Source organism: Hibiscus syriacus, unplaced genomic scaffold, assembly GCF_006381635.1.
Source record: "Hibiscus syriacus cultivar Baekdansim isolate YM2019G1 unplaced genomic scaffold, ASM638163v2 tig00110502_pilon, whole genome shotgun sequence".
Lineage (NCBI taxonomy): Eukaryota > Viridiplantae > Streptophyta > Magnoliopsida > Malvales > Malvaceae > Hibiscus > Hibiscus syriacus.
Genome location: NW_024062763.1, coordinates 88,942 through 146,971, shown reverse-complemented (window position 1 = coordinate 146,971; position 58,030 = coordinate 88,942). Strand labels below are relative to the sequence as shown.

The following is a 58,030-nucleotide window of genomic DNA, read 5'->3' as shown; positions in this document are numbered from 1 at the left end:
AGATTTTGGGGTTTAAGATGAAATAAATGAGTGTATATTAGTTTAAATAGGTGTATAAGAGTTAAGAATAGAAAAAGGGATGAAATATGAAGAGTTGATAGAATAAAGAAGGGATTTTCGTGCTCAAAGTATCATTTCTGGGTTGTGTGCATCGATGCATCTTCAATGTGCATCGACGCACTCTCAAATAAATGAACATCGAATGCAATTAGAGCATCGATGCATAAGGAGTACATCGATTCACCTGCTTAAAATACAAACATCGAATAGGATTTATGCACCGATGCATAGACAGTGCATCGATGCATCAATGCACCCATCAAAGGATGCATCGATACATGGTGTAGTGCATCGATGCATACCTTCGTTAAAAGATAAAAATAGCTTTCTTATTAGCCTAAGGAATGATAGTTTAGAATATATCAATTAGTATACTGATATGTATCAATGTATTAATATGTAGATTTAGAACGTAATCTCATTCTGAAAAAATTGAAGGATTAGAATCGAGTCAAAGCAAGGTTAAGGTGAGTACATATTAGAAGTATGGTACAATGAAATAAGACTTGTGATAAGTCTAATTCCTATGTTGATTTTTATAGAACAATAGTTATGAACATGCATACCTGATAATTATTATGATACATGCATAAAGAATATATGTTCATATGATTTGATAAATGATATATATGAATAGATTCAAATGTACATGTGACATGGTAAAGGATATGATTTATATGATCACAAGAGAAATGACATGAATACATGAACATATGAAATATAAGAATAATGCCCATGGTATACGATATGAGAGCTATAGGTATAGTTGGCATGCCAAGAGTCGAGGGTTCTACGTGGTCCTTCGGGACATATATGTATCCTTTGGAACATTAACAGTGTCTTTTGAGACATATTTGATCCATTGGAATATGTATATGGTTCTTAAGGAGTGGTCATTCGGGACAAATACAGTACATAGGTCTTTCGGGACAAAATTTCATAGCCCCTAGTGGGACCCATATGAGCTGTGGTGACAACATAGTGCACAACCTCAATGTACTCGAATACCTTGAGTTTTAAAAAATGTACATGGGCCTATAAAAGGTTATCAAAGGTAATTACATTGTTATAGTTATATGTTATCATATTATTATTGTTTACATTAAATTGTATACGACATGATTGAATGGATAGATTGCATGTTCATATTCATACTGAAGGCATTATTATTATATTTTTATGCCTCACTAAGTCTATGACTTAGCGTGTAAGTGATTTACACGTAGGTACCAAGAATCAGGAAGAGCGGAGATAGGGTGACAAGAACAGCAACACTGCTATAAGATCAGATCAGAAGTAATGGATAAAGTATATCTTTTGTCGTGTATATGGTTGGCATGTAAGAAAAGTGTCTGTTACAAATGCTCTGATCAGTTTTGTTTTGTTTTGGTTAACTTGTCTAAAGTAACAATGTTATTTTAATGGAAGTTTTAAATTTCCTTGATTTTTCGCCAAGAGTCAAAGTTTGAAAAGTCAATGTGACACCTCGGACTCATATCCGGGTCGGGTACGGGTTGAGGGTGTTACAAAAATAATTAACGATAAATAATAAGAATCGAATAAATAAATTAAAATTTAAACTTATAATTTTTGCTCAAAAAGACAACCGGAAATTAATTTCGGCCTGACTCACATACCTGTCCCCAGCGGAGTCACCAAGCTGTCGCAACTGTCTTTTGGGTGGGCCCAAAATTGGGCTTCGACTTGAATAAAAACGTAGAGCCACCACCGATCATTTAAAAACAATATTTAGGTTGATCGGACACCATCTTACCTTATCTGCGTTTTACCATGAATATGTCGAATTCAGGAGTCGGTTACAGTCAAGGAAGGATTAGCACCCTTGAAGTGCCTTTTGGTACCATTTAATTTGTCAGTTGTCTTAATTGTGAAAATTAAAATTTAAAAATTCAATTCGAATTGCTTCGATTGAAATTACTATTGAAAAAATCAAAAAAAAGATTGTTAAATTGAAAATTAAAAATAAATAAATAAATACTAAATAAAAGGAGGAAAAACGTTAAAAATAGTTAAATAAATAAATAAAATCATATTAACAGAAAGAATAATTAAAAAATAAAATAAATAAAAGATAAATTTTGAAGGAAATAAATAAACAAAGAAATAAATAATAAAAAGAGTTAAAAAAAGATGTTAATTTTTAAAATGAAGAAAAAATGTTAAATTAAATAATAAAAAAGTAGAAAAAATGAAATAAAAACTTAAAGGACTAAATTCGAATAAATTGAAATTTTTGGATTAAATTGATGCTAAAAATGAGATGCAAGAGAAAAATAAAAAGTTAGGTGACCAATTTGCAAAATATAAGAAATTTAAACAAGGATTAAATTGAATAAATTGAAAATTTAGAGACAAAATTGCAATAGGTGACCAAAATGAATTACACTTTAAACTTACAGGGACTACAAAAATAATTTAAAAATCTCTTATTTGCACAAAGGTCCATCGGCTATAAATAGCCAAAAAAACCAAAAAAAATATCATTTTTAACCAAACCTTTCAAAAAAAACCTCTCCACTCTTCAACCGGCCTTGATGGCCACGAACCGTCGCTCCACCGCCACTCACCTAAAAAAAAACTAAACTCACCCAAAAGGTTCCCCCAACCTCGTGAATACGAAACCAAAGTCCGATCACCACAAAAAGCCTCAATCTGCGTAGATCTAATGGCAAAACTCTCGGGTTTTAACTTTTTCGGTGAAACCTTTCATTTTTCCGACGACCGTTCTTCTCTTCGAGCCAACACCGATGCACGTGCTGATTTTTCCTTCTTTGTTGCTTTCCAATGTGTTTTTTTGGTTGATTATATTGTTGTGTTGTTTCGATCTCTTGGTTGTTGTTCGGTTTTTTTGCTTTCTCGTGGTTTTTGTGTTCCGGTTGCCTGTTGTTTACCGATCGTTGGTTCTCTCTGTTGCTTGGCCTCACCAGGGTATTTATAACCCTCACGGGACGGGTCAGTCTCGGGCTATCCCGATTTTCTCTGTCGAAATCTCGGCTGGTTGATGTGCATGACCACCGGCACGTGGTCCTCAAGCGCCCTTTGAACCCCTCCTATGTGACGCCCTTGCTAAGATACGTAACCCTAATTTGATTGGGTTGGGTCAGGCTCAGTTTGACTTCTATTGGACTATTTTGGACCCTAAAAAAGAGAAAAATAAATAAATAAATAAAAAGGAATTAATGAAAAAAATGTAATGAAAATTACATACTACATTTATATTTTTTTTAAAAAGTGTTTTCAAAATCATATATTTTCAAAACTATTTTTAAATTATATATTATATATTTTTCAAAACGTTTTCAAAACATTTTCCAAAATTTTTTTAAAACTATATAATATATATATTCAAAAATTATTTTTAAAACATATAATATATTTTTAAAAATTGTTTTTAAAACTATATAATATATTTCAAAAATATTTTCAAAACTATATAATATATATTTTTCAAAAATATTTTAAAACTATATATTATATATATATTTTAAAAAAAATTCAAAACTATATATTATATATGTTTTCAAAAATGTTTTCAAAACTATATATTATATAAGTTTTTAAAAATGTTTTCAAAAACTATATATTATATAAGTTTTCAAAATGTTTTCAAAATTATATATTATATAAGTTTTTAAAATGTTTTAAAAAACTATATATTATATAAATTTTCAAAATGTTATCAAAACTATATATTATATAAGTTTTTAAAATGTTTTCAAAAACTATATATTATATATATCTTCAAAATGTTTTAAAAAACTATATATATATATTTCAAAAACCGATTTTTAAAAAAAATTATATGTTAAAAAAATCTTTCAAAAACTATACGATATTATTATATATAAAAAAAGGCTCCAGACGAAAATGAGTGTCTACATGTTGCCTCGACTTTGGTCTTTGATTCAAATTTGGTGTTATGAGTTCTTTTTTAATCAAATCTGATATGGAAAGGGATCTCTTTCCCATTTTTGATCGATGTGTGGCCTTTACGTGTGACTATGGGGCTTCTGTGATACTCTGTGGATCACTGGATGGCTTAGCCACATCCAACGGCTGTAATTAATGCGTCGTCAGGGTTAAGTATAAAACCCTAGCGTATTTGGGCTGAAGTCTCCTCTGCTGGTAAGGCAGACTACCTTGTTTTCTAGACTAGACTGTTTCATGGACTTAACTAGACTTAAATCGGATTTGGACTTAACTAGACTTAAATCGGATTTGGACCTAAAAATAAAACCAAAAAAAATAATATTAATAAATATATATGATATAAATATACTATATAATATATATATAGTGTAATAACCACATAATATATACTATATAATATATATTATGACAACTATATAATATATGCAGTATAATGCATACTATGTAATATAATATAATACTATATACTATATAATATAATATAATACTATATACTATATATTATAATATAATACTATATACTATATAATATAATATATAATACTATATAATATACACATACATATATTATATAAATACTATATAATAATAATACTACAACACACTATTATAAAAAGATCATGGACGAAAATGAGTGTCGACAGACTCTACCGAATAAGAATCCTCGGCAAAAAAAAAAGATAATAATATCCCCTTCGTGTTCTAACAGTAGAACATCATGTTCTTCATATCCTCTTTCAAGGCCGAACCGATGATCTGTTGGTTGTTCGTGTGCTTCACCATTTTCACCAATAAGATAATGACATGTCTAATCTTAAATGTTAATTACTATTTTTTTAATTTACCCTTTTTAATTTTATATATTTACTATGTCACGTTCGCAATCTGTTGAAAGTTCAAACGACAATTAATCCTAAATAAAATAAAAAGTAATAATATATTATACTTTTTTGAATTCAGTAAAGAAAAGTGTACAAAATTTAAACGAAAATGATAATCTTATAAATGATAATCCTATAATTTATTATATTTTTTAATTTATTATTTTTCACCAATAAGATAATGACATATGTCATCTTAATATTGATATAAAAAGTTAAAAATATGAGTAAAACCTTGTATGAAGGTAGGAATCGAACTTGGGATCTCATGCCGAACCTTAGAGGGTCTCCTATATTGTAAATTTTGGAATAAAAGGACTGGAGTCGTCAATATTTGATCAAATTTGGAACCATAGTCTCCCTCTCTACGTTCTACAGTTGACCACAAGATTACTCAATCATGGAAGGTATTTTTAAATATGTATAATCTTTCCCTGACGTTTTCTTTTGCTTTCTCACTTTCTAAATCCTACGCTCTTGTCTCTGTTCTCACGATTAAAATGTTGAGTGCAGTGCGTAGTAAGTTTCAGTGTAGGGATATTAATGAAAAACTAAGGAAGATCACATGGAGGATTGATAACTTCTCCACTATTGAAGACGAAACGTTGTACTCTGAGGATTTTATTGTTGAGGGAAACAAATGGTAACTTGGATCTTCATTAACGTTACTCTTGTTTTGATTTTGCATTGTATCTCCCATCAGTTATATTTTGCATACCAACTTGTTTGGCAGGCGGATTATTATCTATCCCAAGGGAGACTTTGCAGATTATTTGTCAATTTACTTATGTGTTGCAGATTCATCAACTTTGCCTTCTGGGTGGAGTGCATATGCCCAATTCGGATTTGCAGTCATCGATCAAATCAACAGGAGAACTTCCGTTACACAAGGTATTTTGTTGCAGCAATCACATTTCTATAAAACAAACGAAATAATTATGGTTGCTCGAAATACTTCGTTTTACGAAACGATTATGGTTGAAAAGAGTGGTAACTTCTTGTTTGCTTGTGGATATTCAAAACTACGTAAGTGATGAGTTGGTATGCTTGTTTGATATGTGTATAGTTCTTTGATTCTAAAGAATTGGATATAATTATGTGGAAACTTTCTATTTGCTTTTTTCCCCTTTGTGAACTTGTTTCATTTATCATCATACAAAGACGGTCATAGTATAATAGGGGAAGGGTAGCTGATATTTGGGTCATTTGTTGAATGTTAGCTCATAAGTGCTGCATGAATCAATTGTGTAATTCAATTCCTTTTGTTATTTACTCGGTCTCTTCTTCACATTCATCAAAGTCTCTTTGAATTCCTTGTTCTGCTTCTTTTACTGTCACAATATGTTCTCCTTTGCTATTGCTTCCTCTTATTCCGTTTTGGCTATTTTGCATTTATCCTTTTTGGGGGCCGAGTATTTATTTTGTGTGTTTCCCTTGGTCCTGGCCTCACTATGTGGTGAATGCTTGAGCTTTCCATATATGTACATGTAGAGAAATAGAAAAGATAGGCCAGAATCAAATGCAATATAAACGACACACGGAACGGAGTCACATGGGTATTATGCATTCATCTTCCAAGTGTTATTCTCAACGGCTTTTTTGCATTTACACTGGGGCTACCCATCATATGACGACCTATCCGGCTGCGAAGTTTCGGATTCATATTGGTTGTGTGGGTTGAGAAAAAGAATTGGAGTCTATGAATCCAATCTCCCATTTTCCCCTAATAGCTCAGCTTGTTTGAGGCTTCGGTGTGGTCTAGACAGTCAAAGACCATAAGCCAAATATTTTATCCATGCCATTTTTTCTTATTAGAATCTGTTTCTATCTTGTTTACTCAAGTATATACTCTTACTTTTAGCAGTCGCTACGCGTGAGTTCACAGCAGAGGAGGGAAATGGTGTCTTCGGCTTCCCATCATTCTTACCTCTTAATGAATTACGCGACCCTAAAAGAGGCTATCTTTTCAATGATGCATGCTTGGTTGAAGCCTATTTTTCCATTGACAGGACTAAAGCCTTGATATCACATGAACTAATAGTCGAAACTGATTCGGATAAACATAAGACCGAGGAAGCTATTTGTGCTAAGGCAGACACAGACAACCAGAAAACTATGATAACCAAGGCAGAAGAATTAACAACTCCTCCACCAACTCAGCCTTCTTGCCAGGATGAGGTAAGTAAGGTAAGTTACTTGTTAATATTATATTATTGCATATATTACTTATGTCATCACTTTCTTTCCACCATTTTAGGCCATTGAACCTGAAGAGCCTACTGATGAAGATATGAACACATTTTTCACTAGCTTAGAGTCTGAGCTAAGCTGTAGAACTGTTTTTTCTCGAGAAGAAGCAAAGGAAGCACTGGCTAAAGTAGAGGAAGCCCTGAATACGACCCCTGTTAATTTTTACTGTTTTTGCAAGAGTTCTCTACGTGATAATAAGGCATTCAAGATCCTAGATAGCTTTTATTGTTCCTCTACCACTCTTACAACAAAGCAAAAAAATGTGCTGTCAGCCATGGAGCAAAGCTTGCATGAACTAGCTGATCGAGCAATGAAAGCCAAGCGGGACAAGGATCATCTTACCGAGAAGGAATCTGTCAAGCTGGAACTTACGCTTAATTTGGACCTTAATCTAACCAGATACAAGGATGTCAAATCGGAGGTGAATCGGATCGAGGAAAATCTTGTTGCCCTTAATAAGCAAATTGAAGAAGCACACAAGGAAAGGGGGAAAATGCTGGCTGAAGGGAAGGGGATATTCTCAAATTCCAAGAGAATAAAAAAGGAGTTGGAAGCATTGGGAGAGGAACTGGCAGAGTGTGAAGCCGATGCCAAGGTTGCCGAGAAGGAAGAGAAGACTGTTGATGCTGAATGGAGAAGAATCAAAGATTTCTTCTATTCTATAAAACCAAAGATCTAAATACTGCCAAGGGAACTTTATATAGTATTGGTATTTTGTGAAAGACTTTTCACCATCTACATATACACTTGTTGGGATGTAAACCCTTGAACAATGTGTGTTTTATATATAGGATTTTTATTGTACGAATCGAACGACCTCAGTGGTAAAAGAATTGTTGTCATTCTTTAAGGTTCCAGGTTCAAGCACAAAAAATATCAATGGTGTGAGTGTTCGATGTCAAATGGTTGAAATATAACAAAAATAAACACAATTTAAAACATAACAAATATATATATATATATATATATATATATATATATATATATTAATTTTAAAATGTTTAAATTCTTTATATTTTAGTTTGATATAATTTAATTGTTAATTAATTAAAATGATTATTGATATTAGTTATTGTGATTATAAAGTTGAGCTATTTGAAGTACATATTTTTTTTCAAATAAAAAAAAAATCATGTTAATATCTTACAAAAAGCAGTGATCATCATTAAAAAGGAAAAGAAAACCGTAAGACCATTCTTTCTAAATAAAAATAAAATAGAAAAAGCTTCTTTCTCTTACCCCAACTGGTAACCCACTTTTCTAGGGAAAAAGTTCATTCGACTTATAAAACTAATTGAAATCGATTTGAGTTGAAATTGTTTCTGACCTAAATGTTGGTGATCCAAAATCGATTCAAGTCTAAACTAGTGTTGACCTGAACTCAAGTTGAACCTGAAAATTGTGGATATGAACCCGACTTGCAATCGATATGAGAACGACATGAACCAAAATTAAACTGATAATATGATAACCGAACCCGACCTGTATCTGTCTGATATGAACTTGAACTCGATATTAACCTTGTAAATAACTGATATTACCCGACATGTTATCAACCTGACCTATAATTGACTCAACCTGTAAATAATCAGACTTATTATTGACATGATCTGATATTTACCTGACTTGATATTCACCTGACTTATAATTTACAATTAATGAAGCTGTGAGATTTTGAATTTATGATAAACTATGATTATTAATATGATTACTTTTAAAAAAGTTAAAACATTAAAAAAAGTTAAAACAAATTGTTAGTTATGATAATTAAATTAATAAATTTACTTTATATATTAATTATAGTCCATTATTTAATTATAATCATTAAATAAATTTTATTAAATAAATTTTTATTGAATATGATTTTATTAGATTAGATCAAATTAATTTAAATATTTATAAGTTTAATTATTTTTTATGTAATGATTAATTAATAATTTAAATATAATTTAAGTTAAAATTTTAAAATATACTTTTAAGATGAATTTATTTGAGATTGAATATATATATATTGGGTTGATTCCTCCAACAATCATTATTTTTCTACTTTGTAATTTCATTTTTGATTTCTTTCATTTTATTCATGATTTAATTGTGAATCTCTTCTTGAATTTTTAATTTCATACAATTTAATCTTGTATACATTCTAATTACTTTTAATTTTCCCTTCTTTTTTTAATGTGCATAATTATTAAATGTGAATGTTAATTTTAGAATCCTTTATTTTAGTCACTCATGTCTAATTATATATATATACTTATGTATATACTTAATACTTATATATATACTTATATATTATATACTTTATACTTATAAATGTATATATATATATATATATATATATATATATATATATATATATATACCTTTATATAAATTTATATACTTAAGCATAAGTATATATATAAATATATATATATACACATTTATACTTATATGCATAAGTTTATTATTATTATTATTATTATTATTATTGTTATTATTATTATTATATAAAAAAGTATAAGTATACATATGCATAATATCTTAGACTCTTAGGAAACATAAAATGACCAATAATGCACAAAATGGTAAGAAGATTGGTGTTTAAGTTGAATTTTTATGCAATATTTGACTTTGGAGGATAAATACTTGTATGTTATGCTAAATGATGTTATGAACCATGATACATATGTATTTCGATATGTTCTAAGTGGTTTAAGGGTGTCCAAGCATGTTCGTAGACCCTAGGATCGATTTCGTGACCAATTGGATGCATGTTCATGTAAATTAGTATGCATTTTCAGTATTTTTCATAAAAAAAAAAAGGATCAATCCTTGCTCAAAAGGATTGATCCATATAGACAAAATATCGATCTCTTCACTAAATGATCGATTCCAAACTCACTATTTTACAAAGGATCGATCCCCCATGAAAAATGATCGATCCCTTTATTGTTTGCTTGATAAAATAGGTAAAAATTTCATTCATTAAATACCTAAAGTGTTTCTTAAGTCCTTGTATGATTCTTAAACTTTAAAATGTATTCAATTTGGTCTAGAAACATGATTTTGCAATTAAAGCTTGATTTCAACTCATATTTTGTTGAAAATTGTTCTATGACCCTATAATGATAGTAATTTCATATTGGAATCTTAAATTTCATATTTTTGGTTATTTTCATATTTTGAAAAGTTTGTATTTCAGTCCCTAATTTGAGCATATTCAATTAGATCCCTGTTTGACATCCGATTAACCTTAAAATTTGTATGCCACTAATTAATGAGTAATAACGAATATTGGTAACTTTAAAATGAGAATTTGAGTTGAACAATGTGATGTGAAATTTTGAAATTACCCCTGCATTGTGAATGATGTTTATCTTGCGATTTTCGATCGTGTGAACATTGTGATTGATATTCTTGTTGGATGCTACCACGTGTTGAGTAATGTATGTTTTAAATTTAAATTGTTTTCATTGATCATACATGTTTAGGGTTTTATTCTATCCAATATAATTGGAATCTAATGTATGTTCAGATATTTAAGTTAATCTTTGTAACTAGATATGGGGTGTACACTTGCCATCTAGGCTAGGCCACTGTAGTTGATGGTAAGTAATAAAAATATATGTTAAATCCTCGTAAAATGGATTTGGTTTTTATAATTTCATATCTTTTTTAAAAAATTTCCCCCGTCTGAAAATTACAAACTTACAAAACTCCTTCGAACCAAAACCAAGCCACTACCATTCAGCATACTCCGGCCACCGTGGAGTTCACCGCCACCACTGTCGGAATTGCCATCATTTTGCGACCCTACCTCAACCCTTTAAACACTGGTATCGAATGTTGATCGTTGTCAAATAATGAGAGAAAAGTTGTTTGTTGTTATATCTCCGACCTCGACCTTTGACCGTCGGTGTCCAGCACTGTCTGCATCGTTGGAAGCTCCACCTCGGTCTGATCATAGCCCAATGTTCAGATCATCGTGAACCATCATCGATCACCATGAAGAAACACTTGAAGTCTCGGTGAAACCCAAATCGTCGGCCATTGGTTTTCCATCGTTTTGGGCATTTTCGGTGCCGTTTGTCGTACGATCATCACGGCAAAATCAACGAGATAATGCGTTGAATTTTTTTTTCACTAGGTAGTGCCCTCGCCAGATTAATTGCTCAGATGGGGTGATCTCTACAGTCCCACGTCCCTGGGGGTAGGTCGCCATGCACGCCCAGCGACCTACCAGGTCGCCATGCACGCCCCAACACGCTGGGCATCCGAGGCCATCCGACCGAGGCCATCCGACCGAGGTCATCCGAACGAGGCCATCCGAACGAGGCCATCCGAACGAGCTATGCGAGGGCATCCGAGGACAATCGAGTGAGCTATGCGAGGGAATCCGAGGGCAACCGAGCGAGGGTAGGTCGCCATGCACTCCGGGCGACCTACCCTCGCTCGGTTGCTCGGATTCCCTCGCATAGCTCGCTCGGTTGCCCTCGGATGCCCTCGCATAGCTCGTTCGGATGGCCTCGGATGCTCTCGGATGGCCTCGAATGCTTTCAGATGGCCTCGGTCGGATGGCCTCGGATGCCTAGCGTGTTGGGACGTGCATGGCGACCTTTGGGGGCTGCATGGATTGCATGGTAGGTCGCTGGGCGTGCATGGCGACCTATATGGAGACTGTAGAGATCACCCCATCTGAGCAATTAATCTGGCGAGGGCACTATCTCGTGAAAAAAAAAATTCAACGCATTATCTCGTTGATTTTGCCCGATCATCACCATTGGACTCCTCCACGCCTCACGATCATAACCTAGTCGGATTTGTCACCTCTCTATCGGTTTTTTGGCCGTCCGTTGTGGGTAAGATTCTCAATTTCGTTTTCAATGCTTTTTCGTTCTTTTTTTCCTCGTGTTTGACTTGGTTATAGGCTGATTTTGATAATAGGTTGGGCGAGGAGAAATTGGCCGGTCGCCCCTATCATTTTCGTCGACGTATGCATCCCCATGTGACACCCCTGTGCGTGGGGATCTTCGACAACTTGTGGGAGACTTCTAGACCTGTCTGGATAGGTCCAAATTGTTCGAACCAATTTAGATTGCTTGACCCGAACCGATTTTGTTGGAACGAGCAGAGCTGAGCCACTGATATAGCCGAGCAACCATTGACTTTAACTCAGATTTGACTTTGACCGTTGACTAAAATTTGATTTTTTTTTAAAAGTCAATTTTTATGTCTATCGACGTCGTGAGTCCGTTTTTGGGTATGTTTCACGAAATTTAAACCCGATAAGTTATTTTCAACTATTTATCTCCCGATTCAATTCGATTTTCGTATTTAAGCTCCATGCTTCATTTTTAATGCCATTAGTTTTGTCATGTCACTGAAAGATTATGGGATGTTGAGTTCAAGTGCAAGAGAGATCAAATGAATTTTAATTGGTTGATCGATATGGCTAAAAAATTGAGGTAATAATTTATTACCCATTGCATGCTATATGGTACATGTTAGGTAATGAGTTATTGCATAAATAAATATGTTTGAGCTTGTGATAAATATCAATTATTCAAAACCAATATTGATCTCGAAATATTGACGATAAATCGATTAAGACTCGAGAATTCAGTCCTTTTCGATTTTTGGAAAGAAAGTGTCCAACAGTAAATCAAAACAACATTCAAGACTATGACGCCTTTTGAAATGAAAGTGTCGAAATTTTTAAAAGAAATACCGATTGTCAATCCAAGTTTTTAGAAAATAAAGAATGATATCTAAAGATATTAAGTGTTTTTTGATTCTCACAATAGGAATTGAGTCTTCGCTAAGCCTTTGGCCAAATGAAAATTTAGGTAAGCATGATTTAAATCATACTTAGTATTTTTTTTGAAAAGAAAATAAAAAATAAAACAAAAATAAAGGTTGAAATAAAATAAAATAAAACTATAAAATCTTATAAATCAAAAGAAAAAGAAAAATTAACATCTTTACGTTTACTCTAAGGGGTGTTATAGTCTTGAAATATCCTAAAGATAAAACGAATATTTAAAACTAAAAAAATATCCTAAAAATAATTCAAGAGATAAATCTCAAAGTATTTTCAAATTCAAACTTAAATTCCTAAAAAATTTCTGCCCGTCCTTCTTTTAATAGATGATGATTGGACTTTATTCTAGAAGTTGTTGCTGACTGTATGATCCAAGTTGTGCCTATGACTCCAACCACAATTCCAGAAATAAAAAAGCAGAATCCTCCCTTTTACTATTGGTTCTAGAAAATAAGTTCCTACATAAAAATAAGTCAAAACAGAACCAAATCAGTAATATCAAATCAACGAGGAATAATTATCAACTAAATATATGCAAATTTGAACAATCATCACCCGAAAACCAAACATTTATGAAATTGGTATACATATAAAGTATGACACAAAATTAAGTGACTAATTATGTTACATGTGTCATAGGTCATAAAGTGTCATGAAATTAAAGTGTAAATATCATAAGTTATATTCATAATTTGATGAGGGCTAAAATTATAATACTTAATAGAATGGCTTAATATTCATTCTATATAAAGAGGAAATATTCGGTTTGACACAATTAAATCTTGGTTGTTTTTATATTTATTATGGTTTGGTTTTAACATATAATTCAATGGACTTTATCTTGGCCCATTAGCTTTATTCCCTGGAAACCGAAAGTATTTATGGACCAGATCAACGCCATTACTCGCTCAGAATGCTCCTTACAGGAGATTCCTCCTCAGCTGTCGTCATTGCAGTAGTCGATCTAACGACTAAGACAACTAACATCACGACCATTCTTTCAAAAGCAAAAAAGCAAAAGGCTAATCTTTCTCTTACCCTAACTGGTAACCCACCTTTCATCCTAAGGGTTAAAGACAACCCATATAGCCTCCAGTCTTCCCCATTGCATACGCATGATAGGTGAAAAACCAACCTTAATGCTTAAACCCGGGATTACAAGTGTTATAAATTATTTGACAATGAACACTTAAACATCTCTGCAGACGTTGTCGCTCAAACTCGGAACCTCTAGAGACAACAACCATCCCTCTAACCACTTAAGTAACTTAGTTTGTACATATATTTAAATATTTCAAGTATTAAAGATTATTTTTGTTGGGTATAGACTAAGGTTTTATATTTTATTATTCATTTTTAAAAATATATATTTTAAGTATTATATATTAATATACTGTTTTACCTTTGATATATTTAAATATTTATTAAAGACTTTTTCGTCTTGTTAAGGACTATGGTTTTTAATTTTATTAGTCATTTTAAAACACCACCGTAACTTCAAAAAGAATCCATTGTTTTTTTAAAAAAGACCATTTATTGAAAGTTTAATTAATCTAAAGATCAAATTCTAGGAGAAAGGGACAAAAGATTCAATGTAATCTAAAAAAATTCTAATTCTCTTTGCAAAAGCAAAACATTTTCTTGCAGTTATTTTGAATAGAGGAAGTTATCACCAATTTTCTCTTTCAGGGTAGTGTTGGTGGTGGCTTTTCCAGGCCACTGCCAAATCTTTTTTTATTTCCAATTTGATGTTGCTTGATTTTGTTGCTTTTAAGTTATATTTTATAATTATATTTTTCGCCCTTTCTCTAGTAAAAGGTATCATAGTTACGGATACTTTCGGATTTTTATACATATTTTTTCATTGATCTTTATCTTGATTTATGATTCTACGGAATTCTTTGACATGCAATGTTTCTTCGTTTTCTACGAGTTTATTCATAGATTGAATATTTCATTGTTTATCCAATTCTTGATCTCATTCTTCTCAGAATGTCATGTCTTCTTTTGTATGGGAAACGATTTCTCTTCGACGATCTATCATGTCCTCTCTCAATTCTAAGATGAAACTGTGGTTAAATAGGAATCATTTTTCATTTATTCGTTTTGAATATTCTTTCTATTATCTTTTTTACGTTCTATATTCGGGGATCTCAAAGTGATCTTTCTTTGTATACCTTTGTCTTAACTATTGATGTTATTTATGACTAATGTTTTTTTGTTACAAAAGGAAAGCGAGAAAAACTAATGCATAGAAAAGCCTCTAGGGAATAAAGTGCCCCTAGCTTTCACCTTTAGGAGTGGGAGAGCCTCTGGGGAGGAGAATCGAATATGACCAATTCCTCTTCAATAACGCATCCTAATTTTCAAAGAGCATCAGCACAAAAATTATCTTCACGAAAGGTATGTTGAAAGGACAAATTCCAATTACGATCAACTACCTTAGTTCCGACTTCACAGACGATATTATCATGACCATATTTCCAAGCGATCAACAGTTCAGTTCGGATGGCGTATAATTCTGCTGCTATACTTGAACAGACTCCCAAGTGCGCAGCAAAGCTAGGTATCCCTTCTCTTATCTAGTTTCTCAGAACACCCCCGGCTCCTGCAATTTTCGGGTTTCCTTGGCTGGCACTATCCATATTTAATTTCAGAAAACCAGTTTGAGGCGGCGACCATGCAACCAGGGCCTGTGGCTTCAAATGATGATAACGCCTACAGTTCGCTCTCAGAACCTCTTCAATGGATATATTAATTTTATGCCAAAGAGCGCTCTCATCAAATACATAGACATCAGTTCCCATTACTCGTTTACAACGTTCTTTGCAGAGTTTCCAAATAATACAAGTAAACTGAGTTACCAACCTCTGAGATCTATTTGCAGTGTTGAGATTTTCCTGAATCCAACATTTTAAATCACACGTAGGAGAATGATTTCACCCAGGTTCATCAGGCAACCGATTCCAGATACCTTGAGTAGTTGGACATTCATGTAGAATATGATTCAAATCTTCAAAGCAGCAGCCATAATTAACGCAACTTGCAGTAGAAACCATTCCCAAGTAGCCCGACGAGCGTTGGTAAGAAGTCGGTCGCGCCAAGTTAAGCCAAAGGAAGTATTGCCATTTAGGAGATATTTGCAAATCAGTATCCCTAGAGTTGAGAGCTACATAAGCAGAGCGTGTTGTTAAATTACCACTAGCCACATATCTCCAAATATACGTATCCTGCATGGTCATGAATCCAGAGAGGGATAGCCTATAACTTTGACCGCCACATCCATGGGTAAAAGAGAAAAGACGTTGAGTCCCAACGATTATCCTTTGTTAAAAAATCACGAACTTTCGTATTCGTTTTGACAACGCTAGGAAAGATATCCCGATCCTAAGAAAGAGGTCTTCCCAGCCTATTGTCTATCCAAAACAAAGTATCTTCTCCATTCCCAATTCGTCTCAACATTCCAGTTCCAAGGCCTTGCAGCCTGAAAACAATGCTTTTCCAGGTGTGCGACCAGTGAGGAGACTTGTTCGAGGGGTCAGCTGCATATTTCAAAGGATCGCCACGAACTCCATACACTGATTTAAGGGCCTTCACCCAAAGCTTGTTCGGTTGGTTTAAGAATCTCCAGGCCGTTTTCTGAAGCAGCACAACATTAAGTTTCGCCATAGAACGAAGGCCCAAGGCTCCAAACCGTTTTCAATTTTGGCCATTGGTTTTTTAATTAATTACGTCTAATATCTTATGTTATCGGTCCGTTCGATTTAAATCCCTCAATCTTTAACTTGGAAGTGTTATGTGGCAATTAATTTTTTAAAAAAATTCCACGTCTCCTCCTCCTCCTCCTCCTCCTCCATCTTTCATGAAAGCCATGGTGGCCAACTTCAACAATGTAATTCATCCATTCATTTAGATCTTAAAAGTCTTAGATAGAACTCTGACATTTGCTTTAAAAAGCCTAATCTGCTAGTTACTTTACAGTCAAGTTGTTGGTTGCGATTTTTCCAAAATTAAAATGTTCACGCTGTAAACACAACAAACATGTACATATCTTTCTTCAATCACCCCCCTCATGTTCTAACAATAGAACATCATGTTCTTCATATTCTCTTTCAAGGCCGAACTGATAATCCGTTGGTTGTGCGCGTGCTTTACCATTTTCAGACGCCTCGGGTTCAACGTAGAATCGAGCTCAATAGGCTGCTAGATGAGCCTAATATGCCGGGGAACTGCATAAAGCAAACAGATTGTTTTTATGCTGTTGATAAATTTTTAGCGAACTCCCCAAGCATACTTAAATCCCGTTATTGAGTTAACAGAAGTTAACGACCAAGAGACTTAAATCAAACGAACCGATAACGTAAGGTACCAAGCATACTTAATTAAAAAGTCTGTGACCAAAGCCGGTCAGACTGAAAAAAATGAGATTATTGGCATAGTTTACCCTAATATATTTTTTTCTTGATCCTTTCTCTAGTAAAGGATATCATGACTATCAATATTTTTGGACTTTCAGTGCAGATTTATTTCATTGGTCTTTTTCTTGATCTATGGTTTTACGAAATTCCTTGACATATACTGATATCTTCGTTCGCCATGAATTTACTTCATGGATTGAATATTTCATTGTCTATCAAGTTCTTAATCTTGTTCTTCTCACGATGTGATGTCTTGGTCATGTTTTCGTTTGCCTGGACCATGATTTCTTTTTGACAATCTATCATTTCCTCTCTCAATTCTTCTATGATAAGAATGTGGTTGTTAACATCTCATTAACATAAATTTAATACTGTAAAATGTGCAATTGTTTGAACTTGAGATTATCACTGGCTTAAGCCCAAACTTTGTTTTTCTTTTGTTCATCCCCCATAACCTCTATGAAAGTTAAAGTCTTTCTAAAATGGCAAGTTAGCCTCCACATCTACTGTAACACCCTAAATCCGATAAGTACCACATTGGGCTACCAAGGCAATCCCTGATTTTCAAAACTTATTCATTTTCTTTTCAAACATGCTAAAGAGTATCATAACGAAAACATAAATAACCTTTATAAAAATATTTTACAAAATTGGAGCTCTGTGACACATAATTTATAATCAAAATAATATAAACATATTCTTATAAATCTGAATACATAAGTAAGGTCTTGTAAATACACATTTCCTCTAAACTACAATACAATACTCTGAAGAAGAATGCTAGAAGTCCTGTTGTGACGGTACTCCACGGACTGCCCAAGCTACTGACCTGCCAATAGAAAAAATCTGAAGACTGAGCTTACAAAGCCCAGTAGTATAATCGCTAATCTAAAGCAACATTAAGATTTTCATAAACATAAACGTGCTAAAGATATGGTACTAAGAAGTAGGCAAATACATGATATAGATCAACTGCTACCTACTTAAGGATGTATTGTTCTATCACTGAAGTATGAGTCTCATGTTTCCCTTAGTCATCTGTTAAGGGCTTAACCATGAGTATACCACTAAAGAGTCTCTAACTCTAATAAATGTGACTACTACACATTATCTAAATGTGAGACTAACTCTGCTATGCATTACATAAACATATACACATAGTTGAGGTAGGCACCATGGTGCATATGATGTGCTACATCCCAGAGCTCACACACCCCTCTAGCATACCTATACTACTATACAACACACATAAACTGAGGTAGGCATCATGGTGTAGCTGAGGGGCTACATCTCGGAGCTCACGTAACCCTTTATTCTACCTACATTACTATATGACACATGAGATGAGGTAAGCATCATGGTACGGCTGAAGGGTTACATCTCGAGCTCACGCACTCCTCTAGGCTACCTAAGAACCCGTGTGTAAACTAGGGTGAGATTCAAAACTACATCGAAAATGTATACCCCGCCAAATTACTTCGCCAAGTCTTAGGGCATCTACACCCAGCTGGCAAAAGAAGTGTCGCAACACTGATTGATATATACCTAGACATACTGACAAACATGACCACCACCCTACTGCTAAAGTAACTCAGGTGTCCTGTCTATTTCCCGAGTGTCACACAAAGGCTAGTTTTATGATACTTATCTCTTTAGTTATCTAAGCTATTTTTGTTCTCATTTATTGCATTTCCTAGATACTATCCAACTCGTTCTCTCATCCATGATGTTAAGAAGAGGCTTATTAGCCTATTATTAATTTTATTTATTAGGCATGCTCTATTCTGGTTCTTCGATACTTAAGGACATTTTAGTCATTTTCTGTCTTTGGCAAAGTCTCTATGTGTTCTCGGGGTTTCGAAGATGATTTTCATGGTTATTGATCACTGTCTGTACTAATCGACCACTGATACCTGATTTGGGTTCAACTCTGAGTAATGACACTCTAGTCGCTCCTGCTATGTTTTCCTTTAATTCACCCTTGAATTAGAGAGAAGATTGTACACCCATAATTCGCTCGCATTCATGCAGTCCACGACTTCGCTGTCTCGTAATCTGACAGAATTATCCTACTATTTTTTGGTACATCCTTGACAATAATCTCTTGTTCTTAGATACTCGCTATGTGTTTAACTGAAGAAACTTGTATGTGTTATGTTTACTATGGTTATTTCGGTTGTAACCCAATCATATGAGTGATTTTATGCCCTTTTGTCTATTTACGTCCCTCACGGACTAAGGTCTACCCTTACGATCATTCATCACTCTTATGGGCCTTAAAGAGGTCAAATTTAACCTTCCAAGGTGAGTAGTATCAATACTCTACTTGTAGTATCGAAACTCTAGGGTCAAGTATCGATGCTCCCATGAGTATCAGTACCAAAAATGTATTATGTTTCAAAAAATGGGGCTTAGTATCGATACTGTCACCCTGAGTATTGATACTATTAGGGAATATCGATACTCATATGGCAATATCAATACTCCCAGCCTAAAATCCCTAATATTTGCCCAAATTCATCTAGTATCAATACTATTTATCTTATTATCGATACTCAAACCCTAAAATTATTATTTAAGTTCAAAAAATCACCCAAAAATCATCCTAAAAGCCATATTTTGGTTTATAATCATATTGTCACGCCCCCAGAACTTCGACGTCTCAAACCGTCGGAATATCAGAGTCAAGGTCTGAAGGATCGTACGACCTTAGACGCTTTAGACGCTCCTCGGTCTTCTCGGCGACTAAGTAAGCCTTACCCAAGCCTAGTGAGTGTACGAACTCACAAAGGTTGGAACCAAACCCTCAAGGCTTTGGATTACGGAAGCTTTAAAACACCAACATGGCTACTCTGAGCCACAAGGTCGGACTATCATGTGGAAGTGCTAACACGAAGGTGGCTACTCCTGGCCACCGAGATAGGCAACAAGAACAAAGAACTAAATAACTCAGAAAGAATAGAGCAAATGCCTCAGAGCTTTATTACTCTCTCACAAAGAGAAGAATGGAATTGGGTGATTACAAATGAGGAGGAGAGCTCTCTATTTATAGGGGAGCTCCCTCTCAATCGATGGCTAAGATCGTTTTACATGAAGGGCTAGGATTGATTCCCACCTAACCCAATCCCTTAAATCAAGGAAATCCCACCTAACATTATCCTTCTAGAATCCTCCAAGGAACGGGCCAGATCTGATGGTTCTTGGCAAGCCCAATAGTCTGTATAATTCTCTTACAGATATCTGCTCACATGTCTAGGTTCGAATCCACGAGCCTCGACAACACTGTCCCCATCGCCCTCGTCACTTCTCTCGGACGCCTCGAAATAGTTCCTTCACGGACTTGTTAAACATTCTCCAAGAATTGGCTAAGTCTGGTGGTCACGGTAAGCTCGATCTTCTAATTTGAACCCCTTTATCGGACGCTTACACCAATGTCTCGGACCCAAGTTTCTAGCCCGTGACATTCTCCCCCACCAAACCTAGCGACGCCCTCGTCGCTGCACTCGACGATCCTGGGCAACACCATCTTGGAAACTCTTCAGTGCCTTGGCTTATCGCGGTTCTCCCATACGAACTGCTTGCCTTGGCTTTTGCCTCATGTAACTTCCCGATCTTTTGCGCCATACTTCACATCAACTTGGTTGCCTTTCGACGCCTTCGCTTGCTCACGTCCTCCCATAAGGACTCAGTCTCCCATAATGACTGTGCTTGTTTCGGCTCTTGCCGTCAAGTGATGAAACGGGCTAACACGCCCACAAGTGAATCTCTGTCGTAGGAACTCTTTCCTACAAGTCTTGATTTGCCTAAGCTTGGACCCTATTATCCCTTGCGGCAAAGTCTTGGATCCTATCCAAACTTTGTTTCCCCCGCATTAAAGTTAGGTCTTGCCCGACCTACACTTACTTAAAATGGCAAATCAAACTCAAAAGAACACAAGAATAATGTTGAGATGTACCTTCCCATCTGATTTGTTGGCATTTACTCAAATTTTTGCGTCATCCCTTCTTGCTCCATGAAGTCTGACACTCCCCGCATTGAATCCTTGTCATTGGAGTTCTTTGCGCCATCATGCATCGATACTTTCTCACGGCAAAGTCTGATGCTCCTTTTCGCCTCCTCCCTTCTAACACGAAGGTTGGAGCTCGCTTCCCACCTTGGATATGGGTGGTGTCTGCTCGGTTGTCTTGTCCTTCAACATCTTGGCCCCCTTTGACTCTTATTTATGAGTCTTTGAAGGATTGTTCCTCTCTTGAACATCCTCGGCAAGCCCTTTCTTCGACTCCTTGGACCTGGACAACTCGGTCTGCCCTTGGCCTCTACTTGCTTTGGCAGAAATAAACCGTATGGAGCCAAGTCTCAATGCCCCCTCGATCCTTGGTTCGTCCTCTTCTCTGGACAACTCGATCCTGGGCTCATCCGTCACCTTGGATGACTCGGCTCCCCTCGGGTAATCTTGTAACACTGTTGGCACCTCAAGTTTGCGCCCCTTCGCTTGCTCGACTCTTACCCTCGACTTAGCATCTGTGTCACTTGAACTAGTGCACACATCATCACCAGATCCACTGTCCGGTTCATTGTTGAGTGGACTTACTCTTCCACTTGAGGAACAACATTCCTCATCCTTCGACTTGCCTTCATTGCGGAATCTCTTGCCGATACCCTTGGCTTTTGGCTTTGGTTTGGAAGTCTTGTTCTTCTTTACTCCAAACTCTTTGATGGATTCCGCGGTTTTCAAGGCTTTAGACAGCCCCTTGACTTCCCTTCGCTCCAACACTTTCTGTGCCCACGGGTTTAGCCCAAACATAAAGGTGAAGAATACATCTTCTTCAGTCAAACTTGGGACCTTGAGCATGAGTCTTCTGAATCGGCTCACATAATCCTTCAGTGTCCCCTTATGGCTGAGGCACCTCAACTTGGACCATGCCTCCATCTTGGCATACTGTGAGCGAACATGCTCACTTTGCACCCTCGGCTTAATGGCTTTATCATTCGCGATCGCACCGGGTTCTTTTCTCTGCTCGACTGCTTTGACACCCGTAGTCTCAGCACGTCTCGATCCTGGGCGAACTACTTGACAGCTTGTAGTCGCACCATGCTTGACCCTTGACTCGGCTACTTTGGAACATGTAGCCTCATCAAGTCTTGCTCCTGACTTGATTGCTTGAACACCTACAATCGCATCGAGCTTTCCTCTGGGTTCGGCCACCTCATCATCGACAGCCTTGCCTTATTGTGTTCGTTGCTTGGCCGCATTGATCCCATCAATCGATCCAACTCTTTCCCTTGACTTGGCAGCTTTACTCGTGCCTCCGCCAACTCTTGCTACTTCTCCTTCTCCCATCATCCTCATGATGGTTGTAAGGCGACACTTCTCGGGACATCCCTTATCAAGTGAGGACCATCACAGAAGTAGCATTTCAGCTTTTCCTTGCTCGCCTTCTTCTTTTCCCCGGACTTGGCCTTGTCATTCTTTCCCGATGACTTTCCTTGGCCACGAACAGTCGTTGGCTCAACTTGGCCACTCAAAGAGCTTTCTATACCATCTCCCCGTTGCACCTTTTCCCGGTCTCCCCCATTGTTGACACTTTCCCTGGGTATGGGCCTAGACGACACATCGCTCTTTGGCTTGACATTTGCAAGCTCAGTTGGCGTTCCGGCTACAGCTATGGCTTCCAAAAATCTCTAGGCATCACCTTGCTCTCCCCTGAGCATCGCCCCTGGTCTAAGGTCTTCCAAGAAGGTCTTGAGCGCACCCCATTCACTCATTACTCCCTTGCATATGAGCAGCTCCCTCTTGAGCTCATCCACCTCGTTCTTCAAAGCCATTACCTCAGCTTCCTGGGCATTTCCCCCTCGAACCGTCTCTAACTCGTCGAGAACTCGTTGCATCTCGACCTTGAATCTGCCCTCCATGGACTCTAATCGATCAAGGCGGGACTCCACAACACCCTGGGTCTGCTTGGCATCATCCTCGGCTTGTTCAAGTCTACCGACCCTTTGTTCCCACGAAGTTGAGATATGCTCTAGATTAATGAGCCTCTCTGTGTGGTCAGCAATACATTCCATCCAGTAGGCCCATTTCTCATACAGTGAGAGTTATTCTCCTTGTTCCTCATGAAGACTCTCCTCGTCTTCTTGAGAGAACGTGTCGTCTCGTTCGGACATGCCTTCGGCGTCACCCTTGAGCCTCTCTACCTCGAGAACCGGCTCCCCTTGGTGTGCTTTTGTTGCCGCGAGCATTCCTTGCGAACTCATCACGACATCCTCATGCTTGGACACCGATGATGCTCTTGAGTCCACCAGACTCTCTTCTTGTTTCCCACCATGGCACTCCTTGCCTTTGAGTGCGGAAACTCCTCTTTTCTTGTGCCCCATTTCAATTATTAAATTTAATTGAACGAAGAGTAGGTAAACAGAACTTACCCGGTTTCACACCTTCCGCCAAATACAGTCGAAATGATCATTGCTTTCCCACAACGAAACGCTCTGATACCACTTGTCACGCCCCCAGAACTTCAACGTCTCAAACTGTTGGAATATCAGATTCAAGTTCTGACGGGTCGTGCGGCCTTAGACGCTTTAGATGCTCCTCGGTCTTCTCGGTGACTAAGTAAGCCTTACCCAAGCCTAGTGAGTATGCGAACTCACAAAGGTTGGAACCAAGCCCTCAAGGCTTCGGATTGCGGAAGCTTTAAAACACCAACATGGCTACTCTGAGCCACAAGGTCGGACTATCATGTGGAAGTGCTAACACGAAGGTGGCTACTCCTGGCCACCGAGATAGGCAACAAGAACAAAGAACTAAATAACTCAGAAAGAATAGAGCAAATGCCTCAGAGCTTTATTACTCTCTCACAAAGAGAAGAATGGTATTGGGTGATTACAAATGAGGAGGAGAGCTCTCTATTTATAGGGGAGCTCCCTCTCAATCGATGGCTAAGATCGCTTTACATGAAGGGCTAGGATTGATTCCCACCTAACCCAATCCCTTAAATCAAGGAAATCCCACCTAACATTATCCTTCTAGAATCCTCCAAGGAACGGGCCAGATCTGATGGTTCTTGGCAAGCCCAATAGTCTGTATAATTCTCTTACAGATATCTGCTCACATGTCTAGGTTTGAATCCACGAGCCTCGACAACACTGCCCCCATCACCCTCTTCGCTTCTCTCGGACGCCTCGGAATAATTCCTTCACGGACTTGTTAAACATTCTCCAATAATTGGCTAAGTCTAGTGGTCACGGTAAGCTGGGTCTTCTAATTTGAACCCCTTTATCAGACGCTTACACCAATGTCTCGGACCCAAGTTTCTAGCCCGTGACATTCTCCCCCACCGAACCTAGCGACGCCCTCGTCGCTGCACTCGACGATCTTGGGCAACACCATCTTGGAAACTCTTCAGTGCCTCTGCTTGTCGCGGTTCTCCCATATGAACTGCTTGCCTTGGCTTTTGCCTCATGTAACTTCCCGATCTATTGCGCCATACTTCACATCAACTTGGTTGCCTTTCGACGCCTTCGCTTGCTCACGTCCTCCCATAAGGACTCAGCCTCCCATAATGGCTGTGTTTGCTTCGGCTCTTACCGTCAAGTGATGAAATGGGCTAACACGCCCACAAGTGCATCTCTGTCGTAGGAACTCTTTCCTACAAGTTTTGATTTGCCTAAGCTTGGACCCTATTATCCCTTGCGGCAAAGTCTTGGATCCTATCCAAACTTTGTTTCCCCCGCATTAAAGTTAGGTCTTGCCCGACCTACACTTACTTAAAATGGCAAATCAAACTCAAAAGAACACAAGAATAATGTTGAGATGTATACTCCCATCTGATTTGTTGGCATTTACTCAAATTTTTGCGTCAGCCCTTCTTGCTCCATGAAGTCTGACACTCCCCGCATTGAATCCTTGTCATTGGAGTTCTTTGCGCCATCATGCATCGGTACTTTCTCACGGCAAAGTCCGATGCTCCTTTTCGCCTCCTCCCTTCTAACATGAAGGTTGGAGCTCGCTTCTCACCTTGGATATGGGTAGTGTCTGCTCGGTTGCCTTATCCTTCAACATCTTGGCCCCCTTTGACTCTTGTCTATGAGTCTTTGAAGGATTGTTCCTCTCTTGAACATCCTCGGCAAGCCTTTGCTTCTACTCCTTGGACCTGGACAACTCGGTCTACCCTTGGCCTCTACTTGCTTTGGTAGAAATAAACCGTATGGAGCCAAGTCTCAATGCCCCCTCGATCCTTGGTTCGTCCTCTTCTCTGGACAACTCGATCCTGGGCTCATCTATCACCTTGGATGACTCAGCTCCCCTCGGGTAATCTTGCAACACTGTTGGCACCTCAAGTTTGCGCCCCTTCGCTTGCTCGACTCTTACCCTCGGCTTAGCATCTGTGTCACTTGAACTAGTGCACACATCATCACCAGATCCACTGTCCGGTTCATTGTTGAGTGGACTTACTCTTCCACTCGAGGAACAACATTCCTCATCCTTCGACTTGCCTTTATTGCGGAATCTCTTGCCGCTACCCTCGGCTTTTGGCTTTGGTTTGGAAGTCTTGTTCTTCTTTACTCCAAAATCTTTGATGGACTCCGCGGTTGTCAAGGCTTTAGACAACCCCTTGACTTCCCTTCGCTCCAACACTTTCTGTGCCCACGGCTTTAGCCCAAACATGAAGGTGAAGAATGCATCTTCTTCAGTCAAACTTGGGACCTTGAGCATGAGTCTTCTGAATCGGCTCACATACTCCTTTAGTGTCCCCTTATGCCTGAGGCACCTCAACTTGGACCACGCCTCCATCTTGGCATACTGTGAGCGAACATGCTCACTTTGCACCCTCGGCTTGATAGTTTTATCATTCACAATCGCACCGGGTCCTTTTCTCTGCTCGACTGCTTTGACACCCGTAGTCTCAGCACGTCTTGATCCTGGGCGAACTACTTGACAGCTTGTAGTCGCACCATGCTTACCCCTTGACTCGGCTACTTTGGAACATGTAGCCTCATCAAGTCTTGCTCCTGACTTGATTGCTTGAACACCCGCAATCGCATCGATCTTTCCTCTGGGTTCGGCCACCTCATCATTGATAGCCTTACCTTGTTGTGTTCGTTTCTTGGCCGCATTGATCCCATCAATCGGTCCAAGTCTTTCCTTTGACTTGGCAGCTTTACTCGTGCCTCCGCCAACTCTCGCTACTTCTCCTTCTCCCATCATCCTCATGATGGTTGTAAGGTGACGCTTCTCGGGACATCCTCTTATCATGTGAGGACCATCACAGAAGTAGCATTTCAGCTTTTCCTTGCTCGCCTTCTTCTTTTCCCCGGACTTGGCCTTGTCATTCTTTCCCGATGACTTTTCTTGGCCACGAACAGTCGTTGGCTCAACTTGGCCACTTAAAGAGCTTTTTATACCATCTCCCCGTTGCACCTTTTCCCGATCTCCCCCATTGTTTCCACTTTCCCTGGGCATGGGCCTAGACGACACATCGCTCTTTGGCTTGACATTTGCCAGCTCAGTTGGCGTTCTGGCTACAACTATGGCTTCTAAAAATCTCTGGGCATCACCTTGCTCTCCCCCGAGCATCGCCCCTGGTCTAAGTCCTTCCAAGAAGGTCTTGAGCGCACCCCATTCACTCATTACTCCCTTGCATATGAGCAGCTCCCTCTTGAGCTCATCCACCTTGTTCTTCAAAGCCATTACCTCGGCTTCTTGGGCATTTCCCCCTTGAACCGTCTCCAACTCGTCGAGAACTCGTTGTGTCTCGACCTGGAATCTGCCCTCCATGGACTCTAATCGTTCAAGGTGAGACTCCACAACACCCTGGGTCTACTTGGCCTCATCCTCGGCTTGTTCAAGTCTACCGACCCTTTGTTCCCACGAAGTTGAGATATGCTCTAGATTAATGAGCCTCTCTGTGTGGTCAGCAATACATTCCATCCAGTATGCCCATTTCTCATACAGTGAGAGTTCTTCTCCTTGTTCCTCATTAAGACTCTCCTCGTCTTCTTGAGAGAACGTGTCGTCTCGTTCGGACATGCCTTCGGCGTCACCCTTGAGCCTCTCTACCTCGAGAACCGGCTCCCCTTGGTGTGCTTTCGTTGCCTCGAGCATTCCTTGCGAACTCATCACGGCATCCTCATGCTTGGACACCGATGACGCTCTTGAGTCTACCAGACTCTCTTCTTGTTTTCCACCATGGCACTCCTTGCCTTTGCGTGCGGAAACTCCTCTTTTTTTGCGTCCCATTTTAATTATTAAATTAAATTGAACGAAGAGTAGGTAAACAGAACTTACCCGGTTTCACACCTTCCACCAAATACGGTCGAAACGATCGTTGCTTGCCCACAACGAAATGCTCTGATACCACTTGTCACGCCCCCAGAACTTTGACGTCTCAAACCGTTGGAATATCAGAGTCATGGTCTGACGGGTCTTGCGGCCTTAGACGCTTTAGATGCTCCTCGGTCTTCTCGACGACTAACTAAGCCTTACCCAAGCATAGTGAGTGTGCGAACTCACAAAGGTTGGAACCAAGCCCTCAAGGCTTCAGATTGCGGAAGCTTTAAAACACCAATATGGCTACTCTGAGCCACAAGGTCAGACTATCATGTGGAAGTGCTAACACGAAGGTGGCTACTCCTGGCCACCGAGATAGGCAACAAGAACAAAGAACTAAAGAACTCAGAAAGAATAGAACAAATGCCTCAGAGCTTTATTACTCTCTCACAAAGAGAAGAATGGAATTGGGTGATTACAAATGAGGAGAATAGCTCTCTATTTATAGGGGAGCCCCCTCTTAATCGATGGCTAAGATCATTTTACATGAAGGGCTAAGATTGATTCCCACCTAACCCAATTCCTTAAATCAAAGAAATCCCACCTAACATTATCCTTCTAGAATCCTCCAAGGAACGAGCCAGATCTGATGGTTCTTGGCAAACCCAATAGTCTGTATAATTCTCTTACATATATCTGCTCACATGTCTCGGTTCGAATCCACGAGCCTCAACAACACTGCCCCTATCGCCCTCGTCGCTTCTCTCAGACGCCTCGGAATAGTTCCTTCACGGACTTGTTAAGCATTCTCCAAGAATTGGCTAAGTCTGGTGGTCACGGTAAGCTCGATCTTCTAATTTGAACCCCTTTATCGGACGCTTACACCAATGTCTCGGACCCAAGTTTCTAGCCTGTGACAATATGCTAAAGCTTTAGGGGGTTCACTAGGGTATTAAAGTAGCATAAAAATATCTTTTTTATCTCATAAAACATAATTTGATCATAATATAAAAAATAAACCCTAAAATTCTTAATTACTAAAATCTTAGCCAAACTTCATACTTATGATAATCTTAACACTTTAAAAAGATTAGAAATTCACTACCTTGGAGTTAGAAACCCGAAATGAAGCTCCTTGCTTAACCCAACTCCTTTTCTTGGTCACTTGGATGAAAAATCCCCACTTTTCCATAGCTATACTTAAACCGAGACTTTGTTTTAAGAAAACAACGTTACTAGGGGAATTATGAACAAAAATTATACATGAAAAAGGCTTAAACTCTTACCTTGGCTTGACCTTGAAGAGGAAGAAGATGAGAATAAGAAAAATGGAAGAAAATGAAGAGGAAGGGGAAAAACCCTCGTCCAAAATCCTATACATCCCTAAATTATATCTTAAATTTCCATAAATGGTATAATTTCTCATTTGGTCCCTTGCAATTTATCTCATAATTAAAAATCTCCTTTTATGACTAATTGGGCCCAAATCCAACCCAATTAAACCCAACAACTTAAACCATAGAATCTACGAGGTCCACTTACCTCTCGGATAAACCCAAAACTACTAGCCCAGAATTTGGGGTGTTACATATACACCCTAACTTATACAAGAATCAACTATCATAGTCATGTTTTTTACAAGAACAAACAACAAAAGATCCTTAATTTCAGCAGTTTATATCCGCAAAGAGAGTCTTTATCCTTAAAATAAAATATTTGGAGCTAAAATGCTAAAAAAGATAATAGGAGTCTTTTGTTTTTGATGAAAATAAGTGGGTTGTTAGACTAATTACAATAATTGTATTATGATGTGACATTATATGTATTATTGTTATTTCCAATCCTGGCAATTTGTAACTAATACTCCTTTATGGAAGAGGAGCAAAGCAACCTTGGACTTGGTTCATCCACCCAAATCCCTCCAAAATGTAAGGAAGATCCTTCTATATTATCATTTCAAAAACATTTACAAGCTCTTGACGATGAAGAGCTTAAGCAAAGATCAAGTAGATCAAGCGTAGAGATTGGCTGATTTTTTAAGGTTTCCTTTCTCCATGGAATAAGAAAAAAGAGGTTGGCCTGTTGAGTTAATCAAATAGTTCATTTCTTTAGCTTCAACATTATGAAAGATTTTTTCTTGTCCTAACACTTCCATTGGAGGGATTCCGTATTGATTCGGATCAATTTCGGACAAATAATGTAAGATGATATCGACCAATTTGTTACTTTTAGAACTTTAGTAAAGAATGTTTAAATACATCTTTGCCCCCCTGATGGGATTTGAAGAGGCTCAATTGAACAACCAAAAAGGCACAAGGGGTGAATAGATAAAAAAATGATTAGGGAGTAAGGAGAGCAAAAGATAAAAAAAAATTTGGCACAAGGATTTATAGTGGTTCAACTTATCAACCAAGTCGACATCCACTACCTTAGCTCCTCACTAAGGATTTTCTAACTAATTCACTAATTTGTTATTTCTTTTTCAAGGATAAAGAGATAACCTTTACAACTCCCTATCTTTTGAATTGAATAAGATAGAACCAAAACCCTTTACAAAAGGAAAAAGAAGTAAACAAATAAACCCCCTCAAAGGTAGGGTGTTTATAAGAATTAAGCTCACACAAACACAATATTTACAAGAGAAATGAAAATAAGAATGAAAAACTCTTCTCTTGTGTTTGATTACTTTGATAAGTGTTTATAACCCTTCTTCAAGTGTCCTCAACTTGTTTTTATATGTTGGAATGTTGTTGTGATCATTTCTAGTCGTTGAGAATGTTTTGGAGCCGTTGGGGATCAATTTTCGTGCAAAATAAAACTGCCCAGAACATAGGGTATCGATACTCCTAAGGAGTATCGATACCACCTTCATTATTTTTAAATCAACTAGCCGTTACTAGTCGTTGGGGCCTGATAATATCGATACTATGCCTATGGTATCGATACTACTATACAGAGTAGTATCAGTACCCCTTTGGGTATCAGTACCATTTTTGCATTTTGTAATTTGAGCATTGTTGGTAGTATCGATACTACCCAGTGAGTATCGATACTACCCAGTGAGTATCGATACTTCCCTTACCTTTGGTATCGGTACCATATGAACAATATCAGTACTACTTGTCCAGAAAATTATTTTGTGTTCAATTCCACTTTTAAATGGACTTTGAATTATTTTTGAAAACTTTGAAAAACTTTGAATAAATTCAATTCAAGTCCAAAAACATTTTTCCTTAATTATTATATCAAAATATAGTTCAACGATCTCCCCCTTTTTGATATAACAAAACATTGAAAAATTGTTTTTGGCAAAACTCCCCCTTAATAAAATGTTTAATGAAAAAGATACTAATTGTTGGAAAATATGTGAAAGTGTTTAGCTCTCCTTTTTCATTAAGAAATTGAATTTTTCAAACCATAACTTCTCCCCTTTTTTCTAGATAAAAAAGAATTCAACTTTAAAGTTCAAAAATAACTTTGGAGAGTAAGTGATAAATTTGACATTAAAAACCATTTAAAAAATCAAAGCTCGTCCTCAAAAAGTACATTCCAAACAAAAATTAGCTTTAACATCTTAACACTTAAACAAAATTGAATTTCAAAAAAAAGTAAAGAACATGTTAGTAGCACATGAAATTCAATATATCCAAGTCTAAAATACTTTATGCAATACCAGTAATTGAAATTAAGTATATGTGCATAGAGCTTTCAAAAATGTTATGCATTTGAAGAATTTGATATCAATTGTTAGAGAGATATCTTTAACATTTAAAAAAAACATGCATAAACATTTAAATTTAGGTCAAAAAATTAAAATTTGTAAAAACAAAGCATTTGAGAAGTTTGATATCAATTGTTAGAGAGATATCATTTGCATTAAAATCAATTTTGACCAAAATTCATTATGATGAACTAAAAATTATTTAAAATATCCATCATAAAACTTTTTCAATATAAATGAGATTAAAAACAATGCATAATCATTTAAAATCAAAACTCATGCATGCATAAACTAAATGAGCAACCAAATAACCAAAATAAAAGCATTAAGCTTAAAGGTTACCCATTCATTTTTCAAGTGTGTCTAGAGCATCTTAATTTCTTCATTTTCATCACCATTGCTCCCACACACCTACAAGAGACATTTATTTGGATTTTGGTATCCAAATTGCTTTGGATCCTTGGACGTTAGTTTTAATTCCCCTTGTTCCCTTAGGAATCCATACTTGTCTAATTTTAAAAGATTTTCTTTTCTTTATGGGACAAATATGTTCCAAATGACCATAAAAATGACAATGTGAGCATTTTGCCATTTGTAAACATAATGAGTTGCTTTTAGAAATTAATTCTTTTTCTTTTGGTAAGCTCTCAAGCTTAATTTTCAAATCAAAATTTTCTTTTTCTAAATCATTGATTTTAACTTTTGAAAGCTCTAAATCATTTTTCAAAATTTCATTTTGATTTTTAAAATCAACTGTGGCTTTCAAAATCAAATCATTTTCAACTTTAAAATTTGAAATTAATTTCTTATATTTGGAATTCATGGTCTCAAATTCCAAATACAACTCATTATAAGCATCTTGTAACTCATAAAAAAGAATGTGAATTTAAATCATTTGAGTTAGAAGATACCATTGAATCTCCTTAGATGACTATGAGGCATAGGTTTGCTACTTCATCTTCATCATTGGAGTCATATTCATCACTCCAATCTGCCACAAAAGTCTTTTTCTTTGATGATCCCTTCTTCTTTAGGAGAGGGCATCATACTTAACATGCCCGTTCTTTGACAATTGAAGCATACCGGGGGACCCTTCTTCTTGGTTGATTCATTCTTCACTTTCTTGGAAGACATGAATCTCTTGAACTTTTTGAAGAGCTTGGTCATCTCTTCTTCTTCATCGTCTTCATCCACCTCTTCACTTGAATCTTGATAGCTCTTATTGGTGGACTTGAAGGCAATGCCTACCTCCTCCTCCTTCTTGTTTTGCTTCTCTTCATCTTCTTCATATCCCTTTACCATCAACTCATGAGTAAGAAGATAACCAATCAACTCATCGAGAGTGAGAGACTTTAGATCTCTAGCTTCGATAATCGTCGTCTTCTTCGATTGCCAAGACTTTGGAAGAGAGTAGATCATCTTCCTCACAAGCTTCTCATTGGAGATTACTTCTCCAAATCCCTTGAGACCATTGACAATCACAGAAAATCTATTTGTCATAGCTTTTGATGTTTTCATCGGGTTTCATCTTGAAATTTTCGTAGTTATGGTCGTGAAGACTTATCTTGGTTTCCCTCACTTCATCGGTTCCTTCATGAGTGACTTGGAGCTTTTCTCATATCTCATTGGCATTAGAATAAGAGGATAATTTTCTATATTCATCAGGGCCTAATGCACAAAAAAAGAATGTGCATAGCCTTAGCATTGAGTTGGAACTTTTTCTTCTCTCCATCACTCCAATCGTCCATCTCGCCGGTTGGATTGGTGTACCCTTTCATGAAAGAGTTCCAAGCTCCTAGATCATTTGCTTGAATGAAGAGAATCATTATATTCTTCCAATAGGCAGAATTTTCTATTGAAGTAGGGTGACTTGTTGATTGGGTGTGAATCTTCAATATAGTAGGCACCGAAGGTTGAAGCAATTTCTTTGTCGGTTGTATCGAAAATCGGTAGAGCTTCTTCGAGGATTGTCTAAAGGTGGTTAAACCTTCTAATGGGTCAAGCTCTGATACCAATTGATGAGATTTGAAGAGGCTCAGTTGAACAACTGAAAAATGCATAAGGGGTGAATATATAAAAAATAATTAGGGAGTAAGGAGAGCAAAAGATAGAAAATTTTGGCACAAATATTTATAGTGGTTCGACTTATCAACCAAGTCTACATCCACTACCTTAGCTCATCACTAAGGATTTTCTAACAAATTCATTAATTTGTTCTTTCTTTTTCAAGGATAAAGAGATAACCTTTACAACTCATTATCTTTTGAATTGGCTAAGATAGAACCAAAACCTCTTTACAAAAGGAAAAAGAAGTAAACAAATAAATCTCTCAAAGGTAGTGTGTTTACAAGAATTAAGCTCACACAAACAAAATATTTACAAGAGAAATGAAAATAAGAATGAAAAACTCTTCTCTTGTGTTTGATTGCTTTAATATGTGTTTCTAACCCTTCTTCAAGTGTCCTCAATTTGTTTTTATATGTTGGAATGTTGTTGTGACCGTTTCTAGCCGTTGAGAGTGTTTTGGAGCCGTTGGGGATCAATTTTCATGCAAAATAAAACTGCTCAGAATAGATGGTATCGGTACTCCTAAAGTGAGTATGGTACTATCTTTGTTATCTTTAAATCAACTAGCCGTTACTAGCCGTTAAGGCATGATGATATTGATACTATGTCTATGGTATCGATATTACTATACAGAGTAGTATCGGTACCTCTTTGGGTATCAATAACATTTTTACATTCTGGAATTTGAGCATTGTTGGTAGTATCAATACTACCCAGTGGGTATTGATACTTCCCTTACCTTTGGTATCGGTACCATATGAACAATATCGGTACTCTTTATGAGGTATCGATACTGTAAAAATATTATTGATAGTACTTGTCGAGAAAATTGTTTTGTGCTCAATTCCATTTTTAAATGGACTTTGAATTATTTTTTAAAACTTTGAATAAATTCAATTCAAGTCCAAAAATATTTTGACTTAATTGTTATATCAAAATATAGTTCAACACCCCCTAAACTATATCTTTTGTACCGAGTTGTCCCTTAAAGTATTTTTCGAACGTTTTACCCCATTAACTTTAAATCGTTACATCATTTACCCCAAAATAGTTAATTTAGTTAAAAAAAATTCACTAACCAATTAAAACATGTCACACATAATTTATTTTTAATTTATTTTATATGAATAAATAAAAATCAATTAAAAATAAAGCTACATAATATATAAAAAAACATGTCACGCCTCATCCACCACCGTCCACACTCCTTTTCCCCAACTCCAACACCCATTTTAATTACATCTTTCATTCCAACATCACCGAAAGGAAGATGTTGAACTTAAATTTTCTTGGTGAATAAACTTCTTAACCCTTTGTTCCTTTTCAAAATCCAATGAATAAAGTTTTTTTTATTAATTTTCACGTGTATTGAAAAGAGTAAGATCAAAGATTTGAATTTTGTTCTAGTTGTTGCTCATCATTTTCTGTCTTCATCAGCTTGGTATGAGTCTGATTCCTTTACCATTAGATCTTGCTGGGGAACATCATTCAAAGAGCTGAGTTTTTTCTTGAATTTGATTACTTTTCCTTTAAGATATGTTTATCGATTTTGGAATTCTTTTTGAATTAGTTCTTATGTCAAAAAAACAAAAGTAAAAAAGGGTAAAATCATGAACAAAAATGGAATCATTTCCAATTTTCTTGTTCTTTTTTATAGTCTGCATTTCGAATCGAACCGACATTGAGCCTCCAAGACTTGGAACTATCATGGCTGGTATTGGTGATAATGTTTCTATCATCGAAGATTGGATACCTCCAACTTCGAGTACAAGGCCGTTTTTCGCAACTATCATCGAATCGATGGGTCGTTAATTTATAGGGGAGTTGGGGTTGAGGAAAGAGGGTAGTGTTGATGGAAGAACAAGGGTAATTTCGGTAGTTTACTTATTTTATTTTATTAATTGATTTTTATTTATTTAGATAAAAGAAAATAAAAATTAAGAGATGATGTGGCATGTTATGATCGGTATGATGATTTTTTTAACGATATTAACTATTTGGGGCAAACGGGGTAATGATTTAAAGGTGATAGTGTAAAATGTCCCGAAAATTATTTTAGGGGTCAACTCAGTATAAAATGTATAGTTCAGGAGACAAAGGTGTATTTAAGCCTAAGGAAAACAAAAACTTACACAAATATTTATTACTATTTTTGTAATTTACCCTTTTTAATTTTATATATTCAATGTCACATCCGCATATATTCAATGTCACATCCGCAATTCGTTGAAAGTTCAAATGACAATTAACCTTAAATAAAAGCAAAATTAATAACATATTATATTTTTTTAATTCAGTGAATAAATGTATACAAAACTTAAACGAAAATAATAATCCTATAGTTTATTCTATTTTTTAATTAATTATTTTTCACCAATAAGACCATGACTTGTGTCATCTTAATATTGATATAAAAAATTGAAAATATGAGAAAATCATTACATGAAGGTAGGAATGGAACTTGGGATCTCATGTAGAACCTCTAAGTCGCCTATATAATTCTGTAAGTTCAATCTGAATTAGTTGATTTAGATACCAATAATTAATTAAAAAATAAATTAATATTGTTTAAAAAAAACAATATTTTTCACAAAAACCCAAACCCTATTTATATTGTAACTTTTGGAATAAAAGGACTCGAGTCGTCAATATTTGATCAAATTTGGAACCCTAGTCTCCCTCTCCCCGTTCTACAGTTGACCACAAGATTACTCAATCATGGAAGGTATTCTTAAATATGTATAATCTTTCCCTGACGTTTTCTTTTGCTTTCTCACTTTCTAAATCCTACGCTCTAGTCTCTGTTCTCACGTTTAAAATGTTGAGTGCAGTGTGTAGTAAGTTTCAGTGTAGGGATATTAATGAAAAACTAAGGAAGTTCACATGGAGGATTGACAACTTCTCCACTATTGAAGACAAAATGTATTACTCTGAGGATTTTATTGTTGAGGGAAACAAATGGTAACTTTGATCTTCATTAACGTTGTTCTTGTTTTGATTTGCATTGTATCTCCCATCAGTTATATTTTGCATACCTACTTGTTTGGCAGGCGGATTACTATCTATCCCAAGGGAAACGGTGCAGATTATTTGTCAATTTACTTACGTGTTGCAGATTCATCAACTTTGCCTTCTGGGTGGAGTGCATATGCCCAATTCGGATTTGCCGTCATCGATCAAATCGATCGGAGAAATTCCGTTTCACAAGGTATTTTGTTGCAGCAATCACATTTCTGTAAAACAAACAAAACGATTATGGTTGTTCGAATTACTTCCTTTTACAAGACAGCTATACTAATTCGCTCTTAAAGAGGAAGAAGAGTTGAAAAAAGAGTGGTAACTTCTTGTTTGCTTGTAGATATTTCAAAACTACCAAAGTAATGAGCTGGTGTGGTTGTTTGATATGTGTATAGTTCTTTGATTCTAAAGAATTGGATATACTTATGTGAAAACTTATCTATTTGATTTTTCCCCGTTTGTGAACTTGTTTTATTTATTTTCATACAAAGATGGTCATAGTATAATAGGGGAAGGGTAGCTGATATTTGGGTCATTTGTTGAATGTTAGCTCATAAGTGCTGCATGAATCAATTGTGTAATTCAATTCCTTTTGTTATTTACTCAGTCTCTTCTTCACATTCATCAAAGTCTCTTTGAATTCCTTGTTCTGCTTCTTTTTCTGTCACAATATGTTCTTGGCTATTGCTTTCTCTTATTCCGTTTTGCCTATTTTGCATTTATCCTTTTTGGGGACCGAGTATTTATTTTGTATGTTTCCCTTGGTCCTGGCCTCACTATGTGGTGAATGCTTGAGCTTTCCATATATGTACATGTAGAGAAATAGAAAAGATAGGCCAGAATCAAATGCAATATAAACAACACACGGAACGGAGTCACGTGGGTATTATGCATTCATCTTCCAAGCGTTATCCTCAACTGCTTTTTTACATTTACACCGGGGCTACGCATCATATGACGAGCTATCCGGCTGCGAAGTTTCGGATTCATATTGGTTGTATAGGTTGAGAAAAAGAATTGGAGTCTGAATCCAATCTCCCATTTTCCCCTAATAGCTCAGCTTGTTTGAGGCTTCGGTATGGTCTAGACAGTCAAAGACCATAAGCCAAATATTTTATCCATGCCATTTTTTCTTATTAGAATCTGTTTCTATCTTGTTTAGTCAAGTAGTTGGTGATGATACATACTCTTACTTTTAGCAGTCGCTACTCGTGAGTTCAGAGCAGAGGAGGGGAATGGTGTCTTCGGCTTCACGTCATTCTTACCTCTTAATGAATTACGTGACCCTAAAAGAGGCTATCTTGTCAATGATGCATGCTTGGTTGAAGCCTATTTTTCCATTGATAGGACTAAAGCTTTGATTTCACATGAACTAATGGTCGAAACTGATTTGGATAAACTTAAGACCGAGGAAGCTATATGTGCTAAGGCAGCCATAGACAACCAGAAAACTATGATAACCGAGCCTGAAGAATTAACAACTCCTCCACCAGCTCAGCCTTCTTGCCAGGTTGAGGTAAGTAAGCCAAGTTAGTTGTTAATATTATTGCATATATTACTTATATCATCACTTTCTTTTCCACCATTTTAGGCCATTGAACCTGAAGAGCCTACTGATGAAGATATGAACACATTTTTCACTAGCTTAGAGTCTGAGCTAAGTTGTAGAACTGTTTTTACTCAAGAAAAAGCAAAGGAAGCACTGGCTACAGTAGAGGAAGCCCTGAATAGGACCCCAGTTAATTTTTACTGTTTTTGCAAGAGTTCTCCAAGTCATAAGAAGGCATTCAAGATCCTAGCTAGCTTTTATTGTTCCTCTACCACTCTTACAATGAAGCAAAAAAATGTGCTGTCAGCCATGGAGCAAAGCTTGCATGAACTAGCTGATCGAGCAATGAAAGCCAAGCGGGACAAGGATCATCTTACTGAGAAGGAATCTGTCAAGCTGGAACTTACTCTTAATTTGGACCTTAATCTAATCAGATACAAGGATATCAAATCGGAGGTGAATCGGATCGAGGAAAATCTTGTTGCCCTTAATGAGCAAGTTGAAGAAGCACACAAGGAAAGGGAGAAAATGCTGGCTGAAGGGAAGGGGATATTCTCAAATTCCAAGAGAATAAAAAAAGGAGTTGGAAGCATTGGGAGAGGAACTGGCAGAGTGTGAAGCCGAAGCCAAGGTTGCCGAGAAGGAAGAGAAGACTGTTGATGCTGAATGGAGAAGAATCAAACATTTCTTCTATTCTATAAAACCAAAGATCTAAAAGCTGCCAAGGGAACTTTATAGTATTGTTATTTTGTGCAAGACTTTACACCATCTACATATACACTTGTTGGGATGTAAACCATTGAACAAGTTCGTTTCCTCTCCTTTCTCTTCATTAAATGCCTTTTTGTTAAACTGAATGGTGTGAGCGTTTAACGTCAAATGATTAAAAATATCATAAATATGATACATAACAAAATTAAACACAATTTAAAAGATTCTTTTTCCTATAGTCTAAATATATATATATTAGAATTTACTTATACAATGTAAAATTATGTGATTTTACATTGATTTAAAATCATTAAATTAATTATTTTATAATGTTTAAATTTTTATGTTTTAGTTTGATATAATTTGATTGTTAATTATTAAAATACTATTTTATCTTTGATATATATATAAATATTTCAAGAATTAAAGATTTTTTGGCAAAAAGACACATGAGGTCCCTAAAATTTAAAAAAAATCAATGTAGCCCTCATCCTTTTTTTTATCAATGTGGTCTCTAACTCCAAAAAAAAAAATTCAATGTGATCGTTTGATCAACATTTTTCGTCGTTGATCAACTGTTCCGTTAATTCATGTTAGGTAAATTACACCATTTATCACTCAAATATTTTTTTCTCTTTTTAAAGTTTTCAATTTCAAAAATCTTAGAGACTTCAGAGATTAAGGTTGTAGTTAACCCATTTTACCCCGTTTCTCTAACTTATTCCCTCTCCTCCCCACCGCCGCCGCATTATTGCTCTCCTCCTCACCCCTTTAACTAATCAACGAGCAATAAAATGAAATGCAAATCAACCACAAAACTAAAGGAAATAATAGTACAAATCTAGGATCATAATAATTCATAAAATGATACTTTAGACAACCTTCACGACTTAAAAACCTCAAACTCAAATCTAAATTAGTTTCCAACTTCCAATTTCAGTGATTAGTGGCTGGAGTACACCGACAGTGATATCAATAAATCCAGTGAGCTTGGGAAAATGTTGGTTGATCGGTCCTCTTCCAGTCGTCCTCCTTCTAATCCCAACTCGAAGCAGCAGTCACAAGTTCTGCAACCTTCACGTGCTTCCTCTTCTTCGCAGCCCAACAGTGGATCCATGCGATCCGGATCTAACTTGGGTACCATCAGGAAATCGTGGGGTCCCATGCCACTTCAGCCAACCGGACTAATCACTCCGGGTCTGCTCAGCTCCTCCGGGGTCGGAATGCTCGGTCAGGTCGAGCAAACGGGTGGTGTTTTCGGGAAAGCATGGTACGGTCCCGGAGTGACGAGTCTCGTGGAAGGTGTGAGATTTGGGTTTAGGGTCTCCAAGGCTGTGATTGGGTGGTATTGGTGGTGGTAATGATGGGGTTGTTGGTGAGACCGTTTCTGATTGTTGCCGTGAAAAAAGTTTAGTGGTTGGGTTTTGTCGTAACCGTCTTTCGGTTGGTTCTCGGAATTTGGCTTCGACTTAGGAAAAATGTGGATTGGGAGTCGTCACCGATCATTTATTTAAAATAAATGAGTTGATCGGATATCCTATTTCTTACATGATCTGCGTCTTTCCAAAGATGTGTCGAGTTCGGGAGTCGGTTACAGTCAAGGAAGGATTAACACCCTTGAACCACCCTTTCGGTACTACGTAATTTCCAGTTGTCTTTGATTAAGAAAATTACAAGTTAAATTAAAAGATAAAATTTGATCCGAATTACTTACCATTTATGAGTTTACGAAAATACCCTTAAAAAATTAAAATAAGATATTAAAAGAAAATAATAATAATAAAAGAAAGTAACAAAACTAAAGAGTAAACCAAGAAAATAAATGAAACCAATAATAATAAACATAAAATAATTGGATAAAACAAATATAAAAAAAATGAAATTGAATAAAATAAAATAAATGAAGAAAAAAATATATATACAAAAAAGAATAAAAAAAGGTAAAGTATTTTTTAAAAAAAGAAAAATAATAATAAGAGCAAAGAAATTAAAAATATAATGAAAATAAATAAATAATATAAATAAAATAAAAAAATATATAAAAATATAAAAATGTATGTATAATATAATAAAATACTAAATAGTAACAATAATAAATAAATAAATAAAAAATAAATATACATATAATATTAACTAAAAAAATAATAATCATAGAAATATAAAATAAAATGAAGTAAGAATATATATATATATATATAACGCTAGGAAAATATAGTAAAAAAAATTTAGTAAATAAGTAAATATATATAAAAAAATAATAATATAATATATATTATATATAATAATAGGAAAATAATATAATATAACACAAAGAAAAATGAAAAAAATAATAATAAATAAATATATATATATATATATATATATATATATATATACATATAAATAATAAGGGTTAAATTAAAATAAAAAATGAATTAGGGGGTCAAAATTAAAAGCTAATCGAAGGAAAAAATGATAAAACATGCGGATCCACACGACCCGTTTATAAAAATCCGAATAGTTTTTCAAAAACACAAGCATCGGGGACTAAATCTACAAAAATAGATCTCGAAAACGCCCCCGTTCATCGGCCAAAAACACTTCTCTCATTTTTCTTTCGAATAAAAACACAGCAAGGGTAAGGAAAAATAACATGCGAAGGTATGAACTTTACCTTTTAAAATATAAATGCTTTGAAAAATGGCTATGAGTTGCTTGTAATTTTTTTGCTTGGTATTTCGTATATCCTCTTCTGTTACAATAGTGAGTTACAATAGCTATTTATAATGCTTGTAGATCCTATCTTTAAAAGTTTAAATAATAGTAGAACTCTATCCTATTTTTAGGAGTTTAAATCCTAGCAAAATTCTATTCTATTTTTAGGAGTTTGAATCCTAGTAGGACGTAAAGGTGTGTTGACAGCTGCCCCTCTTTGCCCATAGTCGTGTAACGGGGATAGGGCAAAGATTAAAAGACACTTTTCATTCAGTGGAGTTGAAAATTGACTCTGATGTTTCAATAACTCCATGTCGAATTGAGTTACGGACGACTCCTCCATCATGAAATCGAGTTCATCTTGAAATGATATGAAATTGAAGCCGTAGTTTAGAATTTGAATCAGCACGTGGCTTCCCGTTGCCCTTCAGTCTTCTTCTCGGTTTAAAGACCTTGGATCGGAATCGAACTCAGAAATCTTCATTGACAAATAGCTTTTTCTTGACTTAAGCTATGCTTCTTGAAAATGGTTGCTTGTCACTAAGGCACGGCTAACCCAGGTCCTCTTCTCGACTTGAAAACCTCGTCTGCAACCGGAAAATAGTGTGATTGATGTGTCATTGAGCTGAATGGAATCGAACTTGATAATTTTTTATGGCAGATAACCCTTCTAGCCTTGAGTTATGCTGTAAATGATGTGCCTTGGAGTTGAGCGTAGTCGAACTCGAAGGTCTTTGTTGACAGATACTCCTTCTTTGAGTTGGATATCCTTCGTCGTGAAGTTGAAATCCAATCTAAAGATGGATGATGCTTGTGTGCACGATTCCCTTCGTCGTGAAGTTGAAACCGCGGGTGGCCCCTTCGTCGTGAAGTTGAGCCTGAAATTGGATATCCTTCGTCGTGAAGTTGAAATCCAAGTAAGTAGCATTGTTCCGAGTCCAATATCCTCCGTCGTGAAGTTGAAATTGGCTCTGGAACCGGGAAATTATTTGTTGACAACCAGTCATCCATTCGTTGTGAAGTTGAACTTGTGTTGTCTCGAGTCCAATATCCTTCGCTGTGAAGTTGAAATTGGCTCCGAAATTGGGAAATTGTTTGTTGACAACCAGCCGTCCATTCGTTGTGAAGTTGAACTTGTGTTGTCTCGAGTCCAATATCCTTCGTTGTGAAGTTGAAATTGGCTCTGAAATTGGGAAGTTGTTTGTAGACAACCAGTCGTCCATTCGTTTGTGAAGTTGAACTTGTGCTGTCTCGAGTCTAATATCCTTCGCTGTGAAGTTAAAATTGACTCTGAATGAAATTTTGTTGACAATCAGCCGCCCCTTCGTCGTGAAGTTGAGCTTGTGTTGTCTTGGGTCCAAGATCCTTCGCTGAGAAGTTGAAATTGGCTCTGAAATTGGGAAGTTGTTTGTTGACAGTCAGCCGCCCCTTCACTGTGAAGTTGAGCTTGTGCTGTCTTGAATCCAATATCCTTCGTTGTGAAGTTGAAATTGGCTCTGAAACTGGGAAATTGTTTGTTGACAACCAGCCGTCCCTTCGTTGTGAAGTTGAACTTGTGTTGTCTCAGGTGGCGCGATATCCTCCGTTGTGGAGTTAAAATCGTGGATGTGTGGGAACTATATCCTCCGTCGTGGAGTTAAAATCGTGGATGTGTGGGAACGATATCCTCCATCCCCTTCGTCGTGAAGTTGAGCCTTGACTTGAATATCCTTCGTCGTGAAGTTGAAATCCAAGTATTGTGAAGTTTGGCTTCGAGTTAGATATCCTCCGTCGCGAAGTTGAAATCTACTCTCGAGTTGATTGTGTAGCTTTGAGCTCAATATCCTTCACTGTGAAGTTGAAATTGACTCTAGCTAAAGCCTGAAAATGTTATGCATATATGTGATGAGATGGATGCAATGCTCTTAGGTATGCCTAAAATGCATATGCAACATATGTTATTTTTGGGCTCAGGATTGAAATCTCGATCTCCGGTTGCTTTTCTGGAATCTTAGTTCTGGAATCCTCAAGTTCTGATCCCTGATCTTGAATTCTTCAAATGTTCAAATCTGATGTGCACATTCTATTTTTTGATTTGAAAAATGCTTCTCGACCATCCCAAATATGTGTCTGAGCTGAGTGTAACGGTTCAGATGATGCTTCAAGAGAAGTTGTCTCGAAAGAGATAGAATTCGTTTCAAGGGAAACGATCTCAAAGATATTTGTTGTTTCATGAGAAACGGTCTCAAGGGAGACAAAATTTTGTTTTAAGAAAAACTGTCTCAAGAGAGACAAAACTTAGTTCCAAAAGAAATTGTCTCACGGGGAGATGAAATTAGTTCCAAGGAAAACATATTCAAAGATTTTGTTTCAAGGGAAACTGTCTCAAGAGACAAAATTCATCTCAAGGGAAATGTTTTCAATGTTTATGTTTTAAGAGAAACTTTTTCAAAGAGAAACGATTTCAAAGGTTTTTTCTAAGGGAAACTGTCTCAAGGGAGACAAAGTTTGTTTCAAGGGAAACTATCTCAAGAGAGACAATGGTGGGCACGATTCCCTTCATCGTGAAGTTGAAACCGTGGGTGGCCCCTTCGCCGTGAAGTTGAGCCAGGAATTGGATGTCCTTCGTAGTGAAGTTGAAATCCAACTTAAAAATACGAACTGGATCGGTTCTGAATTAGCTCTCGAACTCGTCTGAAGTTGATTCTAAGATCTGTCGATCTTTCAATATGTCAAATTGGTTGAAATGTAGCTTCTTACTGTTGAGTTAAACAACCAACATCAATCTTTAAAGGTTCTTTTGAATCGAGTATCCATCGTCTTGAAGTCGAAACTTGACTCTAAAAGCTGCAAAAATTATGTATGTGGGAAAATATGACAAATATTATGTTCTAAAATGTATGCATAAGATGCATGTAACATGAATTGGTTATGTTTTATCTCCTGAAAAAGGTTTGATAACTCGCATTAGGATATTGAATCCCCAAAGATGCCCCAATATCAAAAAATGCCCCAATATTTGATGTTGAATCTTCAAAGATGCCCCAAATGTTCCTCATTTCTTGCTTCAACATTGATTATGAGCATGAGTTTTGTGTCTAAGAGTCACATGTCATTTACCAAGATCCACTCTAGAGAGACTATCTTGTTTGAAAAAAAATGTTTCTTTTCCTTTTATTTTCAAAGTTCTTAAAATATCAAAAAAAGAGTTTTGAAAGATGTTTAATCAAGAGTTTTGAAAGATGTTTAATTAAAAGTTTTGAAAATATTGTCCCTTTAACGGTTTTACAATTGAGACGAATCATAAAACTAGAGTTCATCGGATATCAAAGAATTAATTACAATGTCAATCCTTCAATAAATTATAGCTATTTGACAAGTGTCAAGATCAAAGCTATTTTTGGGAAATGGTTAAGTAAGGAAAGGATAAAAAGGTCTCAAGTTGTTGTGTTTGGTCAAAGGTTTGGCATTTGATGCTCAAAGGTTTGATGGGGTAGCTTGCATGCTCCTCTGCTGGAAGTGTTCTCTGACTCCCAACCTTCGTGGTCACACTCGGATTGTGCGATGCCGTATCAAGGAACTTGTGTGATTGCCTCAGTTGTACAATTTTTATATTCGAGCCACCTTTTCAAGTTTTCAACTTGAACCCTCCTTTGGTTTCAAGACGTTATTCAAAATTTACGTCTTGAACCCCCCTTTGTTATTTTTCTCTACCATGCATTAATTACATTGTTTTTTGCAAATAAAGATTAATTCTGATGGGCGGGATGAAATCTGAAGATAGTCTCTTCTGTTTAGAAATCTATATATGATTAGAAGGGACTTTTAAGGCACGTAATGTAGGCAAGGGTTCATAGTTATGAAAGAAAAGGATAAATAGGCCCAAACAAGTATTTCAGGGTGTTGAACCAATGATCAATTCATTCTGATGCCTTCAATCTTGCTCAAAATGTTTCTCTCTCTTGATGCTCTATGATCTCGAGTGAAGTGATTCAGTGATTCGAGAATGATTGTGCTTGATCAATCTCATAGTTTGAAGCTTGACGTGCCATTTGTCTTTAGGGAATCTTTGCATGTACTTTTTTGTCCCTTTTTCTTTTTCTTTTTGATTTTTGTTCTTTCTTTTTTCTTTTGTTTTCTTCTTTTTTGTTTTTTTTGCCCTTTTTTTCTGATTGAATCTTCGCACTTGGCATTTGGTTCACCTTTTGGTATCTCATCTGAATTAATGTCTTCGCTCATGTGAGCATATTTCTTCTACCTTGCCCCCCAGTGTGGAGGGTGATCCTTGGTTAGGGTTGAATCAGAAGAAAAATACTACAGGCTCAAAAGGGGACACAAGGGATATATTTTTTTCTCCTGTTGTGAAGGGATAAAGAAAGAAAGTTGTTCATCATTTCATACATGTAAATCTTCACAGAAGAGGTATCCCCAGGGGGATAGATTTTCAAGATTAATTCTATTCACATGAAAACAATGTAATTAATGCATGATAGAATTATTTCGAATGAATTTTTCTTCTTTTTTCCCCCAGATGTCTCAATGTTCAGTCTCCCCGCGAGATGCCCCAAGTTGGTTCTTTAGAAGAATGCTCATGTTAAAATGAACAACTCAACGCCTTGTGTTTTAATGGAAAGAAAGATTATTTTTGAGTCTAAAAAAGACAGTGGTGTGATCTTATTGACTCAAAGAAAGGTATGAGTGTATCAAAAAGATAAAGGCAATGTTCAAGAATTTCAAAAGGAGGTAATGTCAAAATTTTGTCTTTTGGTAATGACCGCGAGTTGTTTTGGGCAAAAAATCAAGGTATTTTATTCTGGGGTTTGAGACAGGGTAAGAAAGGTCTAATCTTTCCATATGTCAAAAATCTATAATTCTTGAAGAATTAAAAGAATCATTAATTGATTTAATATTCGAAGAACTAAAGATTAAAATTTGTTCAATTGCTCCACCTTAGAAAGCAACATTCAATCATTTAAAAGATTAAGCAAACATGAAAGATCAAAGACGTGTTCAAACAAAACAATCCTCTAAATGTAAATGGTATATGCCATGCCCCCTTCTTCGGCAAGCGCCTTACAGTTTTCAGAGGAATGTTTGGGGCTTCTTATGTGGTAACAGCTAACAGCTTCAACATCGTAGCCCTTAAGATATGGGGATTCTTTTCTTAGATCATCCTAGCAGGCTTTGTCCTACAATCAGCTGATCAGGCTCCCACTGTATTGTTTTCAGTTTTTTTCTTTTGATGTTACAATCTTGCTTCCATGTGGTGTCATGTGGTTAAAACCACTTCATCGAATCCTCCATGAAGAAATTTCATGTTTATGAAAATACTTAAAAATGAAATGTAGATGCACAACGCAAAATGAAAAAAATGCATGAAATGTTCGAGGCATTGATCCAAAAAAGTGTCCATTACTATAAATAATCCTTATTTCGACAAAAATGTTTTATCTTATAAGAGACATAAAAACAATCAAAGGTACATTCAGACTAAATCCTCTAGACCCCGAACAGCTTCCAACAGGTTGATAAGTCTTCTGTTTTCATCTGTCATTGGTTGTATGCCTTGTTGGACCACTCCAGCTTCCCTTTCCAGGCCGTGTAGATGGAGAGCTGCCTTCTGTACTTGATCCAGGAAGTCTCGGATGACTGCGTCTCTGGCCTTCACCCTTTGTTGTGCTTGCTCCCAACGGAAACGCCACTTTAAACATCCGTTGAAGGGCACTATCTGAAGCTTGCTTGCTTGCTTCTTGAACCCATCTACAATAGCTTCTAACTCAGCTATTGTTTTGCCATCTCTCTCATGTTGTTTCTCCAGATCAGCCATCCGAATTCTCAGGCATTGGTTTTGATGCTGACTGCCTGCTAAGTGCCTCTGGGCAGTCTTCATCTGTTCCTTCCAAGCTCTCTCATTCCAGTAATTAGAAGCCACTTTCAACTTGGAGTTATCCTTGACTTTATCTTGAGTCTTCGAGCTCTAAACGGACTCTTTTTTGTTCTTTTTCTAGTTTGTCTGCTCGATCTTTCTGAGAGTCGGCATCTAGATTCCACTGATAACGGTCAGCCTCAAGTTCCTTTATCCTCTTCCCCAACTCATTGTTCACAGCTTCAAACTTTGTTTTGGCTATCTCAAGTCCAGAAGGGACGGGCCTGAGATGTTCCTCCATGGTCCGAGTGTCCTCACAGTCTGGCACCAGAATATTGTCATTATTCCTCAATCTTCACCACTCCACATAGTCCGGAGCAAGCATGTTTTTGGCAGCTACCACATCCATCCGGAATACTTTCTTCCATGAATCGACTGCTTCCTTGATCATCTTCTTATAGTTGTCACCGTGATACTCAAACTCTGATTTAGCTAGTCCGCATGTTGCTGGGACAAACTGACGTACCCCATAATGTCTAAGTGCTAACAATGGAGCATACCCAACTGCATCCCAAAGTTCAGGTAAGGTCATAGTGTCAGAGTCCCCACATTGGAAAAGAACATCACTGAGGAACAACCAGGGGGCTCTCCAAGTAATATCTCGGTCTTGATAGATGAGTGAAGACTTTCATCCACTTCTCTTTTGAAGTTACTTCATGCCATTTCATGGTAATGAACTCTTTCAAAGGTGAATATGTAGTGCTAAATCGACGGTAGGCAACCCAATTAGTCTTCCAGAAATGGCTGTGAATCCAGACTTGAAGGAGCTGAACACATCCAATGAATCTACCTCCGCCAGCTCTTTCGCAATGGTTGAGAGACCGAAAGGTCTCGGCTAAGATGGTTGGTACTGGGTTGACTCGTTTCGAAAGTTGCTCAAACAGTTCTACCACGGCTGCGTCAATGCATCCCGAAATTTTTGAAAGATGATCAAGCCATACAGACCTAGTGTAAAAAAGGTCTATAGTCTTCCATTCATCAGGGTGGTCATTCATTAGTTTCCTTATGTGGATCCACTCAATTCCTTGCCCGTTACCTTTGTTTCGAAGTCTGTCATTCACCCACTTTTCATCAACTCCTACAATCTTAGCCAGTCTGTTCTTGAAAGGTTGACTCTTGATGTGTTTGATGTAAGCTCGCTCCAGTTTAATGCTTTCACAGTGCAATAGTGTAGTATACTCCTCGATGGTAGGTATCATGTCCTCTTGGTTAAAAGTGAAGAAACTGTATCCCGGGTTCTAGAATTGAACCAAGGCTCTGATTAAGGGCTCACTGGTCTTAACATGAAGAAAAAGTGCAATGTCACCATACCGCTGACTGAACTTCTGTTTTCGATCATTCTTCCAACTGTCCCAGATGTCTCGAAGTTCTTGTACATTGTTCTGTTTTAGGCTGATAGAGGCATAGCTAATAAGCTCTGACACATAACTTCCTTGAAGACTGTCTCTATTTTCTTTATGAGTCTTCTCAGACCATAGTCGTACCTCGGGGTTTTTAATCTCCTGTATTACAACATCTTTATCCATTAATGCATATTATTTATGGTTAACGAACACGTTTTTTGGTGGATCAACACCTCTTTTGAATGATGCAGATGATGAAAATAAAATAAAAGAGATAAAAAAAAATGAAAAGAGTTAGTAAGGTAAAGATAATAATCAAAGTAATCATGAAAATAAAAGTCCTACCCCACATGCTTATTATTCCTACCCGGACATGATCTCTATCCCGCAAGTTGATTTTGAACAAGTCCTAACCGCATAAATTTCTAGTTCACATGTTTTGAATAGAAAGTAAAGTAGAAAATAATTTCGGTATCCTAGGGTTTAAAATGAGGTTTTGGGGTAGGCCCTAACTCCTTGTAGTCTCCGGGTTTAGGTTCTAAAAAAAGGTACTCGAGTTCTCCTTGCCGGTGCCCCCTTGGGCTTACCAGACCCTTAGTCCTAAACCCATCACAGGCTTGTGTGGACTAAGTTAAACTCGAGAGGAAACATTCCCTTATGTCCATACGGAGAATAAATTCACACGAAGGCATAAGGTATATGAATCCCGAAGGTTACTTGCTAGGCCCATACGATGAATAAATTCACACGAAGGCGTCGCTTTCACCCCCACTTAAAACGGGTTCGGAGCTCGGGTATAGAGCCTTTGGATGAAAAATCTTTAAGGACTGAAATCATTAAAAAACGGTCAGTACAACTATTTACTCGAAAATATAATCAAAAGTAAGTAATAAGGATCGAAATGTTACCTTAAAATTTAAACTTACCCTTTTTATTAAAAAGACAAATGGAAATTACCTTAGCCTGACTCACTTACCTGTGTCCCCAGCGGAGTCGCCAAGCTGTCGTAACCGTCTTTCGGTTGGGCCCCGAAATTGGGCTTCGACTTAGGAAAAATGTGGATTAGGAGTTGCCACCGATCATTTATTTAAAACAAATGGGTTAATCGGATACCTTATTTCTTACCTGATCTGTGTCTTTCCAAAGATGTGTCGGGTTCGAGAGTCGGTTACGGTCAAGGAAGGATTAGCACCCTTGAACCGCCCTTTCGGTACTACGTAATTTCCAGTTGTCTTTGATTAAGAAAATTGTAAGTTAAATTAAAAGGTAAAATTTGATCCGAATTACTTACCCTTTATGAGTTTACGGAAATACCCTTAAAAAATTAAAATAAGATGTTAAAAGAAAATAATAATAATAAAAGAAAGTAACAAAACTAAAGAGTAAACCAAGGAAATAAATGGAACCAATAATAATAAACATAAAATAATTGGATGAAACAAATATAACAAAAAATGAAATTGAATAAAATAAAATAAATGAGAAAAAAATATATATACAAAAAAAATAAAAAAAAGTAAAGTGTTTTTTAAAAAAAGAAAAATAATAATAAGAGCAAAGAAACTAAAAACATAATGAAAATAAATAAATAGTATAAATAAAATAAAAAATATAAAAATATATAAAAATATAAAAATGTATGTATAATATAATAAAATACTAAATAGTAACAATAATAATAAATAAATGAAAAATAAATATACATATAATATTAACTAAAAAAATAGTAATCATAAAAATATAAAATAAAATGAAGTAAGAATATATATATATATATATATAACATTAGGAAAATATAGTAAAAAAATATAATAAATAAGTAAACATAGATAAAAAATAATAATATAATATATATATATATATATATATATATATAATAGGAAAATAATATAATATAACGCAAAGAAAAAAGAAAAAAATTATAATAAATAAATAAATAAAATATAATTAAATATATATATATATATACATATAAATAATAAGGGTTAAATTAAAATAAAAATGAATTAGGGGGTCAAAATTAAAAGCCAATCGAAGAAAAAAACGACAAAACACGCGAATCCACACGACCCATTTATAAAAATCCGAATAGTTTTTCAAAAACACAAGCCTCGGGGACTAGATCTACAAAAATAGATCTCGAAAACGCCCCCGTTCATCGGCCAAAAACACTTCTCTCAGTTTTCTTTCGAATCAAAACACAGCAAGGGTAAGGAAAAATAACATGCGAAGGTATGGACTTTACCTTTCAAAATATAAATGCTTCGAAAAATGGCTACGAGTTGCTTGTAATTATTTTGCCTGGTATTTCATATATCCTCTTCTGTTATAATAGTGAGTTATAATGACTATTTATAATGATTGTGGATCGTATCTTTAGGAGTTTAAATAATAGTAGAACTCTATCTTATTTTTAGGAGTTTGAATCCTAGTAAAATTCTATCATATTTTTAGGAGTTTGAATCCTAGTAGGACGAAAATGTGTGTTGACAGGTTTAGTTTTGAATTGTATTTGGGGAAGGAAAGGCTTGTTTTATTTTTCGTGTAATTAATTTAAGGGTAATGTATATATTGGTCACTAAACTTTTCAAATACTTGCATTTAGGTCTTTTAACTTTTAAAATTTGCAATACAACCACCAGACATTTAGTTCATTTGCAATATGGTCCCCGATGTAACGACCGTTTCACTGTCGTTAGGGTAAATTATATAAATGGCCACTGAACTTTTCAGGCACTTGCATTTAGGTCCCCCAACTTTTAAAACTTACAAAACAGTCATCAATTATATTCTAAACTCTAAAATCCAAAAATAATTCAATTACATTCCAAACGTCAAATTCCAAAATACTTCAATTACATGTCCAACCCCAAATTCATAATCCATTCTCAAAATCTGCCATAACAAACTGAACTTGTAGCAGCAACCCTAAACTCTTAAAACATAATCTTTCAAAAACGAATTAACCAACTATAAGTGAACAATAAGTGATTATGTTGGGTTTGCGGATTAGGGTTATGTTGGACCTAAATACTCAATTCAGTTCATAAAATAGTTGACTCGAAATTTTTTCGATTTGAGTTTATAAAATTTAAATCAAGTCGAATTGTATTGAATTTTCGAGTTTCTGTTTAAATTTAATTATAAATATTTATCATATTATAATATTATTTGATTCTAATTCAGTTCAGTTTATAAAATAGTTTACTCGAATGTTTTTCGATTTGAGTTTATAAAATTTAAATCAAGTCGAATTGAATTGAATTTTTGAGTTTCTGTTTAAATTTAATTATAAATATTTATAATACTATAATATTATTTGATTCTAATTTAAATAGTTTTTTAACCATATACAATACATACATTTCTTCATATTTTTTCCATATGTAATATACATATATCATACCAAGTCAAGGGACTTGACTTAAACTTAAAAATTAATCCACTAATTACTAAAAAATTTGAGATATTCGAGTTGTATTTTACAACTCGATTTTTAACTTGAAAATTTTTAAGTTGAGTTTATGAAATTAGAACTCAAAGTCAATTTGTATCAAATTTTTTGAATCAATTCAAGTCGAAAAATAATTTTTCGAATCGAATTGGGTATTGTTCACTTATAGTTGGTTAAATCTAACTTTTAAATCCTAAACCTAACATAATCACTTATTGTTATGGACCAAAAATGAACTAAATGTTGTTGATTATGTTGGGTTAATTGGTGGGGACATTTAACAGTTAAGGTTATGTTTTGAGGGTTTAGGGTTGTTGCTTCAAGTTCAATTTGTTATGGTAGATTTTGATAATGTATTATGAATTTGGGGTTGGGCATGTAATTGAAGTATTTTTGGAATTTGAGGTTTAGAATGTAATTGAAGTATTTTGAAATTTGGTGTTTAGAATGTAATTGATGATTGTGTTGCAAGTTTTAAAAGTTGGGGGACCTAAATGCAAGTGCCTGAAAAGTTCAGTGACCATTTATATAATTTATCCTAACGACAGTGAAAGGGTCGTTACGTTGGGGACCATATTGCAAATGAACTAAATATTTGGTGACTGTATTGTAAGTTTTAAAAGTTAGGGGACCTAAATGCAATCATTTGAAAAGTTCAGTGACCATTTATATTCTTTACCCTTAATTTAATTAATATTATTTTAATCATATATTAATAAAATAATAATAATAATAAATGTCATATCATACATAAATAATAATAAAATAAGTTATGTTGATGAGAGTAATTTAAAAGTTGAGTGATGAAATTGAAAACTTTTAAAGTTTGGTGATCAAAATAGAAGATAAAAGATAGTTGAATAATAAATTATGTAATTTGCCAATTTCTAACAACATTAAACAATTAAGTTGGGCAAGTTGACGTGTCACATCAGTCGAAAGTAACGGTTTCATTGGTTAACGATAGAAAATATTGATCAAAAAGTCGCATTAATTTTTTTTTAGAATTAAATAGCCACATTAATAAAAAAATGATGAGAGTCACATTGATTTTTTTAAAAATTCATACAACGAAAAAAAGATGGTGCCTCTTTACCCAAACTTTTTAGTTGGTTACATACTAAGATTTCTAATTTTTGATTGTTCATTTTAAAAAAATCCATTGTAACTTAAAAAAAGGATGGTGCCTAAAGGTTTTTTTTTTCCAATTAGAGCTTTGAACTTGTCATTTCAAATTGATTCCGAACTTCACTTTTTTTTATCAAACCAATATGGTAAATGGTTTATTTAAATAATTAAACCAAATTTAGGTATCAATTTGACTTAAAAATCAAGTTTAAATACCTAATTAGACCAAAAATATAAATCGAACCTCAAATTCAAATCAATCTTATTAGAGATTCACTCGAAGTTAAAGTATTTACGTCTTATTAAAGATTTACTTGGAATCACTTTAGTTCACTTGTAGAATCTACATCGAGTTAGAGTTAGAGGGAAAACTTTAGTTCATAGCAAACGTTTAATGATGTTTTAGTGTTCACTGCTTGATTATGAACATATTTACTCAGTCTACTAATAATATAAAATAATATCAAGTCGAGTATATTTTATTAAGAATGCGTGACTAAATAATTTTAGAATAATCAGATTGTGAAACACTTTTCTTTTTATTAATTTTCGTTTGTATGTTGGGACAGAGAATTTTTCATAGGGATTGCATCAAAACGGTTAATTTTTTTTACATTGATTTAATGGAAATCTCTTGTCTGATTTAATAACTTTAATCTCTGAAATTATGTTTACATCTCTTAAATTAGTCATTCCAAACTTGATTGATAATAAATTTTTAGTTTCTTTAAAGGTTGCTATGTGTGTACCAAAAAAGCAACAAATTACTCAAATAATATCATAAAAAAAAACTTAAAATTTTTAAAAATTATAAATGAATTAAAGGGTTTTTTAAATTATGAAAATATTATATTTTTAAAGTATTTTATATTTTTAATAGCTTTTTAGGACTTTTTTCATTTTTTTTGGATTTTTTATTTTTAAGAAAATAAAATCCATCAAGCTGATGCTGTATTGCTCAAACCTCATCACCAAGGAAGGCTTGACGAGCCTTTACCTCATCAAATCACGAGATCGCACAAGCGTGTAAGGATCTGAAGGCTTGCATTATAGTATCATGAAACTCTCAAATGGACATATCTCATAGACCCTTATCATCATGGTCACCATGTGCCTCATCCATATGCTTGACTTTTCTATGATTATTGCATCTCTATGCTCCGATTCCTCTCCTTGAACTCAAACCTAATTCATGGAGTGTTCTGATTGTTCATGATAACCCTATTAATTTCTTCCCTAAAGCACGTCCAATAGTGGTGTTAGAAAAAATTGCACACGCATTAATCCGATAATGATATAGAAAAATAGTAATGAATATATATCATTATAAAATATCAAAAGTACAAAGTGATAAAGAGAATGAACAAATTTACTCTTATCTTGAGATTGTTATCCGAAATAACAATTTGAGACGAAATCAATCTTGAGAAAATAAACCAAAAAGGTTAAATTTATTAGAAGATAAGATAAAAATAAATGGAAATAAAATACTCCTTTTATCTTGATCTATCGATCAGAATCATTTAAGGCCTGTCGCTACACAATTTCCCTAAGACAGATTTTCGGCCACTCCTTTGGTGCTCGAGCTCGTTGGTCGTCTGCCTCCCAAGATACAACAACTAATGATCAGCTACAATATCACATTGCACATATCACAAATGATCTTTGCCTTCGACTATCACCGAAAAAACTAAAGAAGAGAACTTTTTCAAGATAAGAGAAGTTCTTGAAAAACTGAGTTTTGAGATCTGTTAAGATGTGAAAAACCTAACATGTTTACTCACTATTTATAGGAGATTTTCAAGAGAGATTTAATCTAACCAACTATCTTTTAATATTCAACATTTAATAGATAACAATATCTTTTAATTCGAAATATCCAAAAGATAAAACTCCTTTTACCATTCAAACTTAAACAAGTATTAATTTAATTTAAAATATACAAAAGTATATAATTATCTCTAATATTCAAAGTTAAAAAGGTAACCAATACCTTTTCAAGTTGACATATTCAAAGAGTACTTATCCTACTAATATTCAAATTGAATAATATATTTAATTTGCAATGGTCAAAAGGTAAACTCTTTTTACTATTCAAATTTAAAATAAATATTATTTTAATTTGAAATATACAAAAGTATATAGTTATCTTTTAATATTCAAAATTAAAAAGATAACAAATATTTTTTTAAATTGACTTATTAAAAGAGTAATTATCCTATAAATGTTCAAATTAAAAATTATCTTTTAATTTGCAATAGTCAAAAGGACTATGAATTTAATATAAATATTAAATTTATCAATTAAATTCACATTTTTTCCAATAGTCCCCCACATGAATGAAATTGATGATTTAATAAAAAAAATATTTCAGCACGATGTAGTGATATCCTCTACATTGATAGTTGCATAGGATATGTAGGTGTACACCTTTGAACATTTCCTTGTGAAAGTATATTTATTTTATTGGTTAAAAAATAGACGTGATGTCCTTGAACTATTCTGTCGTTTGTGTAAACGATGACATACTTCACAAAACTACCCCTCTGACAAGAATTTAGTTCTCATGGGTATGCCCTTAAAGCCATGGACATCCGCCTGGTTCTGCAAGAGTTTGAAAGAACTATGCCCAATAGTCTCCTTGAAGCGTCCTCACTTCACTCTCACATAAGTGACTTATGTTGCTCGGCTCACCGAAGCACACAATGCTCATTAAAAGCTTTTTGCTTAGCCTATACCACTTTGATCCCTGTTAACATCGTAGAAATGGACTTGGGATAAGAATCCCCCACAGAAACCGTACTCGGGTTATGCAATTAGGTTGTCCCTTTGAAGCTAGATCTTGGGATCTCCAGTCAACAAGGTAAGGTTTTCCTTCACATAACGCCTTTAAATTTCATGGGCTTTAGTTACATTCCTTTAGATATTTTCTCAACTTGATCTCGATTTAACCCCTAGGTTAGCATATTCGTAATGTTATCCTTTGATCTTACAAAATCAACATAGATAACTCAATTTGAGATAAGTTGTCTATGGTATTATGTCGATGATGCATATGTTTCAACTTACCATTATACTTGCTAGTCACAATAAAATCATATTGTGGACACATGTTTAAGCCATTTAAGAATACCCTCCAAGAAATTCCAAAGCAATTCAGCTTATTCTCCAACTTATCTAGAGCTTCAAACTCAGATCTCACTATGAATCTGGTTATAACCGTTTTCTTAAGGATTTCCATGACATTTTTTCTTTCCAATGTGAAACATATTCACTTTGCCGTTGATATTTTAAATATCAAATTCTAACTAGCATCGGTATATCCTTCTAAGATTGTAGGATAGTCAAAGAAAATACAATCCATCATTTAAGATTTATTTTCATTTATTTTGCTAATATAACAATTAACTTCTCAAAACACCCCCACATTTTCAAGTGTTTGTATGATACAACTTTTCAACCTTTTCATAACTCATATGATGTCTTGTTATTTTTCTGGGACCTTATTTAAAAAGTAATTAGTTGACAGAATAACTTCTCCCTCCCCCACATGTTCTGTGACAACTCAAAACTTCTTAGCATTGCCTTCATTGTTCAATTCTTCCGCTTTGCTACTTCATTTATTTAGGAGAATATATTGATGTTACTTCATGAGTAATATCATGTTATGCACACTTATTACCATCATAATCTATTTATTAAGTTGGTTTTCAACTTCATGTTTATAGAAAATAATTTTTTTCTATAACTTCGTTTTGCTCTTTTAGCAAATACACATAGCAATTCTTTTGCTATCATCAATGAAGATAATAAAATATTTATTCTCCCTCGTTTATGCCATTATTACAAAGTTTAAGAACTTGGTCACTAATAATTTATTAGTACCAGCATCTTTCGTTTCGTATCTATGGTTCAATTATACACTTTATATTGTGTATCTAATAATACATTCAAGAGGTATTTCCAACATAGGAAGTCATAATACTTCCAAAATCAGGTAACAACATTTACGCCATCCTCTCTAATAATAAAAGGATCATATCACATTTGGTCAAATTCACCATGACCAAATAAAATAACATCTATATGTTATCACATCTTGAAATTCTATTAATAGAATTTTACAAGTTTCTCATCGAGGCTCACAACCACCGACAATCACGATTTCGTTTAACACTAGAATTAATAACAATTCCAACAATAAACCATAATTAATTTTTTATTTATTCTATCAACAGAATTTAGTCATGAACTAAAATTCTGAAACAAATCAGTAACACGGCTGTTACTTTCCAACGATTTCTATAGAAATCAAATAATTATGTTACACGAAAAAAATTAAAATCCTAATTGATTTCAAACACGAAATCAAAGATTCCAATAAACAAAAAATTAGCTCTTGTTTATTTATGATTTTGTTATTGGACATAATCAAATATTTTGAAACAAAATCAGTAACCAAAGTTACTTCCATGACAATTTCTGTAATACAGATTTGTCCACTTTAAGATTTTAGCAAACCCGTTAAGACGGCAGGATAAATACCGAAACAAATTTATATTCTATCTCATTTTCCCATGATATTTGAGTCGTTTTAGATTAAAGAAAGGTAGAAAAAAGAGTTTCAAATAATTTTGAATTAAAGGGAAAAATTCAGATTTCACCTACTAGATTAACTTTATCATTGTCAACCAAAACTTGAATTCTTGATCGTCATTATTAACTTCACCGTTGTTAATCAAAACCTAAACCATCAAGATTCAAGGTGTGCCTCCACAAAGTGCGCAACCACTAAGATCTTGCAAAG

The 58,030-nt window shown here is 35.4% G+C and overlaps 2 protein-coding genes across 4 annotated transcripts; both read left to right on the top strand.

Moving 5' to 3' along the window:
- Positions 1-5,292: 5,292 nt before the first annotated feature.
- On the top strand, positions 5,293-7,821 carry LOC120129522 (protein RESTRICTED TEV MOVEMENT 3-like). Its single transcript, XM_039146994.1, has 5 exons — positions 5,293-5,299; positions 5,406-5,535; positions 5,626-5,783; positions 6,754-7,070; positions 7,150-7,821. Exons 1-5 carry the CDS (start codon positions 5,293-5,295, stop codon positions 7,819-7,821), a joined length of 1,284 nt encoding a protein of 427 aa, XP_039002925.1.
- Positions 7,822-36,064: 28,243 nt separating this feature from the next.
- Positions 36,065-38,818, top strand: LOC120129512 (protein RESTRICTED TEV MOVEMENT 3-like). 3 transcript variants are annotated; one of them, XM_039146986.1, is made up of 5 exons: positions 36,065-36,146; positions 36,253-36,382; positions 36,472-36,629; positions 37,639-37,955; positions 38,031-38,817. In XM_039146986.1, the coding sequence occupies exons 1-5, from the start codon at positions 36,140-36,142 to the stop codon at positions 38,604-38,606; spliced, it is 1,188 nt and encodes a 395-aa protein (XP_039002917.1). In that variant the 5' UTR covers positions 36,065-36,139; the 3' UTR covers positions 38,607-38,817. The 3 variants fall into 3 exon arrangements, with proteins under 3 accessions (XP_039002917.1, XP_039002915.1, XP_039002916.1); XM_039146984.1 differs by lacking the exon at positions 36,065-36,146 and having other exon boundaries at positions 36,158-36,382; positions 38,031-38,818; XM_039146985.1 differs by lacking the exon at positions 36,065-36,146 and having other exon boundaries at positions 36,160-36,382; positions 37,642-37,955; positions 38,031-38,816.
- The last annotated feature ends 19,212 nt before the right edge of the window (positions 38,819-58,030 follow it).

What these genes read in the sequence shown, in the direction of transcription:
- LOC120129522 (XM_039146994.1), top strand. An exon ending in ATTGTTGAGGGAAACAAATG is followed by an intron (nt 5,536 to 5,625) that starts GTAACTTGGATC and finishes CTTGTTTGGCAG; the next exon opens with GCGGATTATTATCTATCCCA. An exon ending in GAGAACTTCCGTTACACAAG is followed by an intron (nt 5,784 to 6,753) that starts GTATTTTGTTGC and finishes TCTTACTTTTAG; the next exon opens with CAGTCGCTACGCGTGAGTTC.
- LOC120129512 (XM_039146984.1), top strand. Translation starts at nt 36,159, where the DNA reads ATGTATAATCTTTCCCTGACGTTTTCTTTTGCTTTCTCACTTTCTAAA. An exon ending in GAGAAATTCCGTTTCACAAG is followed by an intron (nt 36,630 to 37,638) that starts GTATTTTGTTGC and finishes TCTTACTTTTAG; the next exon opens with CAGTCGCTACTCGTGAGTTC. An exon ending in AGCCTTCTTGCCAGGTTGAG is followed by an intron (nt 37,956 to 38,030) that starts GTAAGTAAGCCA and finishes CCACCATTTTAG; the next exon opens with GCCATTGAACCTGAAGAGCC.